This window comes from Acomys russatus, chromosome 27 (genome assembly GCF_903995435.1).
Source record: "Acomys russatus chromosome 27, mAcoRus1.1, whole genome shotgun sequence".
Classification (NCBI taxonomy): domain Eukaryota; kingdom Metazoa; phylum Chordata; class Mammalia; order Rodentia; family Muridae; genus Acomys; species Acomys russatus.
Genome location: NC_067163.1, coordinates 25,097,925 through 25,170,013, shown reverse-complemented (window position 1 = coordinate 25,170,013; position 72,089 = coordinate 25,097,925). Strand labels below are relative to the sequence as shown.

The 72,089-nt window shown below is 43.8% G+C and overlaps 1 pseudogene; it reads right to left on the bottom strand.

Annotated features, from left to right (window-relative positions):
• Positions 1-44,224: 44,224 nt before the first annotated feature.
• Positions 44,225-47,183, bottom strand: LOC127210346 (transmembrane protein 169-like; annotated as a pseudogene).
• Positions 47,184-72,089: the final 24,906 nt, after the last annotated feature.

Sequence of the window (72,089 nt, the reverse complement as noted above, 5' to 3'; positions counted from 1 at the left end):
CAAAGGACTGACAGGCGTGTCCAACCTTTGACTCAGGGAACACGAGGTCATCGTTTACAGAGACCATGCTTGAGAACCAAGCAGTCAAGTTAAAGAGAGACAGACAGACAGAGACACAGAGACACAGACAAATGAAACACACACATCTCAGAAACATTTAAATAAGTTAGGGTTTAGGGTGGACATCCTTCCATAGCTCCCAGGGCTATGTGGGGGCCTGTAGGCATGAATTGGACACACCTAGCAGAATCTAAGTTTAAATTTTTTAAGCTGGGCATGATGGCACACACCTGTAATCCCAGCACTTGGGAGGCAGAGGCAGGTGGTTCACTGTGAGTTTGAGGCCAGCCTGGTCTATAAAGCTAGTCCAGGACAGCTAGGACTACAGAGAGAAACCCTATCTCAGGGGTGGGAGGAATCAAAACTTTTAAAAGTCAGCAACAAACCAGGTAATGGTGGCACACGCCTTTCATCCAAGCACTGGGGAGGCAGAAACTGGAGGATCTCTGTGAGTTGGAGGCCAGCCTGGTACACATAGTGAGTTCCAGGACAGTCAGGTCTATGTGGAAAGACTTTGGTCCCCTCTCCAAGAAAAGAAAGAAGAATAACACAAAAATATTCTCAACAACAACAAAAGCACAGAGCTAGAGAGAGGCCACAGCAGTTAGGAGCCCATACTGTTCTTGCAAGAGGCTGACCTCGGTTCCCAACACTCACATTGGATGGCTCACAACCACCTGTCATTCCAGCTCCAGGGGATCTGATGCCCTTTTCTGGTATCTGCAGGCACCTTTACTGAGCTACATATACCCACACACAGACAAACACACATACACATAGCTAAACACTTTTTTAAGCAGAGCTGAAAAACCTTGTTATAACGTAAACAAAAGATATGAGTAGATGTGTCACAAAGAGAAGCTGCAGACAAAAAATATAAACATTAAAATATATACAACGTCATTGGCTATTAGGAGAACATAAATTAGACTTGTAATATGGAGCAGGGGAAATGTTTTCGTGAGCAAAATGGTTGCTGTCCAAACTTGAAAAGCTGAGTTCAAATCCCCAGAATGTTTAAAAACAGATTGTGTAGTTTAAAAAAAAAAAAAAAAGTATAGCCCAAGTGTTCCTATGGGGAGAAAGAAGGAAGACAGTGATACAAAAGTCCTTGAAAACTCACAGACCAATTAGCCTGTCATATGAAGTGGAAAAACACCAAAAGACCCTGTCTCAAACTAGGTGGCGGACAGGACAGACACCCGCTGTCTGCTGACCTCCATTCACATACTCTGGCAGACCCACATTTACACATATACAGGGCATGTCCTCATGTAAACGTACAAAAATTGCAATGTGATAGCAATGTGATATCAACACATACCTGCTAAAGCAAGTTTTTAAACTGGTCATAATCCACACAAGAGGGCAATAGTTGTAAGCCACCATGTTGGTTACTGGGAATCAAACTCAGAACCTCTGGAAGAGCTGCCAGTGCTCCTAAACTCTGAGCCACCTCTTCAACAACCACCAAGAGGGCAATAGTAAAGAGTAATTCATATTTGAATCAGTGAATTAGTATAATGCCATCCTATAGAGGACTAGGTAATAAAAAAGAAGTGTGGTAATTACATAATCATTTGGATTGCACTATATCTTTCCCCTAAACACCAATATTTTGCAAAAAACATTATTAAAATATAACTTGGTATTTGGAAAAATAAAATGGTGATAAATGCTGGATAAGATGTAGAGAAACTGGATCTCTCATACATCTCTAATGAATTGGAACACTACGGTTTCTCATAAAATCAAATATCAAATGCATCACCACCATTCTACCAAGTAGTTACCCTTGAGCATTTCCCCGAAGAAGGCTGAAGTTTATGTTCATACAAAGAACTGTAGACCTGTGTTCATTTCTCTTCTAGTAATTGACAACTGGGAACAAGCCAAAATGTCCTCCAAAAGGTAAATGGTTAAATGATTTGTGACCTTCTGTTTACCTCCCATGTTCATGGCCTTTCCAGACTCTCCTGGAAAGAATGTTCCAATTCAGAGGCAACTGTCATACAAAGTATCCATACAGTGGAATACTACCCAGCTATACAAAGAAACAAACTCCCAGTAGATGAGACAACCTACAACAATATGAAATGAATTCTACTCAGCAGGGTAAAAAGCAGAGCTCATAAGGCCACATAGTTTATAACCCCTTTTCTAAACAGCATTCTTCAAATGACAACGTTATAAACCGGGACTACAAATCAGTCACTGCCAGATGGTGGCAGGAAGAGAACAAATATTGAGGGGGAAAGCAAGGGGAGCCCCTTTGTGGTTCAAGAATGACTCTATATCTTGCTTGTGTCCAGGTTAGATGAGTCTATGCATGGGGCAAAAGGCATGGAACTACACACATATACACGAATGTATGTAAAAATGTGGAAACTCCCTAAGCTTCGAGTGCATTTAATAATATTGGAGCATTGTCGGTTTTCTGAAGTTCTATGCAACACAAGATGTCTCCATGAGAAAATCTGGGAGAAGGATATATGATACTACCCACATTCTTTTGCAGCTTTCTGTGAATCTGTAATTATTTTAATGCAGAAAACATTTTAAAGATTATTGAGCATATCCAAGAAATCAATAGGAACTTTTGTTCTTCGGAAAAATTTCTAACGAAAATGTCCTGAGAAGTGCAACTGAAGGAAATTGGGCCTAACCAGCCACCATCGTTCCTGTCATCCCAGACTTGCCCTGCCAGACTTTTCCTTCTCCAGTTCCCAAGGCTCTCCCCAGTCTTGTTTCTATTTCCAGCTGAGAAAATGTCCCCACGGAGTTGGTTTGGTCTGAGAATTTCCTAGAAAGGTCTCATCTTGGTTTATTTCTATTTCTGTCCTTTTGTTTTGGCTTAAGCTGTTCTATCACATTTCTTCTCGAATATCTATCCGTCTGTGGCAGGTGTCGTGTCTCAGCCACAGAATCTAATGAGATACGACACAGGTGGCATGATAGCATGCAGTCGGAAGGAAGAGACTCGCCGCTGAAAGTGTTTCTTACTCTTAGAAAGGACTATGATGTGGCAGCTCTGGGTAGATCTTGAAGGACATGGTGGGGCTGCGGTGTATGCCCATTTGGGTTGGTGCCTCCCTCTCTGTTGACACACAGCCTTACCCCTAAGAGTCAGCCACACTGTGGCTGTTATGTCAGAATCATGGGAAAAGAACCCAAGACTAGCAACTCTGCGCAGCCTCACCAGGTGATACTTGTAGCAAAGAGCCTGGATCGTATGTTATCACTTTGTTATGCGCAATTTATACTATGCGCCTTGCTTGCAATTGGCTACACTAGCACAGGTGTTCACCAAATGACGTTTCAGTCTCCTCAGACTTTACTCAAAGGCTGGCCAATATAGATGGGTTTCTATGTGATGGAAAAATAAAATACAGTAACTGCTTCTAAGCATTTTTCCTCCCGAAGAATAAAACTTGCTAAATCCTCAATGACACTTGAAATGGAAAGGGCTGGGGTGTTTGTTTAATCTTGGTTAAAAGCTAATGAGGAATTAAAAAAAAATAAACAAAAAGCAATAGCAGCAACAAACAGAACGTTACATTATCAGCCCTGCAAAATTGCACCTTTAAACAGCATTTTTAAATACTGACCACATAGAAATCCTAGCTGATGACTCTGATAGGCCTGAAAGCTTCTTTGCAATGTCATTTTCTGGCTCCACTGAAGCCAGAACAGAAGGAGAACAGAACAGAATTCAGTGACTGGAAGCGACATACAGAGATGGCCCCGTCATGCACAATCCATCAAGAGACATAGATGCTGTGCTGAGTGATCCTGATGATTTCTGCCTTGAGCTCCTGTGATGGCAACATGCAGAAAGAACCTTAAGTATTAAAGGACTTATGTGAGATGATGCACATATCAATCCCATGGCATGTGCATATATTAATCCCATGACATATGCATAATTTAAAATATGATGGTGCAATCCATAGTTATATACATTTAGTTAACCTAAAATATAAGCAAAGCTTTAAAGTATTAAAGAATGTTGGGGAACTGCAGAGATGGCTCAGCGGTTAAGAGCACTGGCTGTTCTTCCAGAGGTCCTGAGTTCAATTCCCAGCAACCACAGGGTGGTTCACAACCATCTATAATGAGATCTTGTGCCCTCTTCTGGTGTACATGCAGGCAAAACACTGTGCATATATGATAAGTAAATAATTTTTTTAAAAAAGAAAGAAAACTCTAACAGTGATCAAACCTTGTGGATAATCGATATGAGCAAATTTTAGTAAGTTTTGAACCTATTAGATAAAGGTTAAAAAAAAAGTATGTTACCTCATAGTCCCCTGTAACTCCAGGGTACCCAGTCTTCTCCTTGAACCATCACACCAGGTACACACAGGGTGAACATGCATAAATGCAAATCTCTCATACACATAAAATACAAAATAAATCTCCAGAAAATATCACTGATAAATTTCACAGAACAAAACATCATCTACTTACTAATAACAATTATTTTGACTATGTGTAAGTGTTGAGATATATGACTATCTCAAACTTTAAACATTTCTTCTTTATATTGTTTAATTCATGAAACATTATAATACATGATATGGTCGTATTAAGGTCAGTATTACATGGATCATTTGTAAAGCTCTCGCTGCTAGTTTTCATGGATTGGCCTTACTATTTGAATACGCAACTCCTCTAAATTCAGGCTTCCGTCTAGTTTCCAGTGTGACGGCATTGAGAGGCGGGGCTGAGCTGGTGGGGCAGTCTGGTGGGGCACCGGCTCAGCTCGCACACTGCCTTGAGTGCAATCACTGCTGAAGATGGGAGGAGGACGTAGAACATCTTAACACTAAAGGTAGTTAGGCCCATATAGACTCTGCCATCATGAGATGAATAAAAGCATCGTCACAGAAGTGCATTCATTATAAAAAGTCGACTCTTATAGGATGCGTAGAGGTTCCTGTGCTCACAGAGAAGCACCAGGGAAGCAAGAACGTTAAATGCACAGGGTTGTCCCTTCACAGGGAAGGATGCACACCCTGTTTTCCCATCCAAAAGGCTGACAGCAGATGTGGTATCTGTGTAGCCCCATCCTTTATTATGAACTTGTCAATCTATAGACCCTATCTTTGTGGAAGACGTCGCATGTGGTCGCTCTATAGAACTCATCTTTATGGAAGATGTCACATGCACTTCACAAAGAGTTTGTGATACAGTCATGTCGTAAGGCATATTGTGCATACAGGATTGAGTTAATTATCACCAAGTTGTGCTGTGCTTAAATATGCCTAAAATAAACTATTTGGGGGTCAGGCTCCCAAAATTTGAGCCAACACCAGCTACTGAGTCACAGTCAACCAAACTGCTTTCTTGCCTCCCAATGATCATTACTCTGCTGGTCATGGTGGTTATGGAGACTCTGGCAATTATTTTTAGACTCTCCCTCAATTTTTCTCCATTTCACCATTGCCCATTTTCTCTCTTTTATCTCCCACTGCAGAATGATAGAACAAGGCGCCCTTATCAGGTGATAACCCTTCCATACTGAATGTCCTAGCTTTCAGAACTATGTGTAAGAAATAACTTTCTGTTCATAAAAAAATACCCATTCTTTGGCTGGAGAGATGGCTCAGAGGTTAAGAGCACTATCTGTTCTTCCAAGGGTCCTGAGTTCAATGCCCAGGAACCACATGGTGGCTCACAACCATCTATAATGATATCTGGTGCCCTCTTCTGGTATGTAGGTGTACATGGAGATAGAACACCATATACATAATAAATAAATCTTAAAAAAAAAAAAAAAAGAGCCCTGTCTCAAACATTCTGTTATTGCATCTCCTGCCACTGCCACATACAAAACACTAAGTCAATTGGATCCAATTTTTTAAAAAAGTTTGGGTCTGAGGACTGTACTGACCAACAGTAAAGTACATATTAGCATGTGTGGGCAATGGTTGGATCTCTGGCACCACACACACACACACACACACACACACACACACACACACACACAGTAAACACACAAGTAAGTGCCTAATTAGATTCTAAGGTATTTGAAAACCACTGACCTATATAGGAAGAAAAGACTACTGAAAATCTCTGGGAAAGCCTAAACCAGTCCAGACAGTAACAATGTCAGCCCAAGGTCAAGTGCAAAGAAGGTAGCTAAATTCTCACACCTCTCCCCCACACCTGTCCACCTCCTTTATAAAAATGTAGTCAGCTGATTTATGACTCAATCTGAGGTGGCACTGAGCTGATACAGTCATATGGAGTCTTGGTGCCTATAGAGCTTAGAGGCGTCTGCCGTGTCTTCACACCAGAAGGCTCCGTGCCTCACCAGATCACAGAAGCAGACCTGTCCGCATTAGTGAACAAGCTAAGGAGCTTAAGGTTTTAAATTCAAGTTCTTTGCATGCAAATTCAAAATAAATTAGGAAGAAATGACACATCGAAGGTATTTAAACTCAGATGGGGCATGGAAAAGGCAAAACCCTTCAAATGTAAAAGGTAGGTGCAGTTCCAGGCAAAGGACCTCCCTTTGGGGAGGTCACATGTAAGCTATCCTGCATATCAGATATTTACATCACGGCTCATAACAGCAGCAAAATTACAGTTAGGAAGTAGCGATGAAATAATTTTATGGTTGGCGGGGGCGGGGGGGGGGGTCACCACAACATGAGAAACCGGATTACGGGGTCGCAGCCTCAGGGAAGTTGAGAGCCACACCTCTCCCTTTGTCAGACAAGGCTCAATGCTGAATGCCTTCAGCCTGAACACTGCGTGTGTGTCATGACTATGTAATCAGGTGCCTCAAAAGTAAGTTCCTGAAACAATACACATCTGTCTTCTCATGCTTCTGAAGGCTAGCTGATGAAATGCCTAGGCTTGGTCCCTTCAGATGGCTGGGAGAAAATCTCTCTGCTTCCGTACATCTCTCCTAGCTCCTGGTGGGGGCTGTCGCTCTCTTGTGATCCTTGTGAATGGATGGCACTGTCTGTGTCTTCATTACTGCCTTTTGTCTCCAGTGTCCAGACATGCCTCTGCATTTGAGTTTGCATTTTTCTGAAAAAAAAAATATATATATATATACACATCTTTTATTTTTATTCATGTATGTGCCCACAGAGACCAGAAGAGGGTGTCAGCTCCTGATTGGGACACACCCTATTCCAGGATGACCTTACTTTAACTGTTTCCAAGTGTGGTCATACTCTGAAGTTCTGTGGGACATCCATGGGAGAGGCACAATTTCAGCCTGTATTACACATGCCTTCATAACAGTAACATTTTACTGTAGTGACTTGGATGAGAATGGGCCCCAAGGGCTCATACATTTGAATGCTTGGTCCCCAGTTGGTAGAACAGTTTGGGCAAAGGTTAGAAGGTGTGGCCTTGCGGGGGAAGGGGGTTAGGCATGTCACTGAGAGTGGGCTTTGAGGGGCCAGAAAGCCCAAACCAGGCCATCTTGATCTCTGTTTCTTAGTTGTCGTCTCAATGTATAAACTTCCAGCTACTGCTCCAGCACCATGCCTGCCTGCCTGCTCCCATGCTCCCTTCTGTGATGTTTATGGACTCTGAAACTGCAAGCAAGCCCCCAATTAAGTGCTTTTTTAAAAATATAAGTTGCCTTGGTCACAGCAGTAGAAAAGTAACCAAGACATCTACCTTTCTGATTTCTTTCAAGAGCGTTCATTTTGCCGGGGGTGGTGGCACATGCCTGTGATCCCAACACTCAGAAGGCAGAGGCAGGTGGACCTCTGTGATCCTGGTCTACAAACAAAGCGAGTCCAGGGCAGCCATGGCTACACAGAGAAACCCTGTCTCGAAAAGCTCCCCCGCAAAAAAAAGAGCGTTGATTTTGCTGAAGACGGGAGGCTGTGATTCAGTCCCGCAGTCCAGCAATCTCTCTTGCTCTTAATTGCTTCAGCACAACTTTTGTCCTGCACCCAAACTTGAGTAGAAACGCACCAGAAATATTTTGAGGCAAGAATTGGTTACATAATTTGCATGCTGCCTCTGTTGATCTTCCATGTGGCACAACCTTTGTTCTTCTAAAGCTACAGATAAAAGATTGCAGACTGGGCAACGTCGCAGGGTACCCGTACCACCTGCGAAATACCTCCCGGAGTGCACAGTGGAAGGGAACGCTCTAAAGGTCCTATTTGAATAAGTTTCCATTTTGAATAAAAGTGGGCTTTTTTTTTATATCCTTGCCCTTTACTTGCTGTCATTTTTTTTTTTTTTTTTTTTTTTTTTTATGTGAATAAAGAAGTTGTCCTTACTGCAGGGCAGGAAGCATTCCTTCAGAGTGCAGTTTCTGGAAATATAACACCTGGGTCGTCATAAATTGTCAGCGAGGTGATAAACATAAAGTGTCTCCCTGTATTTCATGACTAGGAAGGACTGACTCTTCCCAAACCAACAAGCGCTACTCTGATGTGCCTGTGCATAAGCCTGAATAATGAAAGAAGACTGAGCAATGGGCCTCTCAGGCGTGGTACAGAGGAAGGCGACCCAGCTTCCATACATAATTTCTAGGCAGAATTTATGGTTAGAAAGTGTGCTTTGGCCTAAAAAGCCTGAACCTACAAAACTCTGCCTGGAAGATTGAAATAATTCATTCTAGGTCCAGGACACAAATAGAGATTGGTGGAAGATACATAAGTATACATGTGTATACATATGGATGTGCATGTATCTCCCACCAATATGTATGTAGGTGTATGAGGCTTAATTTATATCTGAGTTTCTGCTGGTGTCTGAGGGGCTCTCTGGGGTGGATCATCACAAGGATCTGACCTTTCTGAGACCAGAAGCCTAAGGAAGGAGTGTGACTCCATGGCACACAAGAAGTCAGGCAGCTTACAATTGCTCCAAGGACTCCAGCCCCCTCTTCTGGTCTCTACAGGTACCTGCATTCATGTGCACAAACCCACATACATATACCTAGGTTAAAAATAGAAATAAAATATTTTTTAAATAATAAATATGCAAATTGGTTTGGCCTTTCCATTCTGTCTCTACGCACTATTATAGCCTTCCTGTACGTTCTGCCTGGGACAGTGACGCTGAGACTGGGTAGTGACTGTGGGAATGGTACAAACACCTGAGCTAAGTTTCCATGGCCACAGTGAGATCAAGGCCCCTGCCTCCCACATCTTGATAGAGAAGCGCAGTCAGACCCTCCACCAGTTTTCCTCCAGGATTCCTGCCTCTTCCACATGGCCTGCTTGCGATGAACAGAGGGGAGCACTCGATTCACTGTAGCAGTGCCACTACCTAGAGGGCCGGAATGAAATGGCCAGCGTGCTTCCACTCTTAGGGTTAATAGCAACGACCAAAAGACAAACAAATACTGATAAGGCTGAGAAATGAATCTCCCCTCTTGGCCATCCATCTAGATTGTGCTTTTCCAATGGCTTTGTTTATTTGGGAGGCAGCAATAAATCTCAGGAATTAGCATGGACAGCTCAAGAGGGACCAGTACCATGACCTTGGAGCCTCCTCTCTACCCAGTTAGCTTTGCCAAAAACCCCCACTACTGGGACCGGCCAGCATGGCTCCAACCTCTGAAATGAGGGGAGGGCTCAGGAGAATAAGACATCTGTTAATCATTTGGGTCTCCTCCCAGGACTCAAGATCAGCTGAAGACACCAGTCCTGGTCTGAGGGTGTGGTCTAGACTGAAGGTGTGTTTCAGAATAGAACACTTAGCCACACTGATGCAAGGCCCTGGGTTCCATCCAAGGCTCCACAGAAGTCAGACCCAGTCTGTCTGCCCCAGCTGCACTTGGCTATCTTATCGCTAGTGAGTACCCAAAATGACTTGGCATGGTCACCATCAGGTAACTAAAGTGACCTGGTGACATTGACTCACTTTTGTCTTTGGTGGCTCCTCAGCTGGAGTAACAGTGTAGGCCTGTGTCGTTCATAAATTGAGTAGCCAAGCTTGTGAGTTACAGTCTACCTTCCTGGGTGGGGAAATCAAGGCTTGATTTGCCCAGCTAAAACAACAAATTAGCTAACTATTCTTGGTTTTAGATGTTAACTGATATATTGGGTTTGGGGGGGGGGGTTATTTGTTTATTTGTTTTTTGTTTCGGTTTGGTTTTATTTTTTGTTTTTTTGGTTTTTTTTTATTTCAGCTGGAAAGTGACAGAGCAAAATTTAGGATTGACTCCTGTGAGAACCACCAGGGGCGGCAATCAGAGCTTGCTCTGAATAATTCCAAATTTGGAAACAGCTTTGGAAAACATGTTTTTCTTTTAGAGCAATGCGCATGAGATGATGTGTGTGGGCTCAAGGTCAGATTCCTAGGCCCTCCTCTGACTTCTTAGTCAGAATTTCTTGGAAGGTGGAGTCCGTTCTTGTGCTCCTCTGGGCCTGAGAAACAGTGCAGTGGCGGTGCTGATGCGAACTCCCTCAGAAGATGGCTGCAAAAGACTTGAGGCAGCCCCTCTTTGTTCCTGACCTGAAATGATGTCAACATTTTCGACAGCAGGTTAAACAACCTAGAGTCACATTTGAGTCTGAGGCTATTGGATAGTCTCAAGTCTGTTTCTTTCAAATCACTAAGATTCATTCCTGAGTCTCTCAGGCTACATCTCAGTGAAGTAGGAACGAGACTTGGAAAACCAGAAGCAGAAGCAAAGCCTGATTCATTTGCCCTGGCCTCTTTTCTAAAGGCTAATTTTTGCTGTCAATCACTCATTTCCACCTATGATACCATCCACAGCAAGTACGCTCTGCTGTCATGCATAGTTCAGATTTTATTTCACTCAATAGTTTAATGAACAAAAAATTCAAAATATTTAAGAACTATAAACTATACAAATTATACAAAAATATAAGTCAGACTCAGGGTAAAATGGACGCGTACCAAAGAAGGCAAACGACTTTTCACTGGGCATGGGCTGAGAACAGGGAGGTCTCGTTGGGAAAGATAGCACTTGAGGTGCATCTTGAAGTGCCACCTGCATAGAGACGGACTGAAGACAGCACCTCATCACAGAAAGCCAAAGATGGAGACAGGACACACGTGTATACAGAGTAACAATGTTCATACTTCATGTCGGGCTGAAAAACGGGAGATTGGGTAACTACATGCTGGGGCTCTGAGCTAAAGAATGGAGATTTTATTTTCAAGAAATGAAAGTCAAGCTGAGGCATGGTGGCCCGTGATTGTAATCCTAGTATTGGGGAGCCAGAGGCAAAAGGAGCGGGAGTTCAAGACCAGCCTCAGCTACATGGTGAACTTGAGGGCAGCCTGAACTACTTAGTACATAAATGAGGGGGAGGGGGGGAAGCGAGGGAGCGAGAGAGAGAGAGAGAGAGAGAGAGAGAGAGAGAGAGAGAGAGAGAGAGAGAGAGAGAGAGAGAGAGAGAGAGCGAGGAAGAGAGGGGAGAGGAGAGAGAGAGAGAGAGAGAGAGAGAGAGAGAGAGAGAGAGAGCGAGCGCATTAAGGTCTTGGCACACAGGAAGACCCATGCCTGAGACACTAAAGCTAGGGTAGATTGACATCAAGGGCTCTTGTCAGGAGCTAAAAACATAATAAAATATTTTAATTCTACTAACAAAAGATGAGAAACCTGTTTTAGTTCCCTAAGGCTGCTGTAACAAAGTGTCACAAACTTGGGAGCTTAAAGTAACCTTCATGTGTTCCCTTACGATCTTCTAGTTTGGGAGATCAAGTGTCCGAAAGGGATTTCCCTGGGCTAAAACCAAAGTGGCACTAGGATGAACTGGTTTTCTCATTTTTTTTTCCAGCTCCTACAGCTACAGTCCTTGTTTTCCTAGGTGCTTGGGCCTTTCTAAAGTAGGCAATGTCTATTTTTGTTACTAAAGAGGAAAGCAGTAAGCAAGGACCAGAAGTGAAGCAGTGAAAATTAAAGGGGTCCTTGGTGTAGGGTAGATCAAATCTCTAAGGTTAGAGACCAGTGGAGACGGGCACTGGAAAGCCGAGACTCCAAGCTTCCAAGCTTCGGACAGAGACGGGCTCAGCATCTAGAGAAGAGGAGCCACAGAGGGGAAAAGATTCTTTTTCCCTCAAATGCAATTTATCCTTTCAGAGAAGCCTGCGCGCTGCTGGCGTTTGGCTCTTACTGGTATGACTGGAAGCTCCTGAGTTTCCCTCCAAGCAAAGGTTGGGAGGAAACCGCCCTTTACAAAACCCGGACTCTTCAGTAGCTTGGAATTTGCACTTCAAAGGTCTGTTTCTGCATTCATAGAGTCCTACCTTGCAGCTGGCTCTAACAAGACGTGGCAAAGCTTTGCTCCAGCCGCTTATCAGTCTTGGCAGCCCTGGGAGTCTATGAGAGACTGAATCAGTTCCCCTGGGAAGTTCTGTGAGCATTCTGCTCAGAGGAAAAGGGCAAAGAGATGCTGGCAGCCTTCAGCCTGAGACCAGACCAAAGCTCTTTGGTCCCAGCCAGATGAATACCATTCCCTCTAAGGTCCTCCCACCCCCAGATCATCCTGGACCCTCCTGCCCACTTCTCATATTAGCAGCCCTGGGCAAGCTTGGGGTTTCAGACAGGGCTTTGGAGAGGCCCTTGCAGGAAACTGTGAGCCAACAGCCGGGAGCCTGCATGTGAGCCCGGCAAGAGAAGGTCAGGTCCTCCTGGGGGTTCCCTGGAAGATCTTCTCTGGGCCTCTGAGGGCCTGGACTTTCCAAATCCAGCCTTCTGACCTCTGAACAGAGCTCTTTGGAGATCAAAGACAAACACCAGTGGCCTCTTCTCAGAGTGTCCTTTGGTTTGCAGGAACGCCATTACAAGCTGAATAATGCCTCCTCCAAACTCCCAATAATCTCTGGTAGTTGAAATGCTATCTTGCTTGGAAAAAAAGAGAGAGAGTAATAGGAAGGATGTTAGGAAGATGTAAGGCCCTTGAGATGGGGAGATAATCCTGGATTATCCAGGTACCACTAAATGCGATCAGAAATGTCTTTTTTTATGAAGGAAATTGCAAATGTGTAAGCACGCGTGCACATGCGCGTGCACCCCCCACACACACACAAACACAAGGTTATATACAATGGAGCAGCGAATGAATCTAAAACGTTGGCCATGAAGACTGAGTTGACATAGTGATTAAGCCAAGGGACCGTTGCAGCCACCTGAAGCTGGGAAGGGTGAGAGCACTGCCCTCTGAAAACTGATTCCACCTCTGTGATGCTGATTGCAGACTTGAGCTGCCAGAACTGCCAGAAACCAAATTTCTGTCTCTTTCAACTTCCAAGATTATAGGCTCTGTTGATTATAGTTGCAAGACGTCATAAGGAGAAAGGCTTCTTTGGGCCGGTGCATACCTGAGAGGCAATCAAGAGGTATTGGTGATAGGCTAAATGTGTCTGGAAAAAAAAAATAAACTCAGTACTACAGGAAGGGACCCACAAACAAAGTGAAAATAACTCGGCAAGGTGATTTCTGTTTTTACAAAAGGATGCACCGCAAACCAACCTGGGCTAGTGAACACACTCACCAAAATGGCCTCTTTCATCCTTGAGCCACTGTGGGTGATAATACTTTGTCTCATCCCATTGGTGTCAACTGGACTCAACAATCTGATGTGCCTGGCGAATCTGAACAAAGAGGAAATGGGAGGTTGTGGTTGAAATGAAAATTATCCCCATAGGCTCATAGAGAGTGCCACTGCTAAGAGGTGTGGCCTTATTGGAATGGGTGTAGCCTTGTTGGAGGAAGTATGTCACCAGGGGTGGGCTTTACAGTTTCAGATGCTCAAGCCAGGCCCAGGTGTCTCTCTTTTCCTGCTGCCTTTGGGTCCAAATGTAGAACTCTCAGCTCCTTCTCCAGCACAATGTTTGCCTGCACGCCACCATGCTTCCCAGCATGATGATGATGGACTAAGCCTCTGAACTGTAAGGCAGCCCCAATGAAATGCTTGCCTTTATAAGAGTTGCCAAGGACATGGTGTCTATTCACATCAATAAAACCCTAATTAAACCCTAACTAAGACAAAGGCTTAGGCAAATGGGCCCTTGTTCGGCTGACCAGAAGGAAGTTTCTTAAACACTTGACACAATTGCATTTTGGAAGCCTGGAAGGTTCTACCTCTAGTTCCCCAATGTAGGAATAGCACACAGAAAAGACCTGCATGGCCTTGAGCTTGTCACTCACTCCACATGCAAGCAGTGGTCTCTCGGTCGAAGGGGAGCAATTCCACATTTTATTCCCCTTTGTCTCTGTGTAGCTAGAACTCTGTTGAGCTCAACCACAGCAGCACTTGATGTTTCTGGAATGATAAAATGTCTATGTTACTATTGTGCTTCTCTGCCTGCTTTATAGGGCTGTCCATCTGGGGACCAAAATTGGGATTGTAAAAGTTGAAACAGGAAGGGGAGAAAGTAGCAGTAATTGAGGTATGTGCATGTCTGAACCGAGCTGCTTGAAATGAGCACATTGTAGCTGGGATCCGAGTGGCAGGAAGCCAGAGCTCCTATGCGCCTCCAGTGAGAAATATCATTGTTCAGGGAGCTAGGTAGAATTGGAACCCAGAGGGTGTTTCTGTGAAGGTAAGGAGAACTGTGTTGTTTGTTTGTACATTCTGCCTTTGAATCATCTTGTTATCAGAGTTGCTGGGATCAGAACCTGGGTCCCGGCAGGCCTAACAAAGTAGACCTAGTGACCCATTCACAACAAGCTATTGCAAACAAGAAGCAACAGTAAAAAGTGGAGAGAAGAGATTTATTCAACGTGGCCACATTGTAAAGAGAAACAATAAAAAGGTCCAATGTTCCCCAAGTTCAGGTTTAACTGTCAGTGCAAAGCATGGCTTTGACTCGAAGGAGATTTAAAAAAAAAGTTATTCTGAAGCCAATTTGTAGTGCTTGTTTTGGCTTCTTAAAAATCCCAGTTATGGCCAGGTAGTGGTGGTGCATGCCTTTAATCCCAACACTGGGAGGCAGAGGCAGGTGGATCTCTGTGAGCTCAAGGCTAGCCTGGTATACAAAGTGAGTTCCAGGACTACACAGTATCCAGGGATACACAGAGGAAACCCTACCTTGAGGTAAAACAAGCAAGCAAACAAACAAACAAACCCAGTTATGTATGTGAATATATTTTTGTTTTAATCCCAGCTGTGAGATATGGGGCTGCTTCAGATTGTCCACAACCTTTAACTATAATTGTCTCATATTCTAGGAGGGGTGTGATTTTACCAACTGCAGATAGTTTAATTCTTGGAGGCTCTGGAGTGGATATAAATGGGAGAGCCCTGAGAGGGCCTAAGGTGGCTGCTGCTACTGAGTTTGCTATTGCTGGTTGCTGTTGTTGTGGTTTGTCAAATGGTCATGAGCAAAGGGAAGAAGAAATTGGAGATATCCCAACAATGAAGATTGAACTCGCTCCTTTCCCCAGGGGAACTCAATTCCCCTAATCAGAAGGAAATAGTCTAAAGCAGTCTACATCCTTTTCCCCTCTAATCTTCTTTCTCACCTAAGTGTTGGGAAGTTGAAAAGGATTGGGGTGGAATAACGATTAGAAGAGTGATAAATATAAGAACCCAATAAAGTAGCCTCCCCAAAAGGATGCCTACACCAAATTTGAGTGACCTTGGCTCAGAAACATAGGCTTGGGTTACCCCAAATCCATGATCCAATGTAGAAACCAATTCATGGAGCTTTTATGGTAACAGAACAAAGAAAGTTATATATCAATGCACTTTTAAAATACATTGGTAGAAAGATCAGAGGCAGGTTAGGTAGGTAGGGGAATCTCAGCTATAGGTCTTATCTGGTAGCATTTTAGCACTTTAATTGGCAGAAAATAAGAGTTTTGTTAAGTAATACATTCCAAAAGGTTTTAAATCTAAAGTCAGCATGTTAGGTGTGACAAAGAGGTGGGCAAGGAATGAGTCCTTAGGGGGCCAACAAGGGCCCCAGGGACATTGTAATTAGGCTCTAAATTTGCAACATTCCAGACTCCCCATAGTCCTTAGAGTGTTAACAACCTTTGTAGCTTCATTCCAGAAATTCTTGTTCACAAATACAGGGCAGGAGGTATGGTTAAGGAGTGGTTCAGCCATCCTCAAGACATCATTGTCTCAACCCCTGGCTCCAGGTCGGTCCTAAAAGTTGCCATGAAATTTCACTCTAGGAGACAAGCCCCCACTTGCTAGCAACAGGATTCAGCTTTTTTTCCTTCACCAGTAGGAAACCACTGAAGAAATTCCAATTCCTTGGGATCTATCGCTCAGTAGCCCAATAGCTAAAGAGCATGGCACACACACGTTTCTCTTTAGAACACGCCATTGCTGGGGCTGAAGAGGCGGTTTAATGGTTAAAAGTACTGGCTGCTCTTGCAGAGGACTCAGGTTTGGCTTCCAGAACCCACATGGTGGCTCACAACTGAGGATGACTCCAGTTCCAGGGGATCTGATATCTTCTTCTGATCTCTACAGGCACCGGAATCACACGTGGTACATATGCATACACGCAGGCAAAACAGTAATACACGTAAAATGAAGTAAAATTATCTTTAGCTTATCTCTGCTTCTGCCAAGACAGTTACATACTGATCTATAAAGGGCATGCAACAGGAGGAGGAGAAGTTGAGCACGGCAAGGGAGAAAGGGGGAATTTCGGGGACAGGAGCCAGGAGAGGATCCCCCATCCTGGAGTCTTACTAAAGCCCCTCTCCAGCTGAGTAGCAAGAATTTCAGCACAATCCATATTTGCTGTAAAAGCTGGCAACATAAAGTTGATAGTCCTGGGGCATATAGATAGATGTTAAAGTACCAATGATCCAAGCTCTGGATGTATGTTGTGTGGGGTCCCAGTCCTCCCCAAACGAGAGTGTTATCTGTTATAATATATAAAGAAGTGGATGCCATGCAACAGGTCTGATACAAGGAGATTTTTTGTGGGAAAAGGGGGAAAGAGGGGAGAAGAAGGGAAAGTGCCCGTGACAGAGAGAAATAGAGAAAGAGAGAGAGACTGGGAAAGAAAGCACAGAATCATAGGTGAGTCCTTTCATCAGGCACACACCTTGAGTGCTCCTGGAGCATACCTGGCAGCACAGGTGATGGCATCTACAGTTGCTAGGCAACCTAGAAGCAGACTGTTTGGACTGCCTAACATTATGTTGCAATGAAGATACCCTACCTTCTTATAGTCTGGAAACCTTATCGGTTGTAATCCTTTCTCATGCTTCCAACCCCAGCTCCTAGTAATCTCATTTAGATTTCTTAATTCAGACCCCATCAAAGTCTTATATATAATGATAGAGGAAGAGGAGGAAGAGGAGAAGGAGGAGGACAAGAGAAGGAAAGGAGAAAGTAGGAAGAAGGACACAGCAAAGAACTGTACCAGAGATACAGGGTTTGAAGTAGGAATCAGTTTAGTGTGAAAGGAAAGGAATTCCCAAGAACGAGAACAGGCTAGTGAGCTAAGTGAAAACCACTGGGCCAGGGCATTTGCAACTGCTTCTGCCATATTTGTACCCTAGGCTTTCCAGACCTTGCTCCTTCGTTGTGTAAAGCCCAGGCAGGAAACAGGTCCCAACCTTTCTCTGCCAACTGGCTTCATTTACATGTTAATCTTGACACAGCTTTCTCCAATCTCCATTCTCCAGGTACAGTAAGAGGATTTTTTTGTCTAATTGTGAGATCCTGCACACTATATGTGGGTTCATACTGATGAGAAAACTCAAGGTGCATAGTTAGACTCAAAGAGGAGCTGACCATGACAGAAGGATCCTCAGTAAATTATTACTGGGGATGAACTCCTGGTCTCACCTACTAACCTCTAAGGAGTAGGAAGGAACTGGAGATGAAAACTGAGTTATATGTGCAAACATTTAATCTATCATGCCTGTAAAATAAAAACGTGCACACTGAAAAGCAGGTAAACTTTCTGGGTGGTGACACACTGGCAAGTCAGGAGTTGGTGTGCCCTGTAATCAAACCTTTGGGGGGTTGAAATTCCCATTTTTAGAAAGGACTGGGCTTAGTCGTTGGTCTCAGTGTGTCAAATAAAGAGACTAGTGATAGCAAACAACAGAGAAAGGAGATGTAATCATTGGGGCCACAGTGGGAAGAGGTGAGATGAAGGATTTAGTGAACCCCCAAGTCTATCTTCAGAGTACAGACATAAACATCAGGTTAAACAGAAGGAGAATATAAACAAAGGGAAGGGAATGTGTACAGTCAAGGAGTAATGGTCGAAGTGATCTTTGTCTCAGTCTCACCAAGAGAACAAGCTGTTTTAGGGGTGAAGGGGGATACCCCTTGCCAATCGTAGATAATTGCCCACATTGGGCAGGTGGTCTGCCCTGCAAGGCTTTGTTTTCCATGAAATCCAAGGACTGGTGATTTATTTCTGTGCTTTCAGCCTTGACTATGTCAGGTAGACACACTCTTTGGTAAGTATCATGGCTACGTCCATCCAAGCCCAAGTCCAGTGCAAAGTCAAAGAGACTATTGTGGTTTGAATATGAAATATTCCCTTAGGCTCCTAGGTTTAATCCTGGGCCCTCAGCTAGCGGTCCTGTTTGGGAAGTTGTGGAACCTTTAGGAAGTAGAACCTGGCTGGAGGAAGTGGGTCAAGGAATGCCTTGAGGTTATTTGTAGCCCACCCTCATTTCCTGTTTGCTTTCTGTTGCTGATTGTCCAAGTATTGACCAGGCAGCCTTCTGCTCCTACCCACGTGTTTTCCCTGCCAAGAAGGAACATGTCCCCACAACCTACACGAGCCATGCTAGGTCCTTCTTCCTCCCTTAAGTTACTTCTAGTCAGGCATTTTGTGACAGCAATGGGAGTGGTAACTATTCCTGTCAACTTCACACAAAGTCATCTGGGAGGAGGAAACATCAATTAAAGCATTGCCTCCATCAGACTGGCCAGTGGGTAAGTCTATGGAGCCATTTTCTTGATTAATGATTTATGTGAAGGGTCCAGTCCGATATGGGAAGTGCCATTCCTGGGCAGATGGTCCTAAGTGGCATAAGAAAGCAAGTAGAGCAAGCCAGAAGGAGCAAGCTACTGAGCCTCACTCTTCCTTGTCCTCTGCTTACTTCTGCCTCCAGTTCCTGCTTGAATTCCTGCCCTGCCCTCCCTCCTCTCCTCCTGTGAGATAGACATGTAAGCCAAATAAGCCCTTCCCTTCCCAGGTTGCTTTTCGGTCAGATTGTTTTACCATAGGAATAGAAAGCAAACTAGGACAGAAACGAATACAGAGATCTGCACAAAAGAACAGCAAAGATGCCAGGCTTCCTTAGTGCTTTCAGTTACCTTGAGGGTGGAAGTGGGGAATCAATGTTTTTTTAGGAAAAGTGATTTCTAGGTGTCTGCTATAGTCAGACTCAATAGACCCCGATGTTCCTATTACCAGCGGTAAGAGCCTGGACTGAGTGTTCTCAGACTCTTGGCCTTTTATTCAAAGAATTGGAATAAAGGCTCATGAGGATTGAAAATAAGAAAGGAAACTTCATCCAAAGCAAAGTGATAATACAGATCAGAAAGAAATGTGCTCTCAAGAGTAAGTGTGGGCCATGCGCACCCTGATTCTTGTTTGGGAGGTCAAGAAAAGGAGTTTAGTTGCTAAGGACCATGGCATGGGTGGTTCTCTATTTTGATTGACAGGCTAAGTTAAAACTTTTTTCTATTGCAAATGTTTTTCTCGCAATATATCTGATTCTAATCATATGCACATTTAATTATGCATAAACATAAGGCAGTAAATAGGGGATTTGGGAGGCATAGTTTACCTTATTATGTACGTACCACAAAGCAGCCTAGGTTGTATCAGCCCATCTCCCATGGTTCCTAGATACATTAGAGAATGTGTTTGAAATGAAACAGACGTTACCAGGACGTTGCTAAGGTGAGTAATCATTTCCATTGTTTAAAGCAGATATGCATGTAGCCTTGATGCCTATGGGAATTCCAGGTTGCTAGATGCATTGTTAAAAGGTGTGTGTGTGTGTGTGTGTGTGTGTGTGTGTGTGTGTGTGTAGTACATAGTGAAAGTAAGGGAATTGGGCTTCCCAGTGCATTACTAAAAGAGGAGCATGTGCATAGTCCAAACCAAGTAGAGTCCCAGGTCGCTAAGCTGTTCCCTATGCTTATCTGCTTCAGTTCTAAGAGAGGAGACCAGTCTAGACTTTGTTCTGTCTGTCTGTTCTGTCTACCCATTTGTATCCTTCATTAAAAAAAAAGTAGCAATAGTAAATATAGTGCTTTCCTGAGTTCTGAGAGTTATTGTAGCAATTGCTATATTTGAGGGGTGTGAGAAGCTCTAAGTTTATAGCCAATTCTGACAGCTGTTTGGACGCCCTGAAGACCCTGTTTGTGACTAGCATCCGAAGGGGGAGACCTTGCCCTTTAACCTGTGGTGTGAATTCTGAATAGTTAGTGCCAAAGTCAGTTTGTGTTGTGAGATGCCCAGTTAGAGTCTGAGGTGGTATTGGATCTTAGTGCAGGGCACGATTCCCTGGGCTTCTCCACTGGAAAGCCAGGGGCAGAAGAAAAGCTCAAGAAAGAGCAGGGAACCAGCCGTGCCGTGCAACACTGTTTTCCACTAACCCTGGAATGTTGTCTTACCATCCCTAAGACTCTGCCCTACAAAACAGGACAGCTTAGCCATAGACAAAGGCGCCTAAGAAGTTCAAGTCATGTGTGTCGACAGCCCCGCTATTTACAACCAGAGTGCTTAAGAGAGATCCGAGGAATCAGTTTTGGTTCTCTTTAAGTTTATAGAGGTGTTTCGCCTGTGTATATGTCTATGCACCACAAGTATGCCTGATGTCTGTAGAGGCCATTTGAGTGCTCCGGAGCTCCTAGAACTGGAGTTACATACAGGTGATTGTGAGCTGCCAGGTGGCTGTGGAGAGAAAATTTGAATCCTCTGCTAGACAGGTAAGTGTCCCTAACCACTGAGCCATCTCTCCAACAGGGAGCATTTTATTTTATTAAAGAATCAATTAAAACATTTTTTTTTCATTTCATGTGCGTTGTGCTTGCTTGCATGTGTGTCTGTGTGAGGGTGTCGGATCCTCAGTTGTGAGCTACCACATGAGTGCTGGGAATTGAATCCGGGTCCTCTGGAAGGGCAGCTGGTGAGCTTAACAGCTAAGCCGTCTCTCCAGCCCCGGGAATAGCATTTTAAATAAGTTTCTTCAGGTGATTCCGGTACAACCAACTTTTAATTGGCTGAGTGAGCATTGCCCCATGGTCGTGGTCCATGACAATAAGAACTACCCCACTTTCATCGTGAATCTACCAACTCAGGCTTTCCGTTGGAGAGACTGGAAACCAGTATTTTTTTTTTAACAAGCACTCCTGGGGATTCTTGGGAATATAAGAAGTTGGGAGAGTGAGACCTATAGTAGTCGCTTCCCAACTGGGACTCCAGGGCCATCAAGACCAGCAGCACCGGCAGCATGTGGCAGCTTGTTAGAAGAGAGAAGCATCTAGCTCCAGCAAGGGCTCCTCAATCAGAAACTCAGTGTGGGGTCTAGGGATGTGCAACAAAGAGAGCTCTCCAGGTGCTCTGGTGCATGCTTAATTTGAGAAGCACGAAGCTGGGGAAATTCTAACGTTGTGACCAGTATAGATAATTTGCTGCATCCTGCATAACCATTTCTGTTCTCTGTGTTCCCTGAATTCTGTAAAGAGCCCTTCATGGAATCTCACAGCCCAGTCCACTGGGGGCTCTGACAGTCATTTTACTTTGATCCTCAAGTCAACCCCAAGACCTTACTCTCCATCAAAACTGACAGAAAGAGCCATGGGCTTACGCCAAGTCATCACAGAACGAAGACCTTTTCAATATTAACTACAAAGCAACCAGATTTCCAGAAGAAAAATCTCCACACTCTTCATGGAACTTACTCATTAGGGAAGCTTCCTGAGCACAATTTTCCCCTGATGACAGGTAAAAATATTTGCTGGCTTGTCTGGAATGGGTCTACGGGCTCTTTAAAGCTCTTAGCCTCATGGTTGTTGTCAAAGAATTGGAAGTTGAACTTGTCTTATGTCGCCTCCCCCATTAAGAAACGCTATGGTCCAGAGGTAGTTAATAACGTCTCCATAGCAACAGACATGGTAATAGTGAGTTTGAGCAAATGCTTAATGACCTTTGGGTGCTTTGGGCCAAGCCACGATACCTCAGGTGTTCTCAGCAAAGAATGGAGTGAGCTGATACATGGTGCTCCAATCCAATCCAATCCAATCTGTAATTTCAATGTGGCCTTTACACGGCCACCTATGTATACTCAGGGAATTCCGAGTCTTTGGGAACCAGGTGGGTTTGGATTCAAGGCAACAGAGAAAAAGGAAGAAGGAAGAAAAGGATTCTTCCAGTCTGTTCATGCTTCAGGAAAATAGCTCTCGGTGTAGAGCCTGTTCTGTCTGCTAAGTGCTCCTGCCATGGGCTGGGATCCCTTTGGCATGTCCCTTTGGCATGGTCTCATCAATAAAAGAACTTCAAAACAGGCACAGAAAACAAACAAAAAACAGGCATAGAAAGAAACTCGAAGACAGAGCACTGTGATTAGAGAGAGTGTGCTAACAGTCAGTATAAATGTGTTCAGGAATGGAGCCGGGAAAGTAGGAGACAGAAAGTTGCATTTTAAACAAAATCCAAGTTTTAAAAGATACATCTTTGAAAAACAAAGGGGGCACAGCAGAAAATGAGGACAAACCTGGTGCACAGAGGTTTGTTCTTGGGAGTTCTGTTAAAGGGGCAGAAGAACTGCCATCTTCCACTGGTGACTAAGGCTTTGGGAAGGAAAGCTGTGTGCCATCCTTCCAGGCCAAGCAACAAAGAAATATTTAGCATTAAGATTGTTTGATTTAACTTCATTAGTAAGCTGAAGGTTGTTCTCTGCAGTCTGGAGTTTAGGAGCCAAGGTAGGAAGAAATAATTACTACCTGTATTTCCTGTTATGAGTTTGCCCTCTATAGCTTTGTGGCCGTTTAAAGCTCCCACCATTGATTCATCTCCAATCATACAATTAGTTGTCAGCAACTTGCGGCTGTTTATCACTCACCTAGAGGCTGGTGCTAGAGTGTTTACATCTTGAGAGTTCAAAAACAGACACATTAAGAGAGATGGCTCAACAGTTAAAAGCATTGGCTGCTCTTCCAAGAGACCAGAGTTCAATTCCCAGTACCGACATACCGACATGGTAGCTCACAACTATGTGTAACTGAATTTCCAGTGAATTGGACTCTCTCACATGGACATACATGTGGACCAACACCAAATGTACTAAACAAATAAATAAATGATGTATTATTTTTCTGTTTTATGTACATGAGTTTTTTGCCTGCATGTTTTCGTGTGGACCATATGAGTGTCGGATGCCTGCTGAAGTTAGAAGAAGTCATAGAACTAGAGCTATAGATGGTCATAAACTACCATACGGGTGCTGGGAACCAAACCTGGTCCTCTGCAATAGCACTGGGTGCTCTTAGCTGCTAAGCCATCACTTCAGCCCTGTGGGTTGATTCTTTTTTTAATCACTCAGTGTTAGTGCCCATCCGTCACTGATTATCTTGGAGCTCTGTAGCTCAGGGGTCTTCTCCAGTCTCATGAGGCTTCTGTTACATCACCGACGAGCCACATTGTTGTCTCTTAGGTTCTGAGTAGGATCCATTTTCTTGTCTCTCCTCTAGAAGCTTCCCACATGACTTGGCTTATGACTGTCTGCTAAAGTGATTTATTCTCCTGGCTCAGTTGTTATCTGAGAAGCTAACTGCCTCCTTCTGCTAATCTAGGCCTAGTTCTGGAAGCTTTTAGCCTCCATGCAATCTAATCTAGGCCTAGAATGTTTTCAGCCTCTGAGACTTGCTGCTTAATGAGCTCACCCTTTCTTGTTCTTTCTGAGCTCTGGGCTGGCTGGTTCAACTCAGCTGTTCTGGCTCAAACTCCTCTCCTAGCTGATTTCTTTAATCTGGCTTTTCTCCTGGTCTAGAGTTGCTCTGCTTGGCCTCAAACTAACTCAGCAATCTGCTCTAATCTTCTGGCTTCTTTTCATTTTCTGGCTCGTTACATCTTCACCTAAGTTCTCTCTCTGCAACCCGTCTCTCTATTACTGTCCTGGTAAAATTGCCTTCTCTCTCTGTAAAACTGCCTCTTAAGTAGCTTCCCTTTCCTATCCTATTCTGTCAAATCTTCTCTGATTTGTCACCTTTTCTGCCACTCAATTAGATAGCACTTTCAAAACATGAGCGCCTCCTTCTACAAACTAACTTTACCTTTATCGTTTGGGATTAAAGGCATGCATGTACCACCACATGTAGGTCTGTTTCTTAACAATTAAACTTTATTATACAACCCAACTGCTTACACAAGAAGAAAAAAATGTTAAAGGGAAAAAAGAGTGAACCTTCCAATATCTGTTCCATGGGACGGGTCCTTAGGTGTCTCTGGCCTGCGTGCTGGTCCAGCCTGTTCGCTGATCCATGTGCGCTCAAGGCCTGTCTGAACCTGTTGTTCTCTCCTCCCCACCTGCCTGAGTCTCATGTGAAGGGTGGTCTCCTTGTCCGTTGAAGGTCAATTAGAAAAACAATAGTCCAGGTGGAGTCCCCAGGTCTGCTTCCTGAATTTCAGGCCCAGGATGGCTCTACTCAGTCTGTCACAAGGTATTCATGGAGTGCCCAAGGGTAAAGCCCGCCAAGACTGCTTCCACCTGTGACAAAGCTTAGTCTTTCCCACAACCACACCTGGATCTAAGCTTTTCTTTACCTTATATTTGCTCTATACCAGGCTGACCTTGAACTCAGATCTGTTTGCCCTGTCTCCTGGATTAAAGGCTGTATGTGTTCCAGTCAGATCACACAGATGTAGAAGAACTTTGGATGTGATCCCTTGGCAGAACAGCATGTTCTGAGTTAACATCCCTCTACAACTTTCTTCCTTCTGACATAAACCTAACTAACATGGGCAAGTTGATTTCTATTGCTGCTACAATACACTCACAGGACAATCACCGAACTGTCTCTGTCTCTACTTTTAAGAACACTTGAGGAGATAAAGAGCCCACCCAGATACTGCTGGATGACTTAGTAGTGTAGAGTCCACACATCAGCAACCCTGGGTCCATCTGCAACCTGATTTCTCCTTTAATGTGCAACACTGTATTTGCAGAACCCAGGAATTAAGATATTTGGAGGGCATTTTTCTATCATACTAGCCAGTTGATTTTTTTTTCACCCTGTCTTTTGTCATCTCCTCCACTCTCCCTAAATCTCCTTCTCTTCCCAGCTACTTCCCCTTCTACTGTCATATGTTTGTTTGTTCCTTCATTTGTGATCCAATGAGTTTCACGAGGGTCGCTTACAGGAGCATGGGCAGCTCACTGGTGGCTACTGGGGGGAAAATGTCAAATGAGTGTGTGAGTGTGTGTGTGTGTGTGTGTGTGTGTGTGTGTTTGTGTCCTCTAATCTGGGGGAAGGACAGAGCTTCATGAGCCCCCAACCCACAGCCCTTCCCCTTGGGACAGGGTGTTGATGGGCCCAGTCTTCTGCAGGTCTTATGAAAATGACCACAGCTAGAGATGGTTTACTTTTAATCTAGCCATAGAGGGCCAGAGCTTAAAAATGAGTTAAAAGCAGCTTGGAAACCCTTCATTACCATGTTTGAGATCTGTCTTCCTCTTATTTCATTTATTTATTTATTTATTTATTTATTTATTTATTTATTTTTCTATCTTCCAGGGTATTAGTGACTACCACATTCCATGTATTCCTGAGAAGGCAACCACACTGATCGTCAGTGGTTCCTAGGAAACAGAAAGCTGTTTAACCCTTTTCCTCCCATTCTTTCCTCCTAGCATCTTCTATCACTTCTTTTCTTCAACACAATCTGCTACGGTGTGCGTGAGTGTGACTACCTCCCTGTCTTCTATCTCTGTTATTAAACACGTCTATCCTGCAGCCCACATTACCCTTCCTCTCTCTAGGTCCAATAAAAATTGCCCTCAAGTTCCTTTCTGTGTCTATTCTTAAATTCTTTTATCAACGAGACCAAGGAAGTGACACACAGAGAGACCAAACAGGTTAATCAAGTCCAAACAACAAAGTAGGAACAGGAGTAAACCAGACTCCAGGCTTGTTTCATGGAACAGCTCCCTGGTAAGTTGCTTATGAACTGTGATCTCATCCCATTTCTAAGTCAGTGATAAATATTACACAGACTGTAAAGATGTGGATAGGGTCTCTTCTTCCTCTGGGCCATATCTGAACAGAAACTCTTGGTATTTGGGATGCGAGAACTGAGAGCTCTGTGGGTAATGCCAACGCACAGACAGATGCAAGTCACTTTTCTAAATGGTTAATTTCCTCAAAATAATTGAGCTAACCAGGAATAGATTCTCTTCTTTAAGCTAATGGTGGTAATTTAATTCATTAAATTCCCTAAGCCTGTGACTGAATTATATTTAAAAGTTGGAGCAGACGAGAAGTGGAAAAAAGAAGCATTGAGTTTCTGTTTAAAAGTCTGTCTGTGGATGTGCACATAGGACAGTAACTTCATGCCAAGAGCTCATCTCATGAACCAGCCCCCTAGTACACCCGACTCCTAGAGTTCCCTGAAACAGGGTTATATGAGTGCCTGGAAAAAAAAATGCAGGCAGGCTTAAAAAGAATTAAAGCCAATTGAAAGTTCATTATTCTGAACATTATTTTAGCAAGACAAGATTTCTCTTTAAATTTAAGGTTTCTATTTAAAGCATCCTCTGTCATGCTCACAAGTAGAACATAGGAGATGGCACTCTCATGTTAGGTCCTTGGGACTTAGCCAAGTAATAGCATATTCATTAACGGCAAAAATAGATCTTTTATGGGAGGTCTTTCTTTAAGAACGAAGACCTCCTCCTCTCCAGTGAAAGCTCCCTGCTGTGAACCTCACTCCCTGGAAGTCTCCCCTTTTGGCTAGGTTCCCTAAATACTCCTTTTCACAGAGCCTGGGACAGCCATGCCTCACCTCTATTAAGAAGAACAGGAAGACACAGGCAGGCCAGATGGGCCCCACAAAGCAATAAAACCTTTACCTCAAGACCAAAGGATCCCGTAACCCTTCCCCCAATAACAGCATACTGGTTGGGCCCACAAAACCTACACCAGGACTGCATCCCCAGAAAACTGCCAACTACTTCAAACAAAATCAAAACGTTTATAGGTAAGCACATAGGCGTGGTAGTGGTTCCTAGATGAATTTTTTTCCATGCCTTATTCACTAAACAACATTTACTTGGTGTAGAAATTTCAGTATTATATATCTAGGGTTAGAGTGCAGTTTTTCCTAGCAAAGCAATTCTGTGCAAAATCCTGGAGCTGCCCGCCACCTTTGCAGACGAGATGAGAAAGTTCAAAAGCTACAAGTCAGAGGGGTGTGCTGAGAAAACACCCCTGAGGAAGATATAAGCTACCAGTACTGTTAGCCTGGAGGAGATGGCTGTGGGGTAACTGTCTGTAATTGTCTTTCAGACTACAGAGTGGCTACACAAGAAAGACAGTCTATTTTTCAAAAGAGAAAAAAATATAGAAATGAGAAGGAGGGAAAGATACAGAGGGAAGGGAGAAGGAAGGAATGAAGGAAAAAAGAAAAAAGAAGAAGAAGAAAAGGACCAAGAACAAAGGAAGCTTAGTTCAAATGGGAAGAATTGCATACCCACTTTATAGAAGCAGCAAAGATGCTTTTCTCTGAAATGTTAAGATAAAAGAGCACCGTTTCTATTACAGACAGAATTCTGCCTAAAAAAGGGCAAGCTTGGATGCAGGCAGAGTTGACAGCCAAACTCTGCCAAGACAGGGTAAGCAAGTCCTCAATAGTTCCTGCCACACAAATAGGTCTGTCAGATATATTGGTCCAGAAGGCTGAAGATGATGCTCCAACATTATAGAGAGTTTTGGGTGACTATCCAGGTAGCAAACTGTCTCTGTCATCTTCTCATTTTGAAAGCTACTAACCTGCACTCCCAGCATACTCAGGTAATCAAGTTTATTCCTTCTCAAGTCTCTGATGGAGTTGAAGACCAGGTAGCTTAGTTTTACAATGAAGCTTAGTTGGTTAGGGGGTTAAAATATTTTTAGGTCTAGATAGATATTTTAAGTTGATAATGACAAGATATAATGGAGATTGATTTACATTCAGAAATTTAGACAGCACCATGATAGGAAAGATGTCTTCTTCAAGGCTGTCAACTACAAATAGACAAAACACTAAGAATGTAACATTTATATAATTCCTGATTGTGTCCTGGTTCTTCTTGCTATAGGTAATCTGTTCTATATATGTGTAATAATATAAGTGTATATGTAAAAAAAATAAAAAATGTTTAATTAATTAAAAAAGATAAAAGAGGAATAGCAGCTGCATCACTGTGTCATTAGCAATACCTCAGGGTTGAGGAAGAGAATTAATGAAGGACTTCGTGGTGTCATTTACACAACAGACTCCTTATCTAATGGTGGAAACCACTAATTCATGTGAATGAAAGTCTAAGGCATAGATTACCGGCATCTCTGCATTCATAGGTTCACATTAAAGCCAGGAGCAACTTGTCTTTTTTCAATTTTGTTATTTTATTTAATTGTGTGTGTATGTGTACATGTTCATATGTATGCACATGTGTGGAGGTCAGAAACACCATCAGGTCTTTCTTCTATTATTCCCTACCCTATTTCTTAAGACAAGGCTTCTCCGTAAAGCTGCAGCTCACCATTTGGACTAGAAGTGCTGTGCAAGGAGCTTCGGGAGTCTACTTGTCTCCACCCCTGGGCCCCCACCCCCACCCCACAGGCTCAAGCAGCCACACATGGCTTTTTTACTGGGATTTGGACTTGGGTCCTCATGTTTGTCCAGCAAACACTTAACTGACTGAGCAATTTTTCCAGCCCCTATTCTGTCTCTTTCCAATGCTCATCCTGCTTAGCTTTGTTGTCTCAAAAGCTTTCTTCAATATACAAGCAGGGCCTGGCCCTGTACCATTCCCGGGGCCGGGGAGAGATGGTCTCAGTCAAGCTGGCTGAGTGACTGTACCCCATACCAAATTAGGAAAATCTTTGTTGGCAGAACCCAGCAATCCCCTGGAGTATGAGGAGACAATATAGACAAAAAGGTGGGGCAAGCAGAAAAGACTGCAGAGGATATGTCCTATATAATTACCGGGTGCTCGGCTCCAATTGGCAGCTGAAAACTATGAACAAAATTTAAACAGACAAGAATACACCAATGTCCCAAGATGATGTTGGTCAGTGTATGTGTGTGTGTGTGTGTGTGTGTGTGTGTGTGTGTGTGTGAGAGAGAGAGAGAGAGAGAGAGAGAGAGAGAGAGAGAGAGAGAGAGAGAGAGAGAGAACATATAGATCTATGCTAAGATCCCTTTACTCTCTAATGCAATACTATGGTGTCCCAAATCAAGCATCTACCTTGTAATCAAGGCAGCAAACAGTCCTAAAGATGCAGTCTACAGAGAGAGGAAGGCATGATAAACCACATAGAAGAAAAACAGAGAATGGCTTAGGGAAGCTAAGGAAAGAGATTGGAGATAGCCAGTGTACCACAGGACCTAGAAGATCCATCCATCTGCAAGACGAGTCTGGCTTTACTCCCTTTTAGCATCTTTCTTTCAGTATCAAAGAAGAAAATAGTAAGTGTGCATCTCTCTCCTGGAGCACCTGCATGTGTATGTGCTTGCCTGCATGCCTGCCTGCATGCCTTCATGCCTGTGTGCCTGCCTGCACGCAAGTGTGTGTGTGTGTGTGTGTGTGTGTGTGTGTGTGTGTGTGTGCGTGTGTGCGTGCATTTGACAATGTTTCTAGACTCTGAAAGCAGAATGAGCTTGAATCTGGCCATGCAACTCCCTAGAAATGATTATGGACAAGGTGCTCGATTTTGTCAAGCTACATAAAATGACACTGAGGGACAAGAAGATGGCTCCCCCAGTAAGAGATGATTGATGCCAAGCCTGACAACCTAGGTTTGATCCTTGGGATCCTCATGTTGGGGGAGAAAAGGACTATACAAGTTGTCTTCTCTTTTCCACATGTACACATGACATATATACACCTCCATGCCACATGTTTGTCCATAGACCAACAGACACAATAATAAATACATGTATACATTTTATTTTTAAACTTATTGTTATTATTATTTTAAGGTGTTATGTGAGCGTTTGCCTACATTTATGTCCATGCACCATATATCTACTGCTACCCATGGAGGTCATAAGAAGGAACCGTATCTCCTGGGACTGGAGATATAGGCTGCTGTGAGTGGCCATGAGGGTGCCAGGAATCAAACCTAAGTCCTCTGGAAGAGTAACCAGTGGCCTTAACTGCTGAGTCATCTCTCCAACCACTGTAATGTAATTTCTAAAATGAGTATACTGTAAAATCTATATTTTATGATAGTAAAACTTTTTTTTTTTTACTGTGGTTTTTAAAAAATATTTCTCTGGCAACAGAAGCAACAACAACAAACAAAATCCATCAGAGCAAAATGCTTTCAAAGTCTGCTGAGGCCACTGTGACAGAGTCGTAAGTTGAACTGTGTAAGCAACAGAAATTCACATTGCCAACACTGTGAGAAGTCTAGATCAGGTCTTCCGCAAGGAGATAGGACCTTACATTTGGTCAGGACTCTCTACTTGATGACAGAGGCCAATTTGGTGTCATGTCCTCATCTGGCCTTTGCTTGCTGGGTGCATGGAGAGCAAGAGCATATTCTCTTTCTCTATTAGAGTAGGAAACCACTTTTATGACTTAATTAACATTAAATACCTGCTAAAAGGTCTGCCTCTAATCATACTGACATTTGGGTTCAAGTTTCAACATATACATTTAAGAGGGACACAAAGCAGTCCAAGGACGCAAGATAAAACCCTGGACCCACAAGTCTCCTAATGACCAAAGTTCTCCAACTGCCCATGGTCATGAATTCAACTCTATGAAGCAACTCCTTAGAAATTCACATGCATAATATTCAGGGCCCCAGACAGAAAGGAACCCAAAACACATTTACTAAAAGATAGAATTCAAACTCTAATAAATATATTCACTAAAATGCTCTTCAGACGTGAAGACGAACCCCAATGTCTTACAAACATAATAGAAGAAGTGAAAATGCAACAAGATACACTGTATATTACCCCATTAATGTCATGTTCTATACTAGACAAAATTATGATCTAAAAGTCAGGACTGTGCGGTGACTAGGAGAGATGTGGAGAGAATGCTCTCGGGTCCTGGTTCCGTCTCCTTCTCTACCGCGTGGTCCTGCTGCTAGTTGCACAGGTATGTGCTCCTCAGGCTGTGTGATGTATGTGCTTTCCCTGGACAATCGAACTTTGAGCTTTGCAGCGGTTAGGGCCTTAGAACCCTGTGAAATAACAAATCACATGGATCTTTTGACTCCCTATCTCAACTCCTACTAGCCCTACTGACAGCAAATAGCAACTGGCTGGCCAGCAGCAACTGACACAAAGAGGCACTTCACACTTATTTTGAATTTTGTAAGTACCTATACCCAGTGAAAGACATGCAAGAATGTTATGAGGTCACTTCTCACTGCCATATGCAATTCACTTAAGAGAGATGAACTGCTTGGGCAGAAGTAATCAGTGTGCCAGAGAAGACGCTTGGTACCCTGCAGCTCACTGCAACAGCAGCAGGAGATGATAATACTACTGTTGGCAGAAGGCCACAGCTGCATGGTAGACCTGCAGTAGCCCCAGTAGCTCTAGCCACAGAAGGTTAGTTCTTAGCCTGTGGTGCTATTGGAGGTGGCAGATAACATTAAGAGAGGAGCCTAGTAGAAGGAAGTGAGTGTTGCTGTTTTAGCTTCTTCCTGTTTCTATCTTTGCTACTTGGTCATATGTGATCAAGAGATCTCTGGACCATAATCCCATCAGGAAATACTGTGCAGCCAACAGGCCCAGAGCAACAGGACCAAAACACTGAGACTTCTAAAACTGAGTCAAAATAAGCCTTCCTTTGCTTGTGTTGACCATCTCATGTGTTTTGTTACAGCTACAGAAACCCATGTAACAGTTTTATGCAATATAATTAATACTATGCCCTTCACATGTGTTTGCATTTCTCTCAACTGCAAATGGAACCAAGTATAATCTGTGTTTGTCTGTTTAAGTCTTGAATAAAGTTTAGCTTTTTATAATATATATGTCTTTAATGATAGTCAAAATATAATTATGATCACCTACATATATCTTACGTGTTAATGACATAACTAGATTTTTCTTAATTTATACCCATACTTCTAGGCTACGCAGCCAAGTCTTTCTTTGTTTTTGTTTTTATTGTCAAACTTCTCAAAGAACTGTAATTCCAACTAACAAGACCTGCCAAGTTCCAACCTGTGTGACTAAGGTCAGCTGTACATATCAGATTTTACTGACTTTTGTTTTAGCAGAACCTTGAATCCCTCACACACTGAAATCTGATTCAGGGTGTTGCCAGCCTCCTGGTCCTTCAGGAGGGCCCACATGCCTTCTGTGGAACCAGGGCATGAAGTCAGGATGGGAAGCAACCTAAAAGGACAGCTAGCTGCTAGGTCTCACAGGAGAAGGAGCAGTGTGGAACGACCTGGATACACAGTGGGTGAGCTGGCAGGAGCCCCATGGAGGGGAGCCTGGGCAGTGAGGGCCAAATTACTATAGAGTAAAAGTTGGGCTTCAGAGGGAAGATTTTCTAAAACAGATTAATATGCATAAAGCAGAAAAAAGAAATTGCTTTGGCAGTCATTTCAGCATTGCAAATGCACAGACTATGAAGCTGGGAGGGAAAGCCGGTTCACCGAGAGCAAATGCAAATCAGGACAGTCTGGCTTCATTCTCATTTGCATCTGAATCCATGGAACAGTTCCTGTGAGACAAGAAGTGCAGAACATTCTGTCACCTTGCCCAGCAGACAATGCTGGTGTTGGTGCTGTCACCAGCCGCCTGGTAACAGTATTACCAACTTTGAAAACTAAGGGAAGTGAATATGTATCCCACACAGACAGGACCTGTGGTACTTTTTGGCTGAACTGTCGGGACTGTTTGCTCACCAGAGCCCATTTTTTGAGCTCCAACCTATGGCTCTAATTACTGTCTTTGTGCATACAAGTCCAGAGGCACGTGCCTCATTCTACACAAAAGATGAAAGCTGGGAGAAGAGAGGGCAATGTTGGGTGTGGGAGTCAGCTCCGAGTATACCCGGAAAGGTGGGATAGGAAAAGATTGCCTGCTCCAAAGGAACACTGAGATTTTACTGTTGTCATCATTACCCTTGTCATGTCCCCGTGATCAACAACAAAGCACCAAGTGCTGCTGCATGAATTCACATGCGTCGTGTACTGTAGGCGAACTCTAATTTAAGGATAATATAAAGCTGAGGCTCAGAAACACTGACCATCTTACCCAACACAGCCGATAAATGAGAGGCTCGCTTCTCAGGTCTCCTTGATTCCCAAATTATTTTTACTTACTTACTCATTTGTTTAGTGCTTTGCTTACCTGTTTCCAGAGCAATTAAAATGTAGAAGGGATTGATAGACAGAAAACAAATCCAAAGGCAAGAACATCAGGGTGGAAAGCGGTGACCTTTCCAGGGAGCACGCAGACACATGAGGAAGACTTGGAACGTTTCATGTAAAGATCTCAGTACTCTAGTTGCTTGTCGCTATGGTTTGGATTGGGGTTTAATCTCCTGACGACTCAGTCATTGAAAGCTTGGTTGCTAGTGTGGCAATGCTAAGAAGTGGCAGGCCCTTAGGAGATGGAGCAGAGAGCAAGGTAATTAGGTCATTAGAGAACTGAAGCTGTTCTGGTGGAGTGAGGCCTTGAAAGGGAGAGTTGCTTTCTACTCTGCCCAGTGATCTCTTCCTCTTACATGTCCTTCTGCCATGACATCGTCTACCATACTGTGATGCCATAAGGGGCCCTTGCCAGAACTGGTGCCATGACATCATCTACCATACTGTGTTACCATAAGGGGCCCTTGCCAGACCAGTGCCTTGACATCATCTACCATACTGTGTTACCATAAGGGGCCCTTGCCAGAACTGGTGCCATGACATCATCTACCATACTGTGTTACCATAAGGGGCCCTTGCCAGAACTGGTGCCATGACATCATCTACCATACTGTGTTACCATAAGGGGCCCTTGCCAGAACTGGTGCCATGACATCATCTACCATACTGTGATGCCATAAGGGGCCCTTGCCAGAACTGGTGCCATGCTATTTGGATGAGGTCAAGCATGAAGAGAGAGAATTGAAAGCTTAATGAATAGGATTGACTGCCAATGGAAAAATGGATCCAGGAACGAAGACTCTAGAGGCAAATGCTCTATGAAGTAAAGTTGCAGGGCCTTGATTCTCAAAGCCCTATGGTGTACCCATATGGCCACATAATAGACAACAGAGGGGAAGGAGTATTCTAACTCAGTTAGTTAAATTTGGTGACCGTTTCCTTTCAACTTCTCCTCCTTCCTCCTTGTCAGTGTATCAAGCGGCCCCAAGTGTCCATGGGTCTTTGAGGTATCTAGCTGAGGGGAATTTGAGTTGGAGAAACATTTAGACTGCCTAAATGTGGTATTTTCTTAAAGTTCTTGGCCATGTATATGCATAGCCAATCCCTATGTAGGGGTGCCTTGTGGGGACTTGCCCAGCCTCCTAACAAGGACACGGGTCACAGCAAGATATGACTGAATTCCTAGGATTGAAGAGATGGCTCAATGGGTGAAGTGCTTCCCATACAAGCATAAGGATCTGTTTTTGGAGTCCCAGAACCCGCATAAGGCATGATATAGCACATGTGTCTGTAATGACAGCTCTTCTACAGAGAGATGGGAGGTAGAGATGGGAGAGTTCCTGGAGACTTGAGGGCCAGCTACCCTGGAGTGGGCAGCAACAAGCACCAAGAAACCAAACAAGGTGGAAGATGAGAAGCAACATCAAAGGATGACTTTCGACCTCCTCTACCCACTTACAGTAGTATGTGCTCACCTGTGTGTACATGTACCCATGCATAGAGATTTAAGCGAAGAACAAAAAGTGAATTCTCCAGACACTGGCAGAAACTGTCTGACAGCGGGGAAGAAAGAAGTTTTGAAATGCTGGGATGAGACCTCATTTAGGAAGATTCTGTATCACATGAATAAAACTAGAGGATGCAGTTCAAGTCAGAAGTAAAGCTCTCTCTTGCCAGGGATATGCTAAATAGCAGCATCTTCGGATTTAAACTCTCCTCAGGTCTAGTTTTCATTTGGGGGGGGGGGGGGGTGGCGTGTCTATGAAACTGAATTTATCAGGTTCCTGTGTTGTAGACGCCGTCCTGAAGCAGTTCTGAAAACAGCATGTCAGTGTGTGAAATCGGGATTTTTTTTTTCTTTTCTTCAGCCTAATTACCCTTGGTAGGAAAGTCGCCCTGACATGCTAATGCTAGGAAGCGTTATGTTTATTGCCTCCTGATTCTACCCACAAAAAGTGACATTATAAAACTATTGCTGTACAAAGAAGTGGTCACAGTAGGCAGTCCAAATTCTGAAAAGTGTATTATACAAAAGCAGGTCAAGAAAAAAAAAAAAAGATTTTTAAAGTAAAAATATTGTCATTTTATGCTATTTATAGCATTAGTCACTTTGAAAAATTTACACTCGTCAGTTCTTCTTACGTGCCAAATACATATTCATTTTGCATAAAAGGCTTCAACCTTGTCTTTTTATGTAACATTTCTTAGAGAAAACTCACAAAGCCAAGTAAACATGAGCTTCAGGCTCCATCTGAGCCATCACTACCCCTGGCATGAAGGACAAAGAAAGCTCATGGGTTGCCTTGGAGGAAGACCTTTCCAGCCACCTAGCAACACAAGGGAGGGAGACTGTGAGGAGTTCACGCTCTCAGAGGAGGGCGGAGGTAACCGGCTAGTGAGTGTGCTTAAGGTCAGAGCACGGCAATGGGCAGGCGACACTGTGGAAATATGTTATGGTCTCTCCTGGTCAGGAAGTTTGGAATGGTGGGTGACACTCCCACCTAAAACAGTAGGTTGTCTCAGTGTCCCTGGAACCAACGCATGCCTGGCTTCCTGGCAACTGAAGTGACACTTAAGCAAAGTGAACGGAGAGAAGGCGATGGAGGCAGTTCGTTATTTGTACACCACCTCGGTGAACCAGTATAGGCAACTTTGTAAGGTGAATGGGTCTGTTTTGCTCAGGGTTTGGAAGTTCAAATCCAAGATGAGACAGAGGTTTGGACCTCTGTCAATGGTCCATGCTGGGAGCCGTGTTGAAGAAGGTGCCCTTGAGATGGGAAGCAGACAGAGGGGCCAAAAGAGAGATCCCACAGTCCCTGCCAGGCTACCACCTAAGGCTCCATCTCTCCAAGGTCCACAGCATTTCCCAGGGTGCTGTGCTAGGGAGCAATCCTTTACACATGGACCTTTGGGGAACACTAAACCCAAACTATAGCAATCAGTAAAACTTATTTTCTACAAGTCTGCGGTAGGGATGACTCTGCTCCCATGATGCAGTTAGCCCATGAGTGTCCTAAAGGTACTTAGTTTCTCAAAGCTTTGAGGTTTGTTGCTTGGGAGTTTTATCGTAGACGGGCACACAGCAACCTCCTTAATAGAGTACTGTGACCCATTACACCTTCACTTCCCTGAGAATTAACGCCTGGGAACAAATTCAAACTAATTATCCGGCTACATGATGGCTGGATTAACCTTTAAAGTGGATGCAATGGCCATGATTTACATAATCTATTTAATCATTTTTCAATAGAATTAGTATTTAGAAGGCAAGCGAGGGGGGGGGATAAATTACACCCTACAGCTTCTTTTTGTGCATACCAGGCTCAGCTCACAAAAGGATAAAATTAACATTATCAAAAGTATAGGACACATCAGGTGCCTGGAGCCATAAATCAGATTACAGGGGTAACTAGCAATCCTTCCAGGCTCTTTGTGTGGTAGGCATTCATCCAGAGAGTAAACAAACAGTGCCACAAGCTAAGATGAGGTTTTATCCATCACTCCCCTTGGGATGCAGAGACTCCCTGATGGATTAGAAGGGCCTAGACATTTGACAGGTGCGTCCTATGCGCATTGAGACCCTTTGTTTAAGGCTCGTGTCCAGAGGGAGCAAGCTGGAAAATCGCTGCCTAAAATTTAATTCTAATCTGGGTGTGATTCTTATCATTTTCTCCGGTCAGGTCATTACCAGCAGGGGGTTGTGGGTTTCTTCTTTTTCTAAAGAGGCCAAGGCCAAAGGGCTGAGAGACTACAGTGGGTGGCTCTCTAGTCTCAAGGGAAACCTGGAGGCTCAGAGTCACACCTTGAGATACTCAGGAGCCTTCTCAAGGATTCATGCTGAACTTTCTGAACTGAAAAACTCAGAGTCTAGAAGTGGGGGAGCAGGGGGAGCAAGACAGGAACTTGGCATTTGTAAAAGCAGTTTGCATAGACGTTTAATTTCCAATTTAAACATGGAGAAGGAGAAAAGGGAACTGTGAAGGGACACACAAGTCCAGCTTCTAGGAAGACGGAGTGAGGTATAGGAGAGACAAGCTGGCGACAAGAACACTTATCGGTCTCTGAGAGCATTAACATCACTCCTGCAGGAGCCCATGAGGCTCCTGGACAGTGTGGTACCCTGCTCAGAACACAGTATGGCTAAGCACAGTTTAGGCCTAGTCTGACCCTGTTCCGGTATCAGCCTCACTGTCATATGACTCTAAACAAGTCACTAAACCGCTCTTGCCTCAGTTTATTTTCATTTGTGAAATGGAAAGATTAGTAAGACCTACCTCACAGGATTATAGGCATGATGAAATAAAATAATATTCCCTAAAAAGCACTGGATAGCATGCCTGACACACAGTGAGAACATGATAAAGCTTGGTTTCCTTTAGGCGTACCCCCTAACCTCTCTATGCCTGCACATCAGCTTGAATTTCTACTTTCATATATATATATATGAAAGCATATATATATGTGTGTGTATATATATACATAGATGCAGAATATAACAGCAGGTGGACATGCAAACTGTCAACTGAGGAAAACCATATAAGACAATGTTAAGCAGGAGAATCAGGAAGCCGTTGCCCTGACAGTTGCATGCTGGGTAAAAATGAATGGCATATTGATAAGCCATGCAGGGAAATCGTCATAGAAGCAACTGAAACGTTACAGTGTTCCCTCAAAAATTGCTAGAGATTTCAGTCCAGACCTAATAAGAAACTAAAACTATGAGAAGTGGCTCTCTCTGCTTTCCTCCTTGGGCGAAATTGTCTCAAATAAGTGAGATTGCCATTTAGGGTCACAGCCAGTGCTCAGGGCCTCTTGGAAAACATCCTGCCAAGGTGATGGATCTACTTGTTCCATGCCTCCTCTTCAGCTCTTCACAAAAGGCTTTTCAAGGGAGAAAGATGGTCCAATCTCTTTGAGCACAGCTTGCTGAACATCTTTCCTCAAAAAATGTCCCTATTATCTTTTCTCCAACTCAGCCCGGAGCATTTTCAGAAAAACCCTTAAAGTCAGCCTATTCCATAAATTACACAGAGAGAGTCTTCATCAAACTTTGGCTTTCACTTTTCACTTCTTGGATCTAAGAGGGGGAGAGAAGGCGGCAACTCGGGCAACTCTTCCTGCCTTGTAAGTAGCACGGGAGAACCGGAAGTCGAATGGGAAGTCAGTGATGGAAGCTACAGTCTAAACAATAGGTTCCTAGGTTCCCAGCTCCAAAGCCAATGATCTTTCGACCCCATCTGAACTCCTCTTTGCTAGTCTAATAGCCATGAGGCTAACTGCAAGAGTTCAGCTACAGAGAGGGATTTGTATCCTTAGCACTGAGCTAAAGCCTTGACACACCAGGATCCCGGCAACCCAACTCCGCAAGCTAAGTTGTAAGGTTGCCCCTATTTGACAGATGCATGCATGAGCCCTAGAAAGTTTAGGCAGCTTGTGCTAGGTTACAGTGTTGATAAACACCAGAGGTAGGCTTTCTGCTTTGAGAAGACAGTTTCCTGGGCCCAGCCATCTCAGGAACATGTTCCATCTCGCTGGCAGGGGCAAAAGTGAGTTCATATTCTCAGGCCGTGAAACCCAACTCCTCTCCTGCTTCTTTCAGGTGTTTCAGGTTTGTCTGTTATCCACTAAGACTGTAAAGAGGGAAGCGGCCATTGTACCTTATCCAAACTGAGGCACACAGGTGTAAATGTGTTGCCTGTCTTGCTCCTTTATCGTCCTACATTCTGGGTCACAGTCCCGGATGGGATCCGGCTGCAAAGAACTGATTCAAGGGTCCTGAAACCAGGTGACCTGGAAAAGCCCAGTCACCCACGTTTACTTCCTTGTTTAACCCCTTGTGTCAAACTATGATTGACCAATGCAACATCCCGCCCGCTCCCCTCTGCTTTGTGCTCCCTTCTTTTAAAAATATTCCACAGTCTCCCTTCCGGGACTCGGGTCAGATCCCTAACTGGCCGCCTCCCTCTGCGCACAGAAAATAAAGCTTGCATTTTAAGCTTCTGTCTCTGAAGTGAGTGTTCTTGGCTCCCACCACAAAGTCAACACTGCTTAAGACACGTTTGGTTTCTGTCTGCTGATTGACTTCTAGAGCTTAACGGTCTTCTTCAAATCATCGTGATGTCTCTATTCTTTTAGACTTAAGACAAGTGGCTGCACTTGGCTTGGGGAGAGTTTTGCCCAGAGGGTGCATTAGGAAGGAAAGAGGCAGGGCAGAGAAAGAGTGACAATCTATGTGTAATACTAAGACAAAAGTGTTGCTTCTTAGCTGTGTAAATGTTTGAAAAAGAGTGTCCTTGGGGAGATTCTAAACTATGAGGGGAAGGAAAGTTGTGTCTGCATGAAGGAAGCTGGAAAAAAGATGCTCCTTTACTCCTCACAGTGCCTACAGAAAAAAGATGAGCAACAACCAGGGAAGGGGAGACTAGAGCTATATATTCTCAAAAGGAAAGGCTCTTGAGGAGATTCATCAGTGTGCCATTAACAATCTCCTAAAACATATACACATGAAATCTTGCAGACAGGAAAAGGACAAATCAATGAGGCAAGGAGCGCTTGAAACTGTCACATCCCACAAGTCTGTGATAGGTCACTGTCTGTGAATGCAGAATTGCACCCTCTCTCAGCTTGGTTTTCTGTACTCTATCTACGAGGTTGAAAGTATAGTGTAGAATCAGCAATGACACATGGCTCCCAAGAGCCAACATGTAGGAAACGGAATGGACAAAACCCACTTATCAGTCAACATCCATTGTCTAAGAAGACAGCGCCATCTCTTTCCATGCCCCGCAGCAGGCAGTACTGGGTATTTTTTCATGTTTATTGGCTAAGGGGAAGGGGGTTGATGCAGCTTCTCCCTGTCAAAGGTCAACTCTCCAGCTGTCACTCATGGAACAGAACAGTTATCAAATTGCAGGAGACATCGGTTAGTCCCTCTGTGTCTCTAATTGATGGAATTGGATGTGGAGACATGAATGCACAAACCATACGGGAGAAATAGTCTTCATCGTATGCAGCCTTTATCAGGCTGCCCAACATGCTAGAATTGTCTCTACCAATTCTTTCAGTGTATTTCTGACCCTACAGTTAGGTTGGTTCCAGGAAAGTATTTGCTCTGTGTGCTGGCTAATTTTATGTTGACTTGACACACAAGCTAGAATTCTCTGAAAGAAGGGAACCTCAATTGAGAATACCTCCATAAGATCTAGCTGTAAGACATTTTATTAAGTAATTGATCAGGAGGGCCCAGCCCATTGTAGGTGGGGCCATCCCTGGGCTGGTCGTCCTGGCTTCTATAAAAGAAAGCAAGCTGAGCAAGCCATAGGGAGCAAGCCAGTAAGCAGCACTCCTCTATGGCCTCTGCATCAGCTCCTGCTTCTGGGTTTCCACTCTGCTTAAGTTCCTGTCCTTTCTTTGGTGATGAACAGCAATGTGAAAATATAAGCTAAATAAACCCCTTTCTACCCAACTTGCCTTTTGGTCATGGTGTTTTGTTGCAGCAAAAAGGTACTGTACTTAAAGAAAATGATTTCTTTGGATTTGTCTGAGATATGCTAGTTCTAGATCTAAAAGTCTGTCCCTCATAACCATTGTCAAGTTCCATCAAGGTATCTTGAACTCTGCAGACCTGAATCCATGTTCTTCACTTTTCTCTCTCTCTCGTTTTCAAGATGTACTGTGTTCAGGGAAAAACAATTGAGGCATTGAATCCAGAACTATTCATTTACATAACAAATTCTAGATCTTTGGAGAAAAGAGAAGACTCTCAAAGCCATTTATTTGCCTGAGGATAGAGATGTAAAGGAGCCCATAGAAAGAGCAAAGTGTCCTGGAAAAGGCAGGTAAAACTTGTGGAGGACACACTGACAACCGAGGACCAGAGTGACAACTGGTCTACCCAACATACAGAAGACTGAAGAATGAGTGACCCAGAGCTCACAGTCTAGACAAAGAAATTATGCAAAGAAAGAGATGATTTTTATGGAGCACGACAAGCTTTGGGACAGGACTGTGCAGGAAGCTGTGGGAGCAGCAGAGGGTCACCTAACTCTCTGTCCCTATAGTCTCTCTCAACTCAATATCTTCTTTGTTAGGATAAAATAAGAGTAGCTGCTGCCCTGATGGGTGAGTGAATTTAAAGATTAAATGTGACACAGCATGATGTCCCCTGGCATGGAGGTAGAGTACTGACTCTTGTAGGACTGGACTTTCTGTTATGCTGGATCTAAACATCTCCTCCTCTTTCTTTCTTTCTTCCTTAGCTCTTACCTTTCTTTCTATATTCCTTTCTTTCCTCCATCTCTCTTCCTTAATTCTTTCCTTCCTTCTTTGCTCACCTTGCCATTATCTCTGAAATATCTCTTTCTGGATCTCAAGTGAGATAAGGCTCGATAAGACTAGAACGTAAGGAGGAATGGTCTGCTGGCATCAGCCAGGATTAAATGAAATCAAAATAGTCAGGCATAGTAGGCAGTGATCTCAGTGAGGAAGTTCCCAGCATGCTCGAGGCCATCCAAGGCTGCAGAGTGAATTCACAGGCTACGGTGCTGCCAAGAGAAACAGTGTCTGAAACAAACACACACACACACACACACACACACACACACACAAAATGAGAACAAAAAAACAAGAAATAACTATTGACGTTATGGTTGGCTGCTCTTGGGTTAGGTACTCCTTACCCAGTCCTATTCCATTTGGCCATGGGCCTGGGAGGTGCACACGAGGACAGGCTAATGAGACAGCAGGACTCAAGATTTACAGTTCTTCTCAGCAAAAGATGTGACTAGAAAAAGGTAGTCTGGGGCACTGTGGATTGATTTGTCCACCCCTTTCCTGACTACTTACTACTTACTGAATACTAACGGACTACTTACTTACTACTTACTGACTACTACTTTTTTAATATATGTTATCTCTAAGCTCGTCAATTTCCTCATCTAAACATTTCCTACCTTTATTATTCACCATATAAAAATCATATATTTTATTTCACCTTTCTAAAACATCAAGGTGTGATACTCAGGACTCTTAAGCTTAGGTGTGCCATCTTTATTTGTCTTTTGTTTCAGAGGTCCGTTTCATTCTGCATCAGTCTTGGCTACTCTGTTCTGAAGGTCCTAACATGGCCTTTGCACCTGAAGCACTTCCTTGGCCCAGAGAGGGCCCTCACCAGGCCACTGTGTAGCAGAGTATAGCATAGGGTAGCAAAAAGCACACACTCAGCATTCCTCAGCTAAAAGCAGGAGATTGCTATTTCTTTCCAAAGCTTTCCCTGGAGACTGCAGCCTCTCACATGCTATTCTGGCTATATCACTCCAAGATGTTCCCTAATGAGCTAAGTGATAACCTCTCAGCTCTTTGGCCACGTGCGTTCCCTCAGGGACAGACGCCCCTCTCCATGTGTCTCTGAAATTGACAACAGTAATTTCTTACCCTTGCCGCCATTCTTAGTCTTGTTTTTTTTTGTTCTCATTTTGTGTGGGGGGGGGGCTTGGGCAGAATTCCAAGCCCAAGCTAAACATGTGCCCATCTCACTGCACACATGACACAGGGATAAGAACATGCACATCTCGGTGCACATGGGACATGGGGCTTGCATGTGCAAAGCAAGGGTCCTGACAATTGATGCTGCTGCCATAGCTGTGAGAACCAGGCTGCTTACACTCTGCTAGCTGCCTCCCAGGGCAGTGGTGGGACCTTTTTCATCAATGACAGTCCCTCTAATGACCCCCCTGGGGCATAGCCATGGTGAGTCATTTCTTACCAAACAGCAGGAACTTAAACCTATGTTGTATGAACTGAGTGGTGCCCATCCGTATAGCTTCAGTGTTGACGTGAACCATCATGTTCTGGTACAAATACATTTTGGGATTCTCACTAAAAATCCTGGCCTGGGATTTTCCTTTTCCCCCCTGGATACACACCCATGTGTATACATACACACCCATGCACTTTGTTTTGCCCACATGCACTGTCTCCCCTTCTCTCTCTTTCTGGCATCTCTCAATAGATGGCTGCTCCCCTTGCTGTCTCCCTCTCCTCCTTCTCCCCACTTCTCTGAATTCCTCCACCTCCTCATGCCTTTTGCTAACTCCCCTTATTCCTAAACTGTCACAAACAAGTGATTTCAGCATCCCTTCCCCAGGTTTATAAATTGTTGGCTTTGTGGAGCCTCATTCTTCTATAAGCCAGATCTCACCAACACATAATATAGTAGAAATGGGCCATCAAAGCTGAACTGCCCAGAGCTTATTCCTTCAGTGTTCATCAAAAAATTTGCTTGGTCCAATAATTTCTACCAGCCTGACTTTTTTTTATACAAGACAGTACAAAGCACCAAAATCCTTTCTAAAACATGAAATATAAATTAAAAGCATCTTATTTTGGGTGGATCATTCACTTCGAGTTTTTAGAAATCTGGTAGTTTTTGTATGATTTGATTTTTTTTTTTTAATTTGATTTGATTTTTTTTCAAGAAGCATTTGTATTTCAGATGAACTGCTTTGCTGAAAGTCGATTTTCTATTTTCCACCCTCTTGGAATAACGAAGATGGTAGTACACACCAGTGTGAGCTGGGATTCTCTAGGACTGTGGAAGGGATTGGGCAGTTGAAGGAAAGAACCAGCTAGAACTGTAGAATGCCTCTGGACTACTAGGGCCTGGGACAGAAGTCCCTGGCTGTTTAGACAGTAGAGGTTTCTACTCCCTAGATGGGGTCCTTGTTGGAGAGACTGCCTGAGATGTTATCAGACTCCAGCAGTTTCACAATGCTATAGGGAAAATAGTCCTCGAGACCCAGTGTGCTGCAGAGCCAGCCACAGAAGCCTTTCTCCATGTCACAGGCAGCTTGCCACCATGCCCCCAAGGACCATGAGAGCTGGACCACGGGCGGCATAGAGCCCCAGGGAAGAGGCCATGACCATGATGGCTCTGATGAGCACTAGATAGAAGGGAATGAGGCACGGACAGCAGGAAATCATATGCTGGAAGGTCCTCTCCTCATTGTACACAAGAAAGATGTTGTACCAGGTGATAGTGTCATAGTAGAAAATCGCGACGAGAGAAAGGACAAAGACCACAAGTAGGCAGACCAGTGTCCGGAGGACCACATGTGGCGCCTGGTCTGCCCTGACACGGCAGGCCCTTCCTCCCTCAGGTGCTGCTTCCCTTGACAGCTCCTTGGGTTTGGTCAGTTCCTGCAACTCCTTTTCTGTCAGAGTGACGTGAATATCCACCATCTGACCCTTCTTCTTCCCTCGTGTGATGGTCTCGGTTAGCGTGACGTAGCGGCTGTCTAAAGGCATGCTCCACACACTATCCTGTATGATTTGATTTATATACTAATTTATCATTAACTGGAAAATGGAGTTAAACTAAACGCCCCCTCCCTTTTTTTTTTTCAAATTGAGCCATGGAACTGGCGCCACACAGATTGTTTGGGTAGCAGACTGGAAGATTATGGAACTGTGCGTAAATGTCTCCGGCTACCGTGTTGGAATATGACCCAGAAATACGTAAAGGTCAACAGAGTTCACTCGGCACTGATGTCTATCCTGGGGGGCTCTGGTGACAAGAGCAGCTGCTGCTGATAAATCCTCATGTGGTTCTTGCTCCTGCTGGCCCATGCCTTTGGAGTAGGTCACGTGATCCTGTTGGATTTATCCCCTGGCCTCTTTCCTTGTGTGTCATCATTCCGCCTCTGGTCCCAGTTTGGTTCTCCATTCGGCTTCCCTGCCTGGAGACCATGCTTCATTGACTCTGCCCTGCTGTACTTGGAATGAAAGTATGCTTTGCACTCATTCCAGTGCTCATGAATTATAGAATCATAAATCTGGAAAGGACCCCAGCGTTATCTGCGCCAGGCTCTCATTTGACTAATGAGTTAGGTGACCGATTTGTCCAGACAGTTTCAATTTATGCCTCTTGTCTTGACGTAATTATTAATATCTTCCTCCTTGCTATAATATATGCCCTCCTGTAAATGGCTACATATATGGTCTCCCTACCAACAAGAGAACCTTCTAAATCAAGACCAAGACCCACCCCCAGGTATCCAGAGCTTATGTTCTTTAAGACAAACCTGTACTGACTCTTCAACTTCAGGGACTTTCTTTAGAGCAATTCTTAACTAAGGCCTCCTGGAAAATTTTAAAACGCAAGATGCTTGACTTTAAGCATCTCTCAAAGGAGTCTGGACCTGTGTCATAAGATGATGGTCAGGACAACCCGGATACACACCACAAATTTAGAACACCCTGCTTACAGGAAAGAGGTTCTTAGGAGAAGTTAATAATCCCAAAATCTCACATTAAGATGGACTAACTCAAGGCTAACAAAGTTGGTCAACCCTTTGCAAGATTCCTGTAGTCAACGGTGAACAATTCCATTAAGTCTTATGACATGCCACGTGATTTGAAACAGGGAGCTAAAAGCACCAGAACTGACTTCTCTGGTAGGTCCAACTCTAGCAGCCACCTTGAGAGAATTCTAGGATTTCCTGAAGTTTACCGTTCTCCACCTGTTTTCTTTTCTTTCTTTTTTTTTTTTTTCATACAATCGGGTCAAGACACTAAATGAAGAAGTCGGCTTCATTCCACGGTGGGTGAAGGTCCCAGCCTCACAGTAGCTTTGCTATAAATAAAGCATCCTGGCCAGCCACGTAAAGCTGGGGAGCAGAGAGGTTCAGTAAAAGATAGCTGGGTTTCTGATATTTTGCCAGGAACAAAAGAACTCAGAAGCAATGGCTCCATGCCAGAAAGGGGAGCATGAACCACAGCTGGAAACCTAAGCGAGGGAAGAAAGATTAATCGGTTCTCAAAAGCCATCTGCTTCCCTTGGCCACAGAATTCAAGCTGGCAGCACTGTTCAAATGCCTGGACCGTGGGCTGGGTGCCGGGGGAAGGGGCACACTTTTTCTGTTCAGTGGAGGTGCAAAGATCCATCTTCCAGAAGGCTGGTGTGAAAGGGCATGCTCACTCGGGGAGCATTGTCTCCCATGGTTCTAGTGTGAGTTTCTTTGCTCTTGAGTCTATATGTTATCCCTGTGTTACACAAGGTAAAATCCTTCACCCAGACTCACCAGTTGTGCACAGGGAAACCGGGCGGGGGTGGGGGGCTGGGGGGGGTGGGATATCTTCTTTTTCCCTTCCAATGCCGTGATTTTAAAAATGCAAATTAAGAAGGGTGCCAATCCATTGGCAAAACAAACAGAAATGAAGAAGAGAAAAACCAGAAGCTAAACTATCTGTAGGTGAGAGGAGGAGAAGGAACAGCAAATGAGGGGTTGATTTAGTTCAGGAGAGGAAGATGGGTTACAAACGAATTCAGGGTTGGGTGGGAGATGACAGGCCCCACATTGAGCTTTGGAACTTTAAGGAGTCAGGGAATGAGTTCCTGCCCACTTCTGCCTGGGAAACAGGAGTGATTTCTTGCTTTCTGGAGAAACTGGCTTGCAAACTTAGCCCATAAGACTCAGCTGGGGACCAGAGAGACTCAGTATCCAGTACCCAGACTGGCAGGGAGGAGGTTAACTGTAAGTGGAAGGACAGCTTGGGCTATAGAATGGATTTCAGGCAAGCCTCTATCCCCCTCCCTCTATCCCCCTCCCCTCATCTCTCCCTCTCTCCCTCTTTCTCCCTCCCCTCATCCTTCCCTCCCTCCCTCCCCCTCCCCTTATCTCTCTCTTCTCCCTCCCTCCCTCTTTCCCCCTCCCCTCATCTTTCCCTCCCTCCCTCCCCCTCCTCTCCCTCCCCATCCCCTTTCTTTCTTTTTCCCTCTCCCCCTCTTCATTCCTCCCTCTTTCACCCTTACCTGTGTACCACCACCACCACCACCACCACAACCACCACAACCACCACCACCACCACCACCACCACCACCACCACCACTTCAAAGCCCGGAGGCTCCAGCATAGTGGATCCACAGCCTGCTCTTTTTTTTCCTGGCCATGTAGTGCTTCCTCACAGATTGAAATTAAGTGGGAAAGCCCCGAGGCATTGTAGCCCTGCGGTTGCCTTTCCCAAACATCACCTCGGCATCTCACTTCTCTTCCTTCCTGTCCCGGGCTACTCACCGGAGGAGAGCTTTCAGACTGAAGAGAGATGCCTCGTGGCTGCCTGCCCCAGAGACTCTTCCGCCAGGGTTACAGTGAGATCAGCAGAATGGGAGCTGAAAGAGAACTGAGAAATTAAGGCATTAACACTTCGGCTGTCTTCATGTGACAATTGAGGTACTTTACCTTTCTTCATCTTCTACACCCGCTCCAAACAGCATGGCTGACGCAGACGCCTGGCTCTACCTGCTTTCTCTTCCTTCTGCTGCATCTCCAGGGTGAGAGGGGTGGTTCTGTTCCTCTCATTCATTCACTTACTTGCCTACTTTTGGCTCAACATAAAAAAGGTAGGAACCAAGAATGATGCTGGTGCTCCCTTGTCTCTGCAAAGTCTTCCTATTTAAGAAAGAAAAGCCCTGAGACAACACCAGCTTGACTATGTGTGAGTGTCCCACCAGCCCAGGTATCTTTGGTAGGCAGGTAGGGTAGGAAGACACTGGACGTGTTTTCCTTGTGATTTCCGGTGAGGTAGAATGGCTCTGAAAGTTTTTGGCATCTGAAGCATTGGGTTGCCCTTCCCAGCTCTATAGCAGATGTTGGCATTGCTAGTTCACATCGGATGTCTAGTGTTGCCTGAAGAAAATACTGTGCAAAGCTGGGCAGGGTTCACTGGAGAGCTCCATCCCCTTCATTCCTCAATGAGAGGACTGTCTACAGGATCCTACATGAGTCCATTTGCATAGGGTGCAAGGTGCTAGCTAGCCTTTCCAAATCCATCCCTGAAATCGGTCTGAAGAGCAAAGAGAAGCAAAGAGCAAGAGAGCCAAACCTGAGCCCTGCAGGAAGGATCCTGGAGCTGGAATTCCATCAGCCATCCTGCACCTGCTCCTGCACAGCACATGGCTTGTGTTTTCCCAGTGGAGGCCTGTGCTTTGTGCCAAGGGAAATCTCATTACACCACCAATGCAGAGCTGTGAAGAAGACTGGGAATGGCTTTCAGGAAAGGTGAACTTCTCCTTCTCTGTCCCCCCATGCTCCCCACCCCCACCCCACTCCATCTGTGTCCAGATCCTCATCTTGGAGTCTCTGAAAAAGGCTAAATACAAGCAATAAGTCCTGAGCATCAATCATACTAGTGATACTGGTCACAGAGACAGTGGAGCAAATTAGCTAACACAGATTTCTCAGTGATTAAAAATAAATAAATAATAATTGCAGCCTTCTAGCTCGTAGATAGCATCAAAGGGAGCACCCTTTGCTGTGTTCTGGCCACCTGTGCCATCCAATAATGCAGCTTGCAAAACTATTTATGTTTCAGTGAATGCTTTTATGTCTAGGGGAGAAAAAAAAAGAATGATGTTTGGGATAAAGATAGCTGTTTTAGGCTGGCCATGGTGGCGCACGCCTTTAATCCCAGTACTTGGGAGGCAGAGGCAGGCACATCTCTGTGAGTTCAAGGTCAGCTTGGTTTACAGATTGAGTCCTGGAAAGCCAATGCTACACAGAGAAACCCTGTCTCAAAAAACAAAAACAAGATAGCTGTTTTAGTTATTGACTCATTGATGAATTTGGGAAGTGTTCTTAAAAGCTAACTGGCCTCTGGGATTCAGCCATCAATGTTGAGGCTTGTAAAATGTTGAATTCTCTGATTTTCTGGGTGACATGGGAAAAGGACAGAGGGAATAACGAAAAAAAAAAAAAAAAAAAGGACGACATGGAAAGAGACAAACAGAAAGTGAGGGACAGAGTAGAAAGACGTGTGTTGGCACCAAGCATAGGCCTGGGAGGGAGGTGACCAGGAATAATAAGCCACTGGTTGCTTTACCATGTGCGCTTGGCTCATTCTAGCCTTTTAGTTTGTTTCTCATGCATTAAGAGCTCAGTCTTTAAATGAAGCTGAAGAATTGTGTAGTTACATGGATGCTCTCATGCTCTATACTAATAATAGCTTAATATGCCGGTAAGCTCTTTCAGGGGCGTTTGTTCATCCAGATGCCATGAATAATGGGCAGCTATTAAGCCCACTTAAGATCCATGGTGAGGATAATTTCAGATAAAAAAAAAATACATACCACTTCTGCTCACAAGGGCTCCCAAGATCATTAGAGTATTCAAATATAGCCAGATGGCCTGGTGAGGTTTTCGAAGGAGAATTTCAACTGTCAAGTAGCATCTAGTCAGGCAACCTTCATGGTCCAGGCGAATGCAATGTCAGTCTGACTTGAGATCTAATTTCAGCTATATCTCAGAAGCTTTGAATCATGTCTTCTGATTTCTCGGTGGTGGAAAAGAGGAAGTGTGTGTGTGTGTGTGTGTGTGTGTGTGTGTGTGTGTGTGTGTGTGTACACCTGTGTGCATTGTGTGCATGTATCTCTGGAGGTTGGGTTAGATGTGGGTGTCTTTCCTTAATTTCTCTTCAATTTTTTTTTTAAAGACAGAATCTCCCAGGGAACCTCAAGCTCATTGATTCATCTAGGACAGCAGGTCAATGAGCTTCAGGGGCCATTTGTCTCTACACTAGTAGCACGGGAAGGGGGTTTGGGGGGTTGCAGCATGTGTTACTGGGGTGTGCCACCATGCCTAGCTTTTTTATGTACAGTCAGGTACATCTCTCCAGCCCTGACTCCTCCTCCTCTTCCTCCTCCTCTTCCTCCTCTTCTCTTCTTCTTCCCCTTCCTCCTCCTCCCCTCACTCTTCCTTTTCCTCCTCTTCTTCACTACGAAGCCCTGGTGGGCCTATAGCTTTCTATGTAGACCAGGCTGGCCTCAAACTCAAAGAGATCCACCTGCTTCCACCTTCCTAGTGCTGAGCTTAAAGGTGTGCACCACCCACACCTGGCCACAGTGACTTCTTTAACCCACAGTTTCTTTATCTGCAAGACTGGTATTAATGTTGAGCTTACAAGATTTTCTTTTGAAAAAAAATACGATAACCCATGTAAACTGTTTTCCAGTGACCCATAAACAAGCACTCGATAACTCTTATAATCATCTTGAAAACACTTTCATTTCTGAAATTTGACTTTAGTCCATTCTTTTTTATGTTTTATTTTTTCATCTAAAGTTTAAACAGAAGTGTTGTACAAGAGAGCAAGACAATGGCCTGGAGCCACAGAAATTTCTGGGGGAGCCCTGTTTGGCATCATGTGCCTGAATTGCCTTGACAATTACTGTTCACTCTTTCAAGCCAAGGAGCCATGAGATACATAAATATGCAAAATCCACATTTCCAGATGTTGGCAGCTTATTTGCTTCTTAGTTGATTAGGCAAAGGTGTAAATTAGCAAGCAACGAGATGAACTTGTAATAGTCTCTATTTTATCCCAGAGATGTGCAGGCGCAGCTTTGCAGCTCTTCCCTCCCAAGTCTGTGATCTCTGGCAAGCATTTAATCAGCTCATCCTCCAGAGAACAGATGTTGCCTCCTTTCTATATATAAGAAAATATTAGCTTGAAAAGTATCATGAACGATTCACTGTGACCAATGAGAACAATCACAAATAACTCAGAAAACGTATTAAGCAGGGAGTGTCGGTAAAAAGCACTCTTGCACCTGGTTCAGTGCATAAGAGTGAGGACCTGAGTTCAAATCCAAAGCACACATGTAAAAAGCCAGGTACAGTTGTACACGCCTGTCACCCAGTGTTAGAGGGCAGAGACAGCCAGAACCCAGAGCTCTCTTGCCAAAACAAAAGACTTCACCTTCTGTGAGTACCCTTTCTCAAAGGAACAAGGCAGAGGTAGAGGATAAGTGGTACCCTTCCCTGGCCACAGAATATACACACAGGCATATGTGTTTGTACACACACACACACACACACACACACACACACACACACACACACACGAGTAGGGGAAGGGCACTTTTGCCAGTACTTTAGCTAAATACAAGTCCTAAATCATTATTACAGGAATACACCGTCTTCCTTTAAATTATTAACTAAAATTTGCTTTTCTCATAAACTTTCCAGAAAGACTTTCTTTCCTGTTCTCCTTGTTTTAAGACTTACTGGCTTAAGGCCCTCATGACATGCGCATGCAACTTTCCTAATGACACATTCTTGTGCAGCTACTCTGCCTCCAGGGACAGATTTGGAACTGTTCCCTTCATCTATATCTCTCGCCCTCCTAGTCATCTTTACAGAGTAAGTCAGTAAGAAGACAAAGAAGATATTTCACAGAAAATTCCCTGAAACATTTTGTTCTTCTCCAAACAAATTGCTTTACGAGTACATTTTACCCACACACATAAAACAGCAAGACAACTTTCCTTTCAAAAGAAAATAGGTTGCATGCGTCTTTAACTTTCACTTTTCAATTAGAGTAAGCAATGGCATTTCTCCAAAATGCAAGACAAACGACACAGCATACTGCTTATTTCATTTTGATCCCTCACTAGCAACAGAGATACAGACCATCAGCCATTCAATGTGAGCTAATTCCTATTGGTGGTGATTCCTGGACTAGGGTTAGATGGTAAAGGGCAGGGAGACACATCTCTGCATTTTCTCACAAGTTGGCTCTTACTAGAACAGTCAATATAATTTGGCAGAGAGTAATGATCAAAACAGGAAAGGTAGCATGTTCCACTAACTCATAGAGTTAAAGCGATAATTAAAAATATAACTTTGAAAAATAGGCAACCTTAACCATTGCGTCCTCAGACTCACATTCTGTGTTCCATCCCATAGGCAATCAGGTCCTGAGATTATACTCCTTTGTGGTATGTCCACTCAATTCCAGAACTCAGCACGTTGCCATAGAGATGTCAATGCTTGGTCTTGTTTCTTCATGGCCCTCCCTTCCTCACCCCCTAGTGTTTTCCCATGTGAATTCTCCCCACCCTAATCCTCCATGGCTAAGAGCTTTATCTCATCCCTTTATATGCAGCTTTCAGTCCTCTTAAACTGGCTATTCTCTGAGCAAATAGGCTCACCTCTTCTTCCTGAGATAAAACCCCAGCCTACCCCAAGGATCATTAGCATATCTTACATGCTGCTCCACAAATGAAAATTTGAATGTTTACCTTGCACAGCCTGTCTTCCTTTCACCCAATTCTATCCTAAGGTCCTAATAGCATACCCCTACCTGAGTTTCCGTGTCCTTACTGATCAATTATTACAGTGATAATATGGCACTAGCTACTATTTATTGGGTCATTTGGACACTTTTATATCATTAAGCTGAAATAAACACTTCACAGACACCCACTCGCGGAAAGTTAATGAGCGCTATGAGAGAGGGGCTGTTGCTCTCACGACATAAATGAAGGAACAGGTGCTTCAAGGTCATGCCATTTGATCATGGAGCATCAAGTGGTTGAGCAAGAATCCAGCATCCATATTATTAATACATAAACTCTAGTATCCCATCTGAAGATGCTTCAGAATGCAAATCTGAATCCTCCTATGTGGTAGCCTAATTGTCATCCCCAATTCCCTTCCCTCCCTCTATCCATCCATCCATCACCTGGCCATGCCGTGATTCAGCACACTCCTTCTGAACCCCAACTTTAAGTTCAACTCTGCAACCTGCACTGGCCAATAGAATATGGGCAAAAGTGGGAGACTTGTGTTCTCAAGGGCACCATAACAAATTAATACAAAAGTAGTTGCTTAAAACAACACACAGACACACACACACACACACGTACACACAAAGGCAGTCCCGTCCCCCACCTCTCTCTCTGAAACCAAACTTAGGCAGCATCAATCCTTCTGTTGGGTTCAGGAATATCTGGTCCAGGTTTTTCGCATCAGCAATCCTTGGAAGGTTCTGGCTATGTCAACAAATCTCCACTCTCTGCCTTCACTGTTATATTTGTCTTGGGTGGGCACCTGTGCCCAAATCTCTTTCCTTTTGTGAGGACACCAGACATTAAATTAGGGCCCACACTGGTCCATTATGATGTCACCCTAATGTGATTACATTTGCAAAGACTGCATTTCCCAATGAGATCACATTCACTGGTAAGAGGAGGGCGGGGACTCGGACTTCTATATATCTTTGTATCTAGCACAATTCTGCCCACAACAGCCATTCGAAAGCATTTGGCTTTGCCCCTTGGCCCCCTGAAGTTATAGCATCTCCAGGAAGAGCTCCCCTTGGGACCTTGCAGTCCTTTAGCTCTAGCTCAAGAACAAATAGACTCAGGGAGCAGCAGCTTCCCCCAGCTGGGCCTGATTTGAAAGCACAGGCACGGGACCAAGTCACCTGTTCATACCATCTGATCCACAGGCCATGAGGACACAGGATTGCTGCTGTCACTCGCCCTTTATGGGTAGTTTATTAAGCAGTGCTGTCTTAGAAATGTCTGCTTAGTGCAATTAGTTATTTTAAAATTTACAAGCTGCAATGTGAAGGGGAAAAAAAATCATTCACAAAGGCAACAAAAGCCATAAAATACCTCCTTAACTTGTCTGTCAGTACATCTTGATGATGTGACTGTAAACCTTCTTATAGAAGACGTGTTTTCTTTGTGTGGATATGTGGGTGCGTGTGTGTGTGTGTGTGTGTGTGTGTGTATGTGTTTGTGTGTGTGTGTACATATTGTAGTACTAGTGTGTGCATGCACATGTGCATTCAGGTAAGTATGTATGTGTGTTCACGTGAATGTGGAGGCTGAAGGTCAATAGCAACGGCTTCTTTGGTTGCTCTCCACCTTACCTTTGGAGTCAGTCTCTCACTCAAACCAGTGTCCACCAGCTGACTAGCCTGCCTGGCCAGTGAGCTTGATGGATCTGCTTGACTCTGCTTCCTATGCTAGAGTCACAGCCACACACAAGCACTCCTGACTTTTCCTGTGGGTTCTGAAACTCCTTGCTCAGGTCTAACGCTTTCTGTTGATGGAGCCATCTCCCCAGCCCTTGGAGACAATTCTTTTAGAGATCCCTTAAATGGCTGAGAAGATAGCTCAGTTAGTGAAAATGCTTACCCTGCAAGCATGAAGACCACGTTCAGATCCCCAGCACATAAGCCATGGCAGGCACCTACCTAGAATCCTGATATTAGATACGAGGAGATAGGAGAGTCCTTGACATTACTGGCCAGCCAGCCAGCCAGATGAACGGAATAGATCCAATTTCACTGAAGCAATTTCACTGAGCTCCAGTTTCAACAAGAAACTCTCAGTAGAGGTGGTGTCACGGGCCTTTAATCCCAGTACTCAGGAGGCTCTGTGAGTTCAAGGCAAGCCTGCTCTACAAAACGAGTTCGAAGTTATCTAGGGCTACATAGATACCTTGGAAGTGGGAAAGCTGTTTCAAAAAATATGGTGGAGGGCTGCGCTTGGGGATTAAGAACGTGTACTGCTCTTCCGGAGGGCCTGATGTTACATCCCAGCCCACAGTCCAGACAGCTCACAACTTTGCCTATAACTCCAGCCCCAGGAGATTCAATGGCCTTTTACAGTCTTCACGGATGACTGCCCTCATGTGCACATAGCTATATACACACACACACATTAAAAATAGCAACATTCTTTTTGTAAAAACAAAGCTGAAGAGATGTTTCAGTGGTTAAAGCACTAGATTCCTGTCCAGAGGACCTGGGTTTGATTCCCAGCACCATCATGGCAGCCGACAACCATGTGTAACTCCAGTTCCAAGGGATCTGACTATATCTTCTGATTTATTCAGGCACCGGGCACACAAAGATATGCAGGCAAAGCCACCCATGAACATAAAAGACAAATAAATGATAATGAAGAGGAAAAAGAAAAGGTTATTAACATCTGGCCTCCACATACACTTGCATCCATGTACATGTACAAACATATACATACATACATACATACATACATACATACACACACATACACACACACACACATACACACACACACACACACATACACACCAAATAAACTAATTTTAAAATATTCAACAGAAGCAGTGTTAGAGAGAATCAGGGGAGAAAGGAGAAGTTAGAACTGTAAAAACAAAATGTCCCTATACTCAAGATCCCAGTGTGCCAAGTTGACTCTAAGACCTTAAGTGGGCAGACAGGATAAAGAGTACCCACCATCCCATTAACACCATCTAGACATTTATTTTTGTCCCCTCACAGAGGCCTTTCAGAAAAAAGTACCAGTGGTTGCACTGAAGCCTAGCCATCTCAGAAAGAATCACAAGACAGACGAGACCTGCCTGGGATTCAGGCTCACACGGTAGAGACCAGGAGCTTTCCTTTGATGTGCCTGGGATTCAGGCTCACATGATAGAGACCAGGAGCTTTCCTTTGATGTGCCTGGGATTCAGGCTCACATGATAGAGACCAGGAGCTTTCCTTTGATGTGCCTGGGATTCAGGCTCACATGATAGAGACCCTCCACTCAGTCCTCAAAACAGTCACTCCAGTCATGCATTTGCGCAGCACTGCCTCTGTGTCTCCCAGATAACTGGAGTTGATGTCTCTGTGGGGCTCTGTTTTCCCAGAGATCATCCCCTCAGCTGCATCAACCCTCATCCAGTCGAGAGAATCTCAGTGTGCAGGCGCTCATGGGATCCTGAGGACGGAGCTGTGGAATAAAGCTTAAGATCACTGGCCTCTTCTCCCTCATGTCCAGAATACCAAGGAAACTAAAATGCAAAAATCCCCATCAGCCTTACATAAAACTTTAGCTGATCAAAGTAGGAAATTAATACTTAAAAATGGTATTATATTTACTTATTTACTTTGTGTATACATACATAAATGTGCTCTTCCATGCATGCCACAGTCGGTACATGTAAGTCAGAGGACAACTTGTGGGAATCACTTCTCTCCTTCTCCTGTGTAGGTCTTAAGGATCAAACTCAGGTCATCGGGCTTAGCAGCAAGCACCTTTACCCACGGTCTCTCCAATCCCTGAGTCTAATTCTTTTTCTCTTCTCCCATTAATACCAATGTGTACTACCAAATAACCATGGACATGTAGCCTTCTACTGAAATGTGGTCAGATTACTATTGCTTACAAAGCTATAGATAAATAAAAATGAACAAAAATAATTAGCTGCTGGAAGAAGGACAAAACTGATACCTTTTCCCAGCAGCACAAAACAGACAATAGTTTCCTAGTGAGGGGTGGAACTTTGGGCACAACTTTGTAGGGTTAGAGTTTTCAAAACCTACTTTCTTTAGGGTTCTTTTGTTTTGTCTTGTTTTGTTTGTTTTGGTTTTGGTTTTTCGAGACAGAGTTTCTCTGTGTAGCCTTGGCTGTCCTGGACTCACTTTGTAGACCAGGCTGGCCTTGAACTCATGGTGATCCACCTGCCACTGCCTCCCGAGTGCTGGGATTAAAGGCGTGCACCACCATTGCCTGGCTCTTTAGGGTTCTTAAACACTTCAACCTCACATCTAATCCACATACCAGAGAAAGAGAAAGAATGTTAATAGGAAAAAATGGTTGTGGACCTATTTAGATGTAGTTCCTTGGGCCAATTCCACTCTGCCTTGTCAGGATACCAGCAATCCAGTCCAATAGCCAACACCATACAGCAACAGGAATCCATAGCTGTGCCACGATCCAGCAGAAACAACAAGGCTCTGCCAAATAGTCACGAGTCAGTGGAAGCAGCCAGAATCAGCCAGAGTATCATGAGAAGGTCTCTGGAACATTCCTCCCTGTGAAGTGAAGACCAATGAAGACCAGCGAAGAGTTGCATGGCATAGCAGTAGTGATGCAAAGAGCATCATCTCACTGTCTGTGAGATTCTATTTATTCCTTCCAAACATCATGTTCCCTCTCAGGCTTCTGCTCCCAGCAAAACATCCCATGCCCTCTCACAAGACATCTTCCAGAAAGATATCTCTTGTCCTCTCACAAGACAGCTCCCAGCAAAACACCACATGACACAACTGAGTCTTCAAAGAAACCAGAAACTTCCACTTCACAACTTCCTATGAATCTGTGTGTGTGGGTATGTATGAGAGAGAGAGAGAGAGAGAGAGAGAGAGAGAGAGAGAGAGAGAGAGAGAGAGAAGGAGGGCTGGCCTGGTACTCTCTCTCTGTAGATTGAGCTAGCCTTGAATGAATTTAATCTTGGTCTGTTTTTTGTTTTTTTGTTTTTTTGTTTTTTGTTTTTTGTTTTGTTTTGTTTTGTTTTATCTCTGTTTGATTTGTGATCTGTAAAAAATGGTGCATTGTTTACCCCATAGCGTAAAGGTGTCACAGCTAAGTCATAGCCAGGTGCAGTGGCACATCCTTGTAGTCTCTGCTGCCCCAGGAGCTGAGACAAGAGGATTGCTTGATTCCCCAGAATTCAAGACAAGCCTAGGCAACAAAGCAAGATTCCTGTCTCAAGCACTCAAAGACACACACACACACACACACACACACACACACACACACACACACACACACAGTTGCACTGTAAAGTGTTGAAGTCTAAGTCACTTGAGCTCTGCTCTCCCAGGTGACTGTTGATGAGCCATTTTTCAGGACTGAGAAATTTTAGTGTGGTAAACAAAAACACTCAGACATTAGTCCTAAGGGACCAGTTGCCTCATTTGAAAAGGATACATGCACATAATATCCAGCTGTTCCACAGCTCTACCTAAACCGTCTCAGGGCAATTGGTTGCCTTGAAGAGAAGCTAGAAACTACCATCTTGCTGTGTCTCTGGCAGACTCCTCTAAATACTACACCCTGTGCAGCTGCTAAATGCAAAATGAGACAGTGACGGTATCTGGCCACCTTACAGGATGGATGACGATCAGGTCAAGCTAATGCATGTATGACTGGTAAGCTATGCACAATACCAGAGTGAATATGTCCAGAAAATAAAGGTGAGCAAAGATTATTTATATGGCTCAAATAAAACAACAGGTTGTTTTATTTTATTTGATTTTTAAAAGATTTTATTTATTTCTTTATTTTATATACATGAGTGCTCTGTCTTCATGAATACCAGAAAGGAGCATCAGATCCCATTACAGATGGTTGGGAGCTACCATGTGATTGCTGAGAACTGAACTCAGGACCTTTGGGAAAGCAGCTAGCGTTCTTAACCGCTGAGGCATCTCTCCAGCCCGACAGGTTGTTTTAAAACCCATAGAAATATAAAACAGAAATTATGGAATAAAATTCAAAACGTTGAAATTGAACAGAAATGTAGCGATCAAGGGGACCCCCTCAGATTAAACAAACTGAGTTTCAGAGACATAACTGACTTAACCAGGGACATATGGCTAGTAGAAATGTACGGCACTATTAACAAACTCCAATCTTCTCAGCTAATGCCTAATTTGAATGCATTTAGGGAAATCTTCTTGTTCTGCCTAACATTATGGGTCAGAAGGTGGACAAGTTTGACGTGCGGTGTTGCTGCTTAATGGTATTAAAGAAAACCCTGAGGTAAAATTAAATTTAACAAAGTTTGAGCAAGAAAGAGTTTACAGAGATGGAACATTCAGAACTAGAGCAAACACGTGCAAATTGTGCTTATGGCCAGAGAAAAGAAAGAAGCATACAGAAAAAACCTGATTGGCTGCGGTCAGCATTTGCCTTATGTGTGCGCGGTGTGAGGAGGGACTTGCCTTATATGGGCATGATCTGATCAGTCAGTCATCTCTGATTGGCTGAAACCCTACTTCTGAGACTGAGAATGTATAGTAACCCTAGTTTGCCTACAAAGTTAGGTTGTCATTTGTTACATGAAGGAAGCAGCTTTAGTCCAAATGTTATCATCAGAATAAAGAACCAGGTATCTATTTAACATGAGCTTGTGACTTTGGCGAAAATATTTAACCTCTCTGCTTCATTTCTTCATCTGTAATATGATGGTGACACATTTCAAAGAATTGTTATAATGGCTAAAGGAATTACTAGGATTCTTAGAACAGAGTTGTGACAGTTAATTTAGCTTGTCAACGTGATTGGATTAATAAATGCCTAAGGCATTAATGAGTCACACCTTTGAGTTTGTCTGAGAGAACATTTCCAGAGAAGAATAACCAACAAGGAAACACCCCGCCTGTGGGTAGGACCATCTGGTGGGCCTGTTGTCCTGCATCGAATAAAGTGGGAAAAAGGAGGAAAAGCCAGTGGAGAGCCAGCATCCCTCTGAACGTCTGCTTCCCAATCATCTGAGATGTGAGCCTGCAGCTGCCGCGTACCCTTGTCATCATGCGACTTCCTACTGCCATGCCTCTGCTGCCCGCAGCAGACTGTGCGTCTCCAGACCGTGAGCCAAAGTTGCTTTCTGTCAAGTGTTTAGTCATAACAACAAGAGCAGTAATTAATCCAAGTGGCTAGTATGTGACAAGCTTTTGGTGAGGTCCTCTGTGGGGTCACCCTATTTGCAAGGGAGGTGTCAAGGACAGGGGTGAGTTGGGGAAGACAGCGACACATTAGGCTGAAGGGGCATCATCCAAAGCAGTTGATGTTTCTCTCTCCACAGATGAAACCCTTCAGAGCATCTCTTCCCGTTCCTGGAGGTGTCAGCTCACATCCCAAGCTCTTAAAATACATCTGAATGCTAATGCAACAAAGAAACCTATAGCTCGAGGACTTTCAGCAAGGGCTCTTGGCAATGCAGAGGCAGCAGCCACTTACTCTGTGTTTAACCTAGGTAGACAATGGTTTAGAAATATGAGGCAGCCCCTGTCCTGAGATAAACATATCGATCGCCCTCATTATCAATTCGTTAGCCTCCTCTGCTCAGCTGGACCTGGCTTGAAGGGTGACAAGCAAAGCTTCGGGTGGGGGGTTGGTGGAGCTGTTTGGATTCTGTGATCATAAAGGTCTCCTAACCTCAGCAGAATATGACAGCCACTGCTGACCTTGAAGATGGGTTAGAGTCCCTCAGAGACAGTGGTCCCAGCCTTGCTTGGTAGAGAGAGTGAAAGCAAGACCATACAAAGGGAGAAATGGGCTGTAGCTAATCAATACGATCGACCCGGCTCAAAAAAATAACATGTCTAGCACAATAAATGTGGTCAGCACACAGGACAGAGCAGTGTCCAGAGAGAGGAGGGAGTTGTGGGTGCACCCAGGTCTGTGCTTGAACAGCGGCCTGTCTGTAGAATCCCAGAGCATTGATCCCTCCAGTGTTTCCCTTCAGTAGGGAATGAAGCACCGCCTTCATTTGACATTGCAGTCAGGCAGCCAGCCAGCCAGCTGCCTCTGCTTGCTCTAATTCCGGCTCACGCGGCTGTCTTCTGATGATAATTTGACTTCCCACCTAGATTTCACCACAGGGAGAGAGTGTGCTCCAAGCAGAATGTGTGTCTGATCTCTGGGCTGATTTTGCTTGTCGATATAAATTAATAAAATGGCATTTTGATTTACACATCCCTCTCTTGCGAACTTGGGTTAGTATGACTGAGGGCCCGATACACTGATCTTTCCTTGGTGTGCTGACAAAACCAATTTTCTCTGTTTCTGAATCTGAAAAACTCAGGGCCAGACACTGGCCTGTAGTTAAATCACCAAGGTAAATTCTGTTTTGAAGCATCTGGCAGCCAGACAGCCTGTCTTCCCTCTACTTCCTAGCAAACATTTTTCTCCTGGCCTTCATCTTTCAAGGTCAACACCACGTTCAATGCCCACTCAAAAGATTGATTCTATGGAGACAGGCTTGGAAAACAAAGAATTTGTGTGGATCCAGAACTACCCAACCAATGTTTTGACATTAGTAAAGGTACCTAATCAAAACAGAATTGTAAGGAGCACTTGATTTCAATGCTTTTCACACGTCCTCTGTCCATTTACTATGACAATCATAGACTGAGTAATTCATCATGAACAGGAACATTTAGCTTATAGCTCTAGAGTCTGGAAGTCTAAAGCAGAGGCCTGCATTTGCTGTATCATGGTAGAGAGAGAGAGAGAGAGAGAGAGAGAGAGAGAGAGAGAGAATCCTTTCATGATGACAGTCTTCATGGTTTCATCGATTTTCTTTTTTTAAGATTATTTTTATTTTATGTATATGAGCGTACTCTAGCTGCATGTAGGCCTGCCCGCCAGATGAGGGTATCAGATCACCTTATAGACGGTTGTGAACCACCATGCGGTTGCTGGGAATTGAACTTAGGACCTCTGGAAGAACAGTGCTCTTAACCATTGAGCCATCTCTCCACCGTACCCCCCATTCATTGATTCTTAAAGGCCCTGCTTCTTAATACTATTGCATTGAGAATTGTATCCTCAACCCATAAACTTTGAGAGGAGACATTCATCCTCTGTCCCGAAATTTGTAGCTATTATTCATCTATAACTTCAGCTTCACTGGACAGTTCAAACTAGGTCATGTAATCTTTAAACTCAATGATGCTATCTGGGTGGCCTCGGTATCTAAGGTCCTCCTAGGTGTCCAAAGAGTCCCCTGAGGGGAACTCATGTGGCTTCGCCTCTGGGTTTTTTTGTTCATTGGTTGGTTTGTTTGTCAGTTTGGTTTGGCTTGGTTTTTTGTTTTTTACGTTAGCTTTCCAATGGTGGCTTTCAAACAAGTCTGGCCTCTGCCACCATGATTGCTTCTGGTGTTGACTGATCCATGGATTCTTCTCCCAGTGTCCTTGGGAATTTGCAAAATTATTCATTGGTACCTCTTGGTACCAAATAGCATGAGGTTCTCTCTGGTTAATCTCGACTGTCAGCTTTATGAGGTCTAGAATAACTGTGAAAACAGACATTCATAAAAAATCATCTAGATTAATTAGATAATTGAATAATGGAGGTGAGAATACTCACTCTGAATGTGGGCAGTACCAATTCCATGGGCTGGGGTCCTAATTGTGACAACATAACCATCTGCTTCCTACTCTTGCCACCAGAGCTTTCCAGCTGTGATGGATGATACAGTCCCCAGAACTACAGTCCAAAATAAATACTTCCTTCCTTAAGTTGCTTCTAGCAGGTGTTTTGTTGCAATGAGAAAATAAATAACGCATCATATTTGCACTCCTAGAACCACATATTTACATCATAGTACAGAGATGTACCATAGTGCTGTCATCCTCCCAGGCCTGTATGGCCCTGCTTGTGTCCAGAGTGCCACAAAAGTCCCCAAAGAGAACACTCCTTCATTTTGGGCTTTAGCCCTTCTCTGAAAAAGAGGGATCAAACCTAGAAGTTGGGAAGAGATTGTTGGGGACTCTCACTGTCTCCTGTGCCTTCCTCTGGTCTTAAATAGGCTGAGAAATTTCATTCTCAACGGTTATGCCAATCATTCATATAAACATGTGCCTGCACATAGATACGTTACGCAGCACCTGAATTCAGATTAGGTACAAATCCTCACTCTACACAGTCATAGCTAGCGTGTCTAGCTATGTCAGACTAGTCATAGCAATGATGACAGACAGAAAAGGGAGACAGCGCCTAGAAGTTCGGAAACATCATAGCAGCAGAATTTGTTCATAACCACCTTCAATGTAGTCATGCATGCGCCATCACACAAATGTTTAGTTTCTGTCTGGCTTGTTTGCTTGTTTTTGCAGTATGCCACAATGTAAAAGATGCTTCTGTCAGCAGAAACCATACGGTCAGAAACTGGAGCCGCATAGGGGGAGGAAATCAGTTTCTTTAAAAAGCTTGCTAAGGGGTCTGTGATATGGCTTAACAGGTAAAGGGGTTTGTGGGCAAACTGGACCATCTGAATTCAATCCCCAAGACCACATGTTGAAAAAGGAGAACTGGGTCCTGCAAGTTGTACTCTAACCTACACATGCAAACATACATACATACATGGTGTGTGTGAGTGCATTCACATACATACAAATACCCACACATACCAAAAAGAAATACATAAATAAATAAATACTTCTAAAAATGTTGAAGAACACTTCTCAGAGCAAAGGGGTAAAATTTAAAAGCCTCGAAGCATTAATTTAGCAGGTGAATGGCAACAGCGTTCAGGCCAGGATGAACCAAATAAAGGAATGTTAAAGGAAGTCATTCTGATAATTCTATAAATTTGCTAATTTTATAAATGAGAGTTTGGTTGTTGTTTGAGATCAGTTCTCCATATGCAGCACAGGCCATCTGCAAACTGATGACCCCCTGCCTCAGGCTCTGTGATGATAAAATAAGATGTTAGGTAGCAAAATCCCAAGAGGACTAAACCCATGGAGATCAGTTTTCATAAAAAGCTTGTGAGAAAACTCTGATGTTGCAATGAGATTTAATCCTCTCTATTTTGCTGAGATAAACAACAGCAAGAAAAACACAAGATTATAGCTAAAGATACCTCAGCACCACGGACACTGATAGAGAAGAAAGAGTGACAGATATGTGTGGCACAGGCGATCCTTGGCGATTGGTTTACACTGGCGTTTGATGAGTTGATCAGTAAGAAAGTCCAGCATCGGTGAACTTTCAAAGATCTTGACACTCTCCTGGCTCTACTAGGCTACTGCTAATCTGAAAGCTATACACAAAGTGAGGGTAGACCAAGGGAGAGATGTTGTTGTTGTTGTTGCTGTTGTTGTTGTTGCTGTTGTTGTTGTTGTTGTTGTTTAAACAGGGTCTTACTATGTAACCTTTGGTTGACCTACAACCAGCTATGTAGACCAGGCCAGCTTCAAACTCATAGACAAATGCCTGCCTCTGACTCCCAAGAGCTGGAATTAAAGGCATGTGCCAATACGCTGTGCCTTTTTCTTTTCTCTCTCTCTATTTTTCTCTCACCCTCCTCTTCCTTCCTTTTCTTCTTTGGCTATTTTCCCCTCAGCCTTCTTTTTCTTCTTTTTTGTTTGTTTGGGTTTTTTTTGTTGTTGTTGTTTAGTGTTTTTGTTTGTTTGTTTGTTTTGTTTTTTTGAGACAGGGCTTCTCTGTGTATCCTTGGCTGTCCTATACTCGCTTTGTAGACCAGGCTGGCCTTGAACTCACAGCAATCCATCTGCCTCTGCCTCCCAAGTGCTGGGATTAAAGACATGTGCCACCACCACCCACCTTTCCCCAGCCTTCTTACTTTCTCAATCAGAGGAGACTCTTATGACACAGACAGACCCTTCACTTCCAGTACATAACTTGCGTGTTCCAAGGAATAATATGTTTGTTGCTGGGTGACAAAGAGTTGCAGAAAAAGCAAGCAGTTGGTGTATAAGGTCCACTGTATTCATGACAGTATTTAAGTCAAAGTCTAAGTGGAAGATGATGTCGGCCTGAGTTAAGGAGTAGCGTCCTCCCAAGGGTATGCTGCCTCTTAAGGTTGAAGGCAGTTGACCTCAGCTGAACAAACCTGGAAATTTCTCCTTCCCTAAAATCCCTGCTAAACTTTGCCTCGCCTGACGTATGAATTACTTTTCTTGTTGCTATGACAAAACACGTGATCACAGTTTAGAAGGGTGCAGTCCATCCCAGCATGGAAGGTATGGCGATAGGAGTGTGAGGCAGCTCATCACATTGCAAAACTGTAGTCAGGAAGCTGAAAGAAATGAATTCTGACACTCAGCTGCCTTCCTCTTCTTTCCCTTTTTATTCATGGCATGGTGCCATATTCAGGGTGAGTATTCTCTCTTCAGCTAACACCTCCATAAATATGCCCTCCCAGACACGCCCATCAGTGTGCAATTCTAAATCCCATCAAGTTGACAGGGAAGGACATCACACCTAGGAGACTGCAGTGGCACCTTCCTCTAACAGAAGCAAATAAAAATATATTCCAGAATGTGAAATGAGTATTCTCGGCTCAGGATGCTTTTGGTATTGACCCTGTGGTTGTGTTCCCTGATGAGGAGTGTGGGCAGGACAACAGATAATAGTCGTCTCAGTGTTGCACAATATTTGTGATGCTTTCCTAATTTCTCTAAATATGAACATGCTGGATTTAAGACAACCAGGAGTTACTTTTTGAGGCCAAGTCTATCCACAGAAAACACACAATTTCCACATATACTTTTTTCAGGAAACCTTGCATCATAGCCTCAGCCTATTAGTTTTGGATCTATTTTATCAGGACATTTTATTAGAATGGCAAATGTAAGTTGCAAGAGAATTCATGTAACTGCAGTCTTCAGATGCTGGCTAGATCAATAAGAGCTTTGCCTAAATAGCCAATGGTTCTCATAGGTAGAAGGTTTAGAACATATGACATCTTGAATAAGGAAGGCCCTGGAATAGATGCCAACTCCTATAGGCAGTCAGATAGGCATCACTATGGTTTGGTGGAGTGTACCCCAAAGTCCATGTATTAAGGGCTTAGTGCATGGCGTAGCAGTATTGTGGACAGAGGTATTGTGGACCTTTAAGAAGTAAGGCTTGAGGTAGAAGGAGAAAAGCAGCAACCTCCACAAGCACACTGTGTCACATGTGAGTTTTTAAGAGAACACACACACTCACACACACACACACACACACACAAACATACATACACAATAGTGAATGTAATAACTTTTCTTAAAATAAATAGACCTGTCTACACAAGAATGTAGAGATGGCTCAACAGTTAGGAACATTGGCTGCTCTTTCAGATGATCAGGTTTGATTCCCAGCACTCACCATGGTGGCTCATAACTATCTATAACTCTAATTCCAGGGGATCTGATGCCTTCTTCTGACCTCTGGGGCAACCATGCATACAAGTGTTGCACAGACATATATGTAGGCAAAAGCATTCATGTGTGTTTGTGTGTGTGTACATATACATATATGTGTATAGGTGTACATATATATGCATACATGTCTATATATAAAAACACATGTATACATATGTATATGTATATGTACATATATGTATATGTACATATATACTTGTGTGTGTGTGTGTGTGTGTGCATGTGTGTATACTTTTAAAAAGAAAGAACATACAGCCTTGTGAAAGGTCCTTAAATTTCAGGGACATGCTCTTCAAGGGGATTGTAGGACCCTGATATCTCAGTCCCCAGTCCTGGTTCAAGATGTGAGCACCCACTCTCATTCATGCTATTAATAATGTGCTACATGTAGGCTGCCCTGTCTTAGACTGGAACCTTAGCATGAATGAGTAGATTGTATCAGGTCTTTCATTGCGGCATAAATAGCTGACTACTATAGCTTCTTTACTGGAGTTGCAGTTGTTTGTTTCCTTGGTGGGGACTAAGCCCAAGCAGGTAAGGGGTCTATCACAGAGCTACGAGCTGACCCTTGAAGAATTTGTTTGGTTTGCTTTCAGAAGGTCTCATTGTGTAACACAAGCTGCACTCACACTTGCTATGTCTCCCAGGTTGATTTGGCATTCACAGTCCTTCTGCCTCTTCCTACAAAGGGCTTAGATTACAGACACGTGTCACCACACCCAGTGAGCTGCAGTCCTTAAAGACCAGGATGGCTCATACCCTGTCACAATGGCATATGTTGTATCTACATGCAGAAGCAATTTGACTGTATTGGAAAAAGAATATAGTCTGTGTCTGTAGATAGCAATGCTGCTCTAATACAAATATTCTGGTGCAAGATGAGATCACACACTGGAAATCCTCCATGCAGTGGTCCCTTTATGCAAATGGGCAATAACTCTCTTAACCGGGACAATACTGGAGAGTGTTTGAAAAACACTAAAAATAAGTCTATGCACCAATAACTCGGCATTTAAAGAAAATTAGTGTTCATATTTTGAAAAGCAGCAGAGTTTATATGGAGAAATATTAATCTCTCCTGTGCTTCAGAAAGGGAAAACAATGATAATTATGCTTTTGATACAGAACACCAGGGGCCGTCTGATCATCTAACAGCTAGGCAAGAGTGTGCACAATTGCGAAAGACCATCAAACACAAAGGCAATAGAATGGTTGGGGGTAAAAATCTCTGGGTATTTATATGCACGTGTGTGTGTGTGTGTGTGTTTGTGTACTCTCACATGAACAAGTGTGTAAATATGTTTGTGTGCATAGGTGCTTGTGAACATCAAAACGCATTATACTATCTATAGAAAGTAACATTTTCCTTTAAAAATACAAGGGACAAAAATCAAAGCAGTAATAGCAAATCCCCATATATCGCAGCATGTAGCAACACAAGACCCAGAACAAAAGCCACTAGAGTGGAAAGAGGCAGTGCAATTTTAACAAGCCACGTCAAGGGGTGATGAAGCCGAGGCCCCCAGCATTTAATAATGTACGTGAGCAACAAAATTCCAAGCCTATGCTGCTCGATGGGCCTTGCACTAGCTTCTGCTTTATCTTCAAGAGGAAAGCTGCGGAGCGTAAATAAAGACTGTGGCTCCGGAATCACACAGACGGGCACTCTGTTCCTTCTCCGTTTTCCTACTCAGTTAAGAGAGGCTACCACTCAGGCCTGTGAGCATCAATATCTTCCTCAGTAAAGTGGGAGAGCACAGGCAGCTGCTCTCAGCACAGGACTGCACCAACATGGGCCCTCAAGGACCGCTAGCTCTACTCACCTACACCAGCATACCTTTCCTATCAGTTACTTATGTGCCGACGTGACCAAACACTCAAAGGAGACAGTGTATGGGACAAAAGGTCTGCGTGGCTCCTGGTTCTAAGGGATTTTGATTATTCATAGCAAGGAAGATGTGGAGGAACAGCTCTATCCATCAGTGGGAGCATGAGGCACTGGACCAGGAAGCAGACCAATCAGAACTAAGGGCCAGGCTAGTAACACTCAAAGACCTGACTCTCGTTAGGTACGTCAGCCAGCTAGGCCCTAACTCCTAAAAGTTCAACAGTCCTCGAAACAGCACCAACCAGCCACGGAAGAATTCAAAGCATGAAACTGCATGGGGGAGTTTAGGTTCATAGCACCTACTGTCATACACACACACACACACACACACACACACACACACACACACACTGTTGCTTTCTATGCTGATGACACGTTCAGACCTCTCACCTGACATAGCAGAGAAGTTGCCTTGCATGCGATCCAGCCTCACACTGATTCCTATAGCCAATGTCTCTATCTGTCGTAACCTCCCTCACTTGAGTCTCTCTGTCTCTCTCTCTCTCAGTCTCTCTCTCTCAGTCTCTCTGTCTCTCTGTCTCTGTCTCTCTGTCTATGTCTCTTTCTCTCTCTCTCTCTCTCTCTCTCTCGTGTGTGTGTGTGTGTGTGTGTGTGTGTGTGTGTGTGTGTGGTGTGACATGTAAGAGATGAAGAAAAGGAAAGCAACATTTCCTCAGCTCTAATAACAGTATTGTTGCCTGCACCACCAAGACCACAGAACAACAGAGGAGGCTCCTAAGCAAGTCACAAAATTCTAGGGTGCACCCAAGAGTCTGCACCTGGAGCCACAGCTCAGGACCCTACTTGAGGTCCAATGCAATGCTGAGGACCTCCTGTATCCTGGGTACTCTTCTTTCTTAGAGAACTTTTACTTCTTAGTTGTTTGATTCCATCTAGTAATCTAAATGAACATCCTGGGTCACACACACACTCTCACACTGAAACACACTCACTCACCCACACACACACACACAGACACACAGACACACACACACACACACACACACACACACACACACACACACACACATACAAGGGGGGAAGGGGAGAGACAGAAAGAGGAGGGCAGACCTAAGTTTGCCTAAGTCCCAGTTTACATGGATTTCAAGCTGTTGCCCACAGGGTGTCTTGCTGTGTCTGGTGTATGGCTCACTACCCAATGGGTGTTAATCAGCTGCAGTTTCTTCACTGAACTCCATCTTCATTGAATCTCGGCATTAATCTACTTATGCTCCTAATGCTAGTTTTTCAGAAAATAAATCCTCTTATTCCGAGAGATCCATAGACTATGTAGCCAAAATTAATTATATCACCAGAAATGAATAAAGAATGCAAATTCACAAGAGCAGAATTGGACTAGGCTATGTATCCTAATACAGTAAATAGTAAATTAAATCAAAACAATACAGTAAAACTAAAACCAACTTGTTTAAATTATAACCAAAGTCACCCCAGTCATCTTCAATTTGAAAAGAAGATTTGCTTAACTATTAGATCAAGGAGAAGACCAACAACAAAATAAAATATACTTTGGGAAACAATGAGTGCATGTCAAATCATGAAGTGAAAGCAAGCAATACTTAGGGTTAGATTTATAAAATTTAACTATGTAATCAAAAGGAAAAGATAGGCCTAATTTCATTCATGGATAGAGGGGAAAGAGGGGAGTCTTCAGGAAGAAAATAATGACCGAGCAGAAACAATCGCATCTTCTTTATAATGGGTGTTTAGTATGTACTCATTTGCTTTTTACATTCTTAAAAATTATTTCATTGGTTTGTGTATATGACTGTTTCACCTGCGTATATGTGTGCGCACCACATGTATGTAGCACTCTTGGAGGCCAAAGTGGGAGTTGGATCCCCCAGGACTAGAGTTACAGATGGTTGTGAGCCAGCATGTGGATGTTGGGGGTTGAACCCAGGAACCCAGGTCCTCTGAGCTGGGTCCTTAACCACTAAGACATCACTCCAGCCCTGGCCATTTTTAAATATAGATTCCCTAATCTCTTGTTTAAGGTTTTTTTTCTTCAGACAAAGTCCCACTATAGAGCACCCTCAAACTTGTGATCCTCCTGCCTAGGCCTCCCATGCCATGAGATTATCCTTTAAAATACTTTTAATTGAGTGTGGTTCCACTTTGAATACGAGGACGCCAAGAATCAGAGAGGCTAGAAAATGTCTCCAAGTTTTCACAGCACTTACATCACAGATGGAAACTGAGCTCACCTCTGTCAGACTCTAATCGCCGTTCTACTTCTGCTACAGTCAATGTGCGATTTCTACCGTATTGTACTTATTCATACATATGCTAAAAACCGGCCATTGAAAAATTATATAATGGGAAAATTTCAGGAAAAATTATAATGAAGTGGCACCAGCCAAGGACAATACGTGCAGTAAACTTCGAACCCCTACTCAGATCTAGCCAATGGACAGGACATTCTCCCCAGTTGAGTGGAGAGTGGGGTCTGACTTTCACACGAACTCTGGTGCCCCATATTTGACCACATCCCCTGGATAGGGAGGCCTGGTGGCACTCAGAGGAAGGACAGCAGGCTACCAAGAAGAGACTTGATACCCTATGAGCATATACAGGGGAGGAGATCCCCCTCAGTCACAGTCATAGGGGAGGGGAGTAAGGGGAAAATGGGAGGGAGGGAGGAATGGGAGGATACAAGGGATGGGCTAACAATTGAGATGTAATATGAATAAATTAATAAAATATATTTTTAAAGTATAATGAATACAAAAATAATATATATGATATTGTTGGAACACAGTCCAAGAACGGAGTCATATAAGACAAATTCTGAGTACTTGCGAGAAAACTCCAAGGAAACGAGACAAGAGTCTTTGACCTCACTTTCTTTAAAACACAGAATTAATTGTTCTTAGAACGTGTTTCTGTGCTCCTCCCAGGTGTAGCAGACAGGAGGGCGTTTTACTTCAGCTGTTGTTATTCATATGCCTCTATGGAAAAACATGCTTTTGTCACGGGCAGCTTGTCCTTGTGATTGAACCCCTAAGTCATGTGGTTCTTCTTAACCCTCGGAGTATAAATTACCTGATGTTCTGGATAAAGCTGGTCATTGCACAAGACTTTGGTCTGCCTCACTTTCAGGCCCCACTCTCTCCCAGGTTCACACCACCAAGTAGAGTGGTAAACACAGCACTATACTGGATCCGCAGATCTTAAAATGAAGCTTAGCTCCATATAAAAGTAGACGGGAGCCTGGGAAGATGCTGTGCAAACGTGGGGGCCAAAGTTTGATCTCCAGAGTCCCTCATAAAAGTTACGCACAATGGCAACTGGTAGCATTGGGGCAGAGGGACAGGTATGCCCTGTTCATGCCTGTGCATGGACTTGCTAGTAAGCCAGCATACCCAAATGTTTACCTTCAGCTCTAAAAAGAGACCCTGTCATCTCAAAGTAAAGTGAAAAAGTGATAAAGAACATTTCAACATCAGCACACACACACACACATGCACACATACACACATACATGTACACATACACACACATACACACACGCACACACACACACCATTCTGTAGACACTGGGGTGGGGTCATGGATCTGCACAGATGACCATAAGTTTGCAAGGACCAAGAAACTACAGCAGTTAGTCCTTAGTCAATACAAGCTCCAAGGTACAGGGCCATATAAGGATCTTTGACAAACCAGATACACAAAGACACATGTCCATGAGACAGATTAATAAAAGCCTAAAATTATTTTATAGAAGTATAAAATTACCAACACAATAAGTCTATTATAAGTGGATCTGCTTGTTCCTGTGCCTGGATTTTTACAGTTTGGATTAAGAAGAATGTAACTTGTTCCTTGTTTTTTGTTTTCTAGATGCCCACAGTTAAGAGATTTTAGGGGTTTTTGTTTTTTTTTTTTAATTTTTGATACAGGGTTCTCTGTGTAAATTTGGCTATCCTGAACTCACTTTGTAGACCAGGCTGGCCTCAAAAGATTTTTAAAGGGACCTTAGACCTTTTTTTTCCTCTTATTTTGTTTTTTAAATTTCTGTGTATTTGTGTGTGTCTGTGTGAGTGTATGCCATGTGGGTGGGGAGGACAAAAGAGAACACAGGAGACCTTTGAGCCAGAGTTCCAGGTGGT